This window comes from Pinus tabuliformis, chromosome 2_1 (genome assembly GCF_031772625.1).
Source record: "Pinus tabuliformis cultivar Carrire ecotype Pingquan chromosome 2_1, CPIR1, whole genome shotgun sequence".
Classification (NCBI taxonomy): domain Eukaryota; kingdom Viridiplantae; phylum Streptophyta; class Pinopsida; order Pinales; family Pinaceae; genus Pinus; species Pinus tabuliformis.
Genome location: NC_142299.1, coordinates 693849014 through 693921102, shown reverse-complemented (window position 1 = coordinate 693921102; position 72089 = coordinate 693849014). Strand labels below are relative to the sequence as shown.

At 38.0% G+C, this 72089-nt stretch overlaps 1 long non-coding RNA gene across 1 annotated transcript; it reads right to left on the bottom strand.

Moving 5' to 3' along the window:
- Window positions 1-34740: 34740 nt before the first annotated feature.
- LOC149202490 (uncharacterized) lies at window positions 34741-35534 on the bottom strand. Its single transcript, XR_016253529.1, has 3 exons — window positions 35233-35534; window positions 34944-35137; window positions 34741-34848 (listed from the first exon to the last, which is right to left on the bottom strand). It is a non-coding gene; the product is annotated as an uncharacterized LOC149202490 (long non-coding RNA).
- Between the last annotated feature and the right edge of the window lie 36555 nt (window positions 35535-72089).

Genomic DNA, 72089 nt, shown 5'->3' with positions numbered 1-72089 from the left:
TTGTCGGGGGGGTGGGGGGGAAGGTTGTCCTTTATCTCCATGGAAATCGTTTTTATAAACTTCAAAGCAGTTGGGGAAGGGGAACTAACAATTATGCAGAACTTCTCAACCTTAAACTACTTCTCCTTTTTGCAATTGAAAAATATTGTCATTCTCTATAGATCTTCGATGATTCTATAGTCATTATTAATTGGTTTAATGAGCACCATCATTGTCACATTCACATACTCGGTCCCATTACTGAGGAGGTTTTACAACTTAAACAATATTTTGATATGGTTTCTTGTCGTCACATTTACAGGGAGTGAAACCAAATTGTAGATGCACTCTTTAAGGTTGGTGCTATATAGGCTTTATGGGTATGAAAAGTCATCGAGTAGCTAAATGGGGTACCCTCAAAATATTATCATAGACCCTTCATAGAAGGGATTAATATTGGCATTCCATAGTCTGGGTATCTAATTAATAGTCCTGAATATCTTATGTTTTTGTTTCAGATTCACTCCTCTATGTCACTATGTCTTTTTTGTGAAAGTCGAAAAGGCTTTAGCCTTATTATGCATTTATCTTAATAACAATTTGTTGATCCTTTAATCTTTGGTTTTTGGCTCAACTAGCTAACTGTGTATCTTTTTTCTTTTGGATATAAGCAAAGTTTATGCGAGTTTTGGAGTGTAGATACAAAATGTATTTTTTTTCTTAATAAAAATTATGGATTTTTCTTCACGGAGAGAATAAAAATAAAAATAGAAGAAAAAAAAAAGCATGGAAGCAATATCTAGAAACTTAAGCTCCCAATTTATATAACTATTAAAAAATCATCATGAAAATACTTTCTTATTATGGTTTAAAAATATATAATAATAAATTTAGTTTTAAATATATTATAATTTTGATTTAGCGCCAAGGGTTAGCTCAGTTGGTCGAGTCCTCATCGTTAGAGCATCTCTACTTTTGAGAGGTCACAGTTTCAATTCTCTTGACACTCTCGGGGTTAGGCTCCATGGTTGAGTCGGAAAAAAATTGATCCTTTTGGATATATATGTCTGGTATGAATATTTCGTGCATGTAATGGTTATTGATCTACGAGGACCGTGAACCACATAGAAGAAAACTATTATAATTTTTATTTTTCTTAATCATTTTTAAAATTATTTTTCCTAAAAATTGATTATGAATTGTTTGAACGACATTTTTCAATTATTGAAATCACAAGTATAATAAGGTTTTTAAAGTGATAAATCCATTTTTCAATAAAAATGCAAATCAAGTAAAAAAAATTGTAATTCCTGTAATCTTTTAAAATTTAATAATAAAATTACTAAAAAAAACTCCAAATATTTAGGCTCGTTCATTTTTTCAAGTAAGAAGCAACGTTGAATGGATTATAAAGTCTATAAATTCACTCTTATCTATATTTGATAGAAAATACTCCTCCACTGGAGGTGTTCTTGTATGATGGTATGCGAAGTAGTTAATGGAAGTGACAAACAAAGGAGGTGGGAGATTGGAAACCCACCCACCCGACAACCATATGGGATGATAGTTCATACACGTGAAAATGATTGTAATGACATTGGTTTTCATTTGGAGGAAGATTTTGGTGAGCTCTTCCACCAAGAATCATCACCATGCACATGAGGGATGTGACAACAGAGCTCTCATTGTGAGGAAGGGGATGAATGTTTAGATATTCGACATCATCCAGAGGGTTTTGGTAAGGAAAGTTGTATTTTTGCATAATTGTCAAATTTGTATTTAGGCCTAACTATCAAACTTGTATTGTGAGTCTGGGTTACTATGATTGGGCTTGAGGTAGTGTTGTCTTTCTCAGGAACATTTAGGTGCCTTGGATTCTCTCAAGAACTTTGACTTCCCTTGTTACATGATGAACAATGTGATTGCATGACAATGGGTTTATCAACACTATTAATGAGGATATGTATTCATGTGTATTTTAATGTGATGGTTTGTGAATGATTCTCATGGTTGAAAGGGACTGGTGGATCCTTATAATGTCGATATTCTCCTGAATGGCAAGTTACTCACATGCTTATGTTTAACTATTGATATGATCAATTGACTATGGTTGTGTTGGATTTCCATCATATGTTATGTGTAAATATCTTGAATAGATGTTTTGTAAAATTTATTAAGTCCCATGGACATTATAGTGTATACTCTATTTAGTAATACTGACATTATAGTGTATACTCTATTTAGTAATACTTGGTAAACTGCCATCGTGTATCTGAAATTCCATGATCGAGTGTTTTACTTGTCAAGAGTCTCTATATTTGAAAAGGAAGAAGTTTTACTATTGGATGAGTTGTATTAGGCTTGTCATGAATCAACATGTATCTTTGCCATGCTTGACTAATTGTGTTTTCCTTACTCATGGAGTGATTATAGGAATAAGGATATGTATATATATATATATATATATAACAAAGGCATTAGGTATTGTTTGGGTTAAAAATCACAAAGAGTAATGGCCATGAATTGGCTAAGTATTTGATCTGATAGTAGTTGGACTCGCACTTGTGTGAGTGCATTCTAATAAAGGCCATCACTTTACTTGTTCTGCTCAAATCAAGGATATAATTCTTGTGATTGTGTATGTTTTGGGCAGAACTAAGCCCCTGGGGGAAGGCTTAGTTTAAACCCCAAAACACTTGAAGAAAACCCAGAAGGTCAATATGGTCTATCAAGGCAGAAATTGCTTATATTTGGGCTCAAAATTCGGCTAACATGGATAGGTCCGAAAGTCTCAGAGTTCTAGGGGGATGGAAAGTGTTACATCATTGAGGGACCGGATATTGAATGGAGTAGATATAGTATGAAGTGGGGGTTGAATGGGCTGAAAAGGGCATATCTAGCATGGGGCCTTTTAGGGTTAATGAAAAGTAGTGTTTGAGGCCACAACCCAACATAATTTGAATTTCAAGAGAAGTCTTGGATGGGGACTGTTAGTGTCAGTCTCTCCAGCCTTCCTCCAGTGATCAAACGTGCTCTTACAAAGTGATTTTGAAGTGTCAAGGTCAAATTTTGTCATTTCAGTGAGTCTTCAAGCAAAATTTGGTCACTAGGCATTAGGTCTAGGGTTTGCTCTCACTCTTTTCAAAGTTGCCCAAATGCCAATCTATGTCACTATTCAACTGAGTCTATCATCATTCATAGGGTTGTCATTATCATCTCAGTGTCTAATGAGTCATTTTACACCTTGTCCATGCTTCAGTTGCGCCTAGGCAAGGTCATTTCCCTCTCCTAGGGTTTTGAAAGCTAATTTCTCTTGGATGGTCAAATCATTTGCAAAACTTGTATCCTGATGTTCATACACCTTCCCCTATCCTTAAAGTACCTTACCAAATGTTTCCCATCACTGAGATTCCCCAAATTCCTCATTTTCGCACAAACCCTAGTTTCTAGCTACAACCTAGCAATTTTCTAGGTTGGGCCTGTGTTTTGCCCTTTTGGACCCCTTCCCCTCACTCAATCTCTGAGATGCCACTTTCCCCTGCTTCCTCACATCTCTCCCTACTTCCAAAAATTTCCCCAAGAATTTAGAAGCCCCTTATCCCCTTCATTTCGCTTCATTTCGACAAAATTCCTTGTTTCACACATCGGGATAAGTTTCACTCAAATGATGTTTCAGAGCAATCAAAGATGAATTTTGGAAAACTGAAAGAGGTTTTTGTCCACAACATGCCAAAGAAGAAAAACCTCCTTCACGTTTTGCACAGGTGTCATGGTTTTAGAGAAATGTCAAAAATACAATCGCCAGATCCAAGGAGGTTGGCCAAGGCACTAAAACGACGGAAAATGCCCGATCCGCTCCAAATTTTGGCCAAAGCCTCTTTGACTGAGCATGGTACTTGATTGGGGACTCCCAGCCCAAATTTCAAGAAATTTGGAGAAAATTTTTTCATTTGTGAATTTTTTGTGCCAAACACAGGTTTTCCTCCCCAACAGGTCGCGCGCCATGCGCGACCTATTCGATGAGCAACTCCATTTCGGGAAAACTCAGCATTTTTGGATTTGTCGTGCAAAGATACACCTGCTCAGCAATTACCAAGAGATTTCATCAAGTTTTGAGTCTCCAGAAGGTCAAAAAACAAGCAAAAAATGACTTTCTGCCACCTTTTTGACACACATGAAGCAGTCTTGGGAGATTGCAATTTTGGAGGGGCAAATGACCACCAAATTCAGAAATTCCACTTGGGTTGGAAAGTAGACATCCAAACCTTTCCAACAAGCCCACTTTTTCCTCATTTGGACACCTGGAAGTGCCTCAAAAGTAGCTCCAAAGTAGCGCGACCTGTTCAGGATTAGGGTGCGACCTGTTGGGCAGTTTTTCACAGAAATCCACCTACAGCTCAGCGAAACGCAGTTTTGACTGGATTTGACTTTTTTGAGTGAATTTTGATCCTCCTTGTTGTAAATGATGTAACTTTATGATATTTTGACACTTATTTATCTCTTCTAGAAGATTCATTCATGTGATAGGCAAAAATTTAATGAATGAATTGGTTTCCTAGTTTATAGGCAAGTTGTTTTGACTGCCTAGTTTTTAGTGCTCAGTTTAGAATTGGTTGAAACAGCTCCTAGGATAGTGAGCTTGACCCCTAGAGGCAAGGAAAGATGTTAGATTGCCTATATTATGTACTTTCTTGGTCATTTTCATGGTTGGACTTTTTAGGGAGAAAGCTTCTATTGTATTACTCATTGTATCTCTGCAATTTTGGCAAAGGAAGAAAGACCAGGGTTTTGCAGTCCTTTTTGGGATTCCTGTGGTTACATGTGTTAATGGTGTGTATCTCTTTGTACTTGTAAGTTTGTTATGTGAATCATCTCCTTACTTTTCCTTCTGCAAATTAGGCAAATGAAGTGTTAAAGTAGAATTCATGATTGCCATGCTCTGCTTTTAAGTTTGCTTAATATTTATGTTTTCATCTGTCTAAAGAGAACTCTTGAAGGTTTCTTGCTCTCTTTAGCTCCTCACCGGTCATTCCTATCCATTCACTTAATTCAAAAGCATCAATACAGTCTCCTACCTTGCCCCAAAGAACCCCCTGCGAAAACTGTGTCCAATCCCCGCACCCAAAATTGCCATTCCCCAATTTTCCACCAAAACCCTAAAAATCCCAAATCAAATACCTTTTTATCAGTTTACTAGCCTAAAATCAATGTTTCCGTATTGGTTATCTCGCCCGTTGAAGATCTTTACTGAGATAGACCGGAGAGAGCCCTCTCCTGCCCCGTAGGGCTAGCTACGAGGCTAAGTGGTTTGATGTTGCCTTGGAGTTTACCTTCTTCAGCCTGAGGTGAAATTTCAAGCGCTAACATATTGGCGACCATACTGGGGAGAACAAATTGTTTGCTGACTGATGTGTTTATTTCATAAGTCTTAGACGGAGTCTGAAGATACGTCAGGTAGCCTTCGAAAACGCTCTTGCTTTGCATCAGCGCAAGTAGATAAACGCTGCTTCAGTCGACCTCCGTGAGCTAGTGAATGTAACACTTCATCTGCAATTTACCCCAGTACATGTATCAAGTTCAGATCTGATTGTTGATGGTGGACAACGATCAGACACTTGAAAGGCTGAAATCATTCACCTGGCGACTCTAAATCATTTTTGAGATCAGATCCAAAGACTCCACTGGAGGATGATCCCGACCAGCAAAAACATGAAAGGACAACATGGACAGATCAGGTATTCAAGTTGGAATTTCATCCAAGACATTTTGTTCTTTGTCATAAATTATTTCTTCTCTTTTCCCAAGAATGTCAAAACTTCTTTGCAAAGTATACTATGCTTGAGAAAAGATCCCAGGCCTACAGTTGATTCTTTCCCTTTGAAGATTGTGAATACCAAAGATTTGCATGCCTTTGAGCTTGATCAGGTTCCTTTTTCCGAATTTTGTGATGACCATCTTCAGATTGATGAATTTCAAGAGACCAAGACAAATTCTATACCTGTTGTACATACCCCTATACCTTGTAAACTTCCAGATCGGTATAAACCTCTTGTTTTACCTTCTGTTCTCCATGCTTTCCCCAAAAACTATGATCTATACTTGCCGAGGTTTGATGGTGAAAGTAAGAATGTCAACGCTGAGCAACATGTGCAGAATTTTGAGTCTTTTCTAGACCTTTTTGAAGTTGATGAAGAAGATGTTAGTATAAGGCTTTTTGCTCTTTCTTTGCAAGCCAAAGTGAAGAGTTGGTTCAAAACCCTGCCTGATGCGAGCATCTCAGATTTCCAGCAGTTCGTCAAAGTTTTTCTCGATAGGTGGATGATTCCGTAGAACCTTTTCTTGATTGTAGAAGAGTATAACCAGCTGAAAAGATTGCCAGGGGAGACAGTACAACAGTTTTCAGCCAGATTTAATCAAGTTTATTATTCGATCCCAGTTGATATAAGGCCTACTCCTAGATCTGCTCTCTTGCACTACCCGGGTGCCTTTGATCCGGAGATGGAGTTTCAGCCGAGAGAAAGGAATATTGCAACGCTTCACGAGATGCAAAACAGTGCAGTAAATGTGGAGGCGCATCTGCTGATCCGACGGGCAAGGTTGAAAGAAGAAGAGATGAAAAACATAGATCCGGCCGAATCAAAATCTCTAGAGGGAAAGCTTGACGTTTTGGTAAGTGCAGTGGAAGAGATGATGCAAAGGATCAACACAAGGAATGATTATGATGTTCAAGCTCATGGCTCGCTGATTGAAGAAGAACAAGTTGCTGATCCAAAACATTTTGTTTCTTATCCTAGTTGTCATAGATCTGATAATGATTGTTTTGTAGATCACCTTGGAGAAGAGAGATCTGTTGATATGACCTGCATGCTTGATGATATGTTTTATACCGATGATTTGCCTCATTTTGATCAGTATGACGATGATTATGTTCTCCAAACAAAAGTTAATCTTGCAGACAAATCAGCAGCTCGTTTGTGGGAGGAAGAAGTTCATTTTCAGCAGCTCAAATATAATGATCAGCCATCACATATCAGCTATGACAGTGATGAGGAAAGTGCATCAAAGTTTGAAGTAAGTGAAGGATCTTTACCTTTTTGTTTTGATTCATGTCAGTTCATTAAAGACAACTTCCATGAAATTAGAAATCAGCTGTCAACAAGTCTTGATCCAGACCATCTTGGAGGCAATAAAAACCTTGTTCCAGACTTCTCATATTCAGATTTGCAGCCCCCAAATGCCATTGGTTGTCAAGTTGCAGATGAAGGCATGGAAGCTGACATATTTGATCAAATGATACAAGAAGGGTCCCTACCTTTCTGTTTTGAATCATTTCAGTTTTTGAAGGGAAATTTGCATAGTCCATCTTCAGTGAAGAATGAGCAGCATGTAAGCAATCATGTAATCACATTGGAACCAATAGAAAATGGGTTGCAGCAGTCTTTTCAAGTTTTTCATGATCCAATAGCTGATGTTTTGGATGAGGTTTGCAGTGAAAATCTATCTCCATTGTCTATATGTGAACTTGAAACGTGTATTGATACAAGCTTGATCCGGCAATCAGTTTCTTTGTCATTTGCAGCAGAGGTCTCGTCACAAGGCTCAGATCAAAGTTTGCATTCATGGTATGAGGAAACGAGAAGTAATCCATTAGATGAGCTAAGCTCCAGTGTGCTTGAATTTCAAGATCCTTATGCAGTGTTTTTGGAGGCAGATAGAGAATTCATATCATTCAACGGATCAGTTTCCAAGTTGTCATGGGAGTTGCCTTTCAGTAGTTCTCTCTTGTTGTTCATAACCGAGCACTTGTGGAGAATTCAAACAGCAGATGGAATACTTACTTGGTTGCACTGGTTGTTTCATTTCACTTGATCAAGCGATGAATGAAACTGTTAGAGTAGGTTTGGATGAATAAGCTCCACTTTGAGCATCATTTTCAGTTTGTCGGTTGTGTTTAAGTATCGAGTCAGTTTTTAGCTGAGTGAGAGTTAATTTGTGTTGTCAAGTCATCAGTTTTCAGTCATGCATTTCAGCTTGAGTTTTTGACTCCATTCCCCAATGGATGAAGGCACTGTTTAGCTCTTCCAGAGATCTGTCATTCTTGGCACCTCCAAGGAGCTACCATCCCCATTGGAGCCAATGTTAGTGTCAGTCTCTCCAACCTTCCTCCAGTGATCAAACGTGCTCTTACAAAGTGATTTTGAAGTGTCAAGGTCAAATTTTGTCATTTCAGTGAGTCTTCAAGCAAAATTTGGTCACTAGGTATTAGGTCTAGGGTTTGCTCTCACTCTTTTCAAAGTTGCCCAAATGCCGATCTATGTCACTATTCAGCTGAGTCTATCATCATTCATAGGGTTGTCATTATCATCTCAGTGTCTAATGAGTCATTTTACACCTTGTCCATGCTTCAGTTGCGCCTAGGCAAGGTCATTTCCCTCTCCTAGGGTTTTGAAAGCTAATTTCTCTTGGATGGTCAAATCATTAGCAAAACTTGTATCCTGATGTTCATACACCTTCCCCTATCCTTAAAGTACCTTACCAAATGCTTCCCATCACTGAGATTCCCCAAATTCCTCATTTTCGCACAAACCCTAGTTTCTAGCTACAACCTAGCAATTTTCTAGGTTGGGCCTGTGTTTTGCCCTTTTGGACCCCTTCCCCTCACTCAATCTCTGAGATTCCACTTTCCCCTGCTTCCTAACATCCCTCCCTACTTCCAAAAATTTCCCCAAGAATTTAGAAGCCCCTTATCCCCTTCATTTCGCTTCATTTCGACAAAATTCCTTGTTTCACACATCGGGATAAGTTTCACTCAAATGATGTTTCAGAGCAATCAAAGATGAATTTTGGAAAACTGAAAGAGATTTTTGTCCACAACATGCCAAAGAAGAAAAACCTCCTTCACTTTTTGCACAGGTGTCATGGTTTTAGAGAAATGTCAAAAATACAATCGCCAGATCCAAGGAGGTTGGCCAAGGCACTAAAACGACGGAAAAGGCCCGATCCACTCCAAATTTTGGCCAAAGCCTCTTTGACTGAGAATGGTACTTGATTGGGGACTCCCAGCCCAAATTTCAAGAAATTTGGAGAAAATTTTGTCATTTGTGAATTTTTTGTGCCAAACACAGGTTTTCCTCCCCAACAAGTCGCGCGCTGCGCGCGACCTATTCGATGGGCAACTCCATTTCAGGAAAACTCAGCATTTTTGGATTTGTCGTGCAAAGATACACCTGCTCAGCAATTACCAAGATATTTCATCAAGTTTTGAGTCTCCAAAAGGTCAAAAAACAAGCAAAAAATGACTTTCTGCCACCTTTTTGACACACAGGAAGCAGTCTTGGGAGATTGCAATTTTGGAGGGGCAAATGACCACCAAATTCAGAAATTCCACTTGGGTTGGAAAGTAGACATCCAGACCTTTCCAACAAGCCCACTTTTTCCTCATTTGGACACCTGGAAGTGCCTCAAAAGCAGCTCCAAAGTAGCGCGACCTGTTCAGGATTAGGGCGCGACCTGTTGGGCAGTTTTTCACAGAAATCCACCTACAGCTCAGCAAAACGCAGTTTTGACTGGATTTGACTTTTTTGAGTGAATTTTGATCCTCCTTGTTGTAAATGATGTAACTTTATGATATTTTGACACTTATTTATCTCTTCTAGAAGATTCATTCATGTGATAGGCAAAAATTTAATGAATGAATTGGTTTCCTAGTTTATAGAGGCAAGTTGTTTTGACTGCCTAGTTTTTAGTGCTCAGTTTAGAATTGGTTGAAACAGCTCCTAGGATAATGAGCTCGACCCCTAGAGGCAAGGAAAGATGTTAGATTGCCTATATTATGTACTTTCTTGGTCATTTTCATGGTTGGACTTTTGAGGGAGAAAGCTTCTATTGTATTACTCATTGTATCTCTGCAATTTTGGCAAAGGAAGAAAGACCAGGGTTTTGCAGTCCTTTTTGGGATTCCTGTGGTTACATGTGTTGATGGTGTGTATCTCTTTGTACTTGTAAGTTTGTTATGTGAATCATCTCCTTACTTTTCCTTCTGCAAATTAGGCAAATGAAGTGTTAAAGTAGAATTCATGATTGCCATGCTCTGCTTTTAAGTTTGCTTAATATTTATGTTTTCATCTGTCTAAAGAGAACTCTTGAAGGTTTCTTGCTCTCTTTAGCTCCTCACCGGTCATTCCTATCCATTCACTTAATTCAAAGGCATAAATACAATTTCCTACCTTGCCCCAAAGAACCCCCTGCGAAAACTATGTCCAATCCCCGCACCCAAAATTGCCATTCCCCAATTTTCCACCAAAACCCTAAAAATCCCAAATCAAATACCTTTTTATCAGTTTACTAGCCTAAAATCAGTGTTTCCGTATTGGTTATCTCGCCCGTTGAAGATCTTTACCGAGATAGACCGGAGAGAGCCCTCTCCTGCCCCGTAGGGCTAGCTACGAGGCTAAGTGGTTTGATGTTGCCTTGGAGTTTACCTTTTTCAGCCTGAGGTGAAATTTCAAGCGCTAACAGGGACCACACATTGAAAGGTGGTGTGAGGTAAAAATTAAATCAAATTTGGGGCAATCACAAGAAGGTGAGATGAAGGGATTAAATGTGGGATATTCCTAGATGTGTTTGCAGTAAGGAGGTAGTCCTGAGGTCCAAAGGTTTGAGACATCTGGTCGTGCACACAAATCTGCAAGTTGGAAGGACAAATATGGGCCAAGCTTAAATGTTAGTGAGGAGGAGAGTTATTCTATAGGTTCAGGGGTATGGGGAATTTTCCATGTGATAAATCATGGGAAGATAGAGCTTCCTTAAATCTAGATATAATGTGAATTTTGACATAACGTGCCAAGGGTTGGACTTGTGGGGCTGCGGGCTAGGTGATGTGGCATGTTCCACATGGACCTATGCTAAGGACTCATAGTTCCTAGGGGTAAAAAGTGATGTGGCACCACCCAAGAGAGGTGGGGTCACCATGTGGGTCCCACGTGGTTGGTCCTTCCCTATGTAGCAGGGTTTAAATGGCCATAACTTTTGATATGGGTATCAAAGTTTGATAAAATTTATATTGTCGAAACGCTCTCGACAAGCTAAACATGATGGTGTTGTCCAAATTTTATTTTACTAACTTTAAGAAACGAGAAATATTGTAACCTCATTTCCATGATGATACCATGGGAGTCAGGTTAAACTAAAGTTAACACCTCCCACTAATCTTGGGAAGTCTAAGGGGATGGGAGAGAACAATACATCCCTGCTCACAAAATGCTCATTAAAGTGAAAATTTTCCTAGAGGTGCCCCTTCTCAAATGAGGGGTAGCAATTAGCTCCTAATGTGGGATAATTTCTCAACCTTGGAGGATGTGAGAACACTATAATATCATCATTGTACATCAATAAAGACCCAAAAACAAAATAAATCACTATGCTAGTGTAAAAGTGGACCCATTTATCCCCTAATCTACACTAGCATTCTTGAAGTGGTACTACTAAGTGACATCATAAATCTAGTGGAGCTACTTCAGCAATGCTTCATTCCACACACTTCTCCCTATGTGCTTGATTATCATATATAATAGAGACACACTAAAAAATTGTCGCTTTTATGTTGAAATTTCTATTGCTACATGGTTGAAAATGCCTTTGGGCATCTACATGACAACAACGTTTTCTAGTGAATATATAAATAAGAAGAGATTTCTACAAGATGTGTCAATATATTCTTGCAGTAGGCTAATATAATTTTTATCCAAATATGAAAATTTCAACAATTCTACAACTTTTTCTTTACTACCATTTGTTTTCAAATTTGCATTATTTTCCACTATTTGGACTAGATCACCATCATCAAAATCAAACACTATAAAGTATTTTCTATCTAGTTACAAATCATCATGGATCTGATCTTTTAGGATGCAATCGTAATGGTCATGTTCTACCATCTAGTTTATTTCCTCCTCTTTTGCATAATAATTGTTCTTATTCTCTTCCATAGGAGGTCCGGGAGTTTCCTCAATGAGAGTTTACCACAATTTTTTTTTTTTTATTTTTACATTTTGAACAACTAGAAACCAAACCTTAATGTGCAAAAAAGGCCTTCAAAAATTTTGTTATGAACATCCCCTTACTAAGAATGTTGAACCAACACCTTGCATATCCCTTCAAGCCAAGGGAAAGAAAATTCATCATATTGTCTTCATAAAATAGGGAACTTCTATGGATTAGTTATAAATATACATGTATATGTTGCAAAAATGATTCACCATATTTGCTGAAACATTGAATTGTCTCTAAACCTATGCATAGATTCTCATGGGGAAAACCCCAACATTTTGATAAATCAACTAAATAATACCATTCTAAATTCAGGAAGCTTCGTCTTTTCTACACATGAAAAAATTGTCAGTAAAGCTGAAAGAATACACAATAAATACTAATCATATTGTTTGGAGTGGGATCCCCCAAGGGAAGTTTTGGGGCTAAAAGCCCATGTTAAGTCAATTTTTGCAATATAATTGTAAAGACTTCGCATTTTGTGGTCACGGAACGCAAAGGTGTTAGGTGTCAAAAACGGTAGTCCGCCCTTAGTTTTGTAAAGTAAAGTTAGTTGTAAGAGACCTACCCATGCTTCGTGGACCATGGGATTGTATAAAAAGAGCTAAGCTCTAAGTAGTTTATAAATCAATGGATAGAATGGCAGATCATGTAATAGAGTAATAGCTCTGAGAAAGAAGCTTAAGTTTTGGGTCGTAGTGTAGATAGAGACTCTGCAACTGAGTGCGTAGAGGCCTAGGGTAGAAGTCCACAGCTGACTGTGCGGACCCCTGTAGCTGTGTGCGCAGGGTGGACAAAGTCCGTAACACTTGGAGATATTAATAAAAGGAGTTATTTTGCCATTTCTGTGTCTTTGTTCTATTCATGGGTTTGGATATATTATGTATGAATTTCGTTTATTATGCTTATATGATGTGCAAATGAATGCAAGTACATTGAATAATTGAATGCAATCACGAATATTTACTTACGTGGTGATAAATTTAAGTATTTGACAAGATAAGCAAATCACTTAGGATAATTAAGGAATATGCATGGTACGCTGCCATAGTAGTGCGAAAATACCTGAGCCATAGGGTAGGGCTGTGCGAAGGTCGATCATATACTTTCGCAAAGGTATTGAGGACCGGAATAGAGGATTTTTCTTGCAAGCTCTAGAGTGAAACCACCAGCGCGAAGGCAGGCATAGAAGAAATAAAACGACATCATAACCATCTCAGGGTACGGAAACTTGGTTCCAGCATCCCCCCATACTACTTCGGGTGAGACTTCGGTTCACACTCCATGGGCTGATGCCGAAAGGGCCAGTAGTGTAGGAATTTGTTTGACTAATTAACGCTGAACCTGGGTCAAGCCCCCTTAAGCCAACAAATGGTTTCGTTGCCGGGATCGGAATCTGCATAAGAGATGTGTGATGCGTATCATTGGAATCCAACTAAGAAGGAGATTGGACTCTGGTTGGATAGAAATATCTAGGAATTTGCGGCACAAGAGAACCAAAACCCGCGACTGACAAAGGAACAATGGTTGGACAGATACGCATCCCCCCATACTGCTTCGGGTGAGACTTCGGTTCACACTCCATGGGCTGATGCCGAAAGGGCCAGTAGTGTAGGAATTTGTTTGACTAATTAACGCTGAACCTGGGTCAAGCCCCCTTAAGCCAACAAATGGTTTCGTTGCCGGGATCGGAATCTGCATAAGAGATGTGTGATGCGTATCATTGGAATCCAACTAAGAAGGAGATTGGACTCTGGTTGGATAGAAATATCTAGGAATTTGCGGCACAAGAGAACCAAAACCCGCGACTGACAAAGGAACAATGGTTGGACAGATACATGTATATAGAGATCCACGAGATATTTTTATGTTCCTTCCCTATTGAGTTATACGAGTGGATCGCGAAGTTAGCAGATAGCCAAAGAAAGTGGAAACTTGATGGTCCTATTGTGAGAACCCCAGAGCTAGTGTGACGGTTGGAGGCCTTGGAGGATAAGATCACCCGTGCTATCTGATGGGCCTCTAAATTGGACATAAATTAAGGCCCATGCCTCTAATTTAAAACATAAATTAAGGCATATGACCATCCTTTAGCACATTAAACCTCTCTTTTTGCATTAGATAATTTATTTTTAACTTTAATATATTCATTAGGAAGGTTTATGAATAATTGAATATTTGTTCCTAATATTATCTATTTTTGTGGAATATTATGAGAATATTGGACAGATTATGAAGAGTTGGAGGATGAGATAATTTAGAGACTTGTTTCCTACTACTAGAGGATCAATAATAAATAATACGTCAACAAGATATTATGGGATTATGGCACCAATTGTGGAACTCCAATGATTGAGAAAATCTAGGAATGTGTTCCACTAATCAAGGGAGCAAATCCACCAATCAAGGGAGCAGATCCACTAATCAAGGAATTTTGGTGGGGAAAGCTTCCTCCATCCATGGGGAATGATTCTTAATCATTTTTTATAAGTACCAAGTCAAATTTTCCTCTAGGGAATGATTGAGAAAATCTAGGAATGTGTTCCCTGCCATTTAAAGCAAATTCCTAGTATTGTGGACTAGATCCACTAATCAAGGGATTTTGGTGGGGAAAGCTTCCTCCATTCATGGGGAATGATTCCTAATCATTTTGTATAAGTACCAAGTGTTACAGGGAAAAGTGTCTATGCAGAACTGCTAATCCCACTAAGGCTAGTGGCTACCTTAGAAACAAACAAAGTAAAGACTACTTTCGTTTTCCTTTATGAGAGATAGATGAGAGAAGAATAAAGGAGACCAACCTTTGTCTTGCGCTTGTCTCCTTGCTCGATTCCTCTCTCTTCTGATAGTCCTTTGCTACTTGCTTCCTTGTATACCCAGCTTCACAGAGTACCTGTAGAATCAAAGCAGCACAATACTATACGAGAACATGGATCTATTATCATAAACAATCTAGGATCAGATGTAAATTGACCATACAAATGCATAAAACATAAATCACACAAGAGTATGGAGGAAAACTTGAATAGCTTTATTGATAATCAAGAAAGAGCCAAGAGAGTTACAACCAAATGTTCTGACCCAGCATCATCCTCTCAGCAAGAAGAAGCCCTTCTTCACCTCATGACAAGCTTAGATCACCCAACACTATGATCTCACACCAATAAACTAGCAGCACTTCCTCACAAGATACAAAATTCCAGCCTCTGGATCTCTGGGATGAGAGATCCATATATAGATGTCTGTAAGGGAGATGAGTCAGCTTGTGATTTGATTAGTGTCTTCCCTCTGATAGTTCTTGCTTCCACTTGGAGATTGATGATCTCTTACTCATCCCTGGTCGAATTCAGAGAGGCAAGTGTCACAGGAAAAGTTTCTGGAAGATTCCATGCTTCTCCACCTCGCGGATTGACACTGCCATTTGTCTCTTCTCGCCCATCGCACCCCATAGAAGGGCTTTTTGAAATGCAACGCACCTACTGTGTGTATTTAGGTGAGATGCAACGCACTTTGCCTATGGAGCAGGTGAAATGATCTAGTTTTGACCAGTTCTGAATAATTTTTCATGGAGAACTTCTGGGAGAAGTTGTAATCAGTTGACCTTGTTCATTTAGGGGTTGGAACAACACTTTTAGGGACTTAGGAACCCTTGGTTTATGGACATTTATGCTTGGGGTTGCAGTGCCCAAAAATGTCTATAACACCAAGTCAAAATTTCCTCTAGGGAGAGTTTTTCATTAGTGTTATGATGTAGAGAGCTTGTATTTTTGCAGCTCCATTGTATTTTCTTGTAGGGATGTAATTCCATTGATGAAAATAATGAAGATTGGTATCATGTTTAGCTTCTAAATCTTGTTCTCCTCCATAGGTCTCTGATTTTCCTTGGGCTTGGCCATCCCAGGAGCCTCAGATCCCTTTTGTATCATTTTCTTTCCTTCTTTTCATTGCTTATTCACATGCATCTCTAGTTTTTATTTCTTTCTATCTCTGCGTTTAGTATTAATGATTTATTGTTGTAGGATTGAGTTAAATGGTTAATGTAAGTTCTTTTGAAGGATCACAAACATTATGTCATCATTGGAAAATATTTGGAAACTCATAATAATCATTGAGTTTCTTGGATTAGTCTTCTCATTCCCAAATCTAGATTGTTGGACCTCCTTTTTAGCAAAGAACAGTAAATTTCTACTATTTTTTAGAGCATACTAACGAGCTTCAATCGAATTGATTCCACTTGCATTAGATCACAAAAACATTCTAGTTCATAATAAAAAGTACCCCATTGCATTTGCACTTGATTTGGTTATGCATTTTTTAGATTTACTAGCTCACTAGTTCTCGAATTTAAAGATTTTCAACTAGTAATGTTTTTTTATTTATTTTTCGTGGGTTAATAGAGGCCTTTTGAGTGATTCCACTTGGAATGGAGACCTAAGACATCCTAGTTAATACCAAAATTTGTCCCATCCAATTTGGATTTGATTTGCTTGGTCATTCGATGAATTATAGTAAATTTGTACATCCTGTAGGAAAATCAGGGGATCCTGTAGGAAATCACTGTAGCATCCTGTAGGAAAGCTTGTTTTGAGGCCGAATTGAGGAAAGAGCATCTAGGAAGCTAGCAAAGGGTCCCTACTTGTCTTCCAAACCTTCTGACCATTCACCATCATCTCCAAGCCACCTTCCACATCACTAAAAGAGATTAGCTTTCACACTCTCACATGGAAAAAAGACAAAAAGAAAAACAAATTTATTTTATTCATTTACATGCACAACAGTAGAAGGTTTGATGGTTTGAAATTGCATGCCTAGGACAATAGGATTGCATACATGTTAACTTATAATTCTTTTGAAGCAAAGCCTCTTAGCAGTTAGTTAGAAAATGGTGTGATTTAGCATTGAATTTCCGTCTCTTTCCTTTTACTTTCTTTCTTGCAATAAGTTAAGGTTCCATTTCGAACATTTCATTTTCTGCAATTAGTTTAGGATATGACTTCACTACGTGCACTCCATTACATCATGACAGCAAAGGAATGACACATTGTATGCTGCACATATAGCGCCGACACCTCTTAAGTTTGTACGAACTCCGGGCTCATAATTAAAGTTGGTAGCCTTGAGAGTTGCAACATTCTTGTTGCAATACCAAGGATCATCACTTTTTGGCGCCGTTGTCAGGGAGGTGTCAGAGTATGCATTGTTTTTTTCCCTACTTGATTCATTTATTTTTATTTTTTGCAAAAACAAAAAATAATTGCATTAGGCATATTTGATTTCAAAAATAGAAAAAGTGCATTGCATTAGTGTTTTCATTCAATCATAAAAAACAAAAAAATTCTCCAACACCAACCCACCCCCCAATTGATCACCTGGTGCAGTAAGAGCCACATCACCATTCACTTTTGCAGGTAGAAGAAGAAGATGTCAAAGAATGTGGAAGAAATGGATGGAGATGATGACAATGAGGAAAATCCTCTTAGATTTCCCATTCAAGGTACTGATGGTAGTGTGGACATGAATAACATCCCTCCATCTTTTCTTCCAAAATTTCATGGTCTAAGGTCAGAGAATTTGGAAACCTTTCTCTTTGAATTTGAAATTGTTTGTAGATCTTATGGTTACTTATAAAAGACTCAAAAACTGAGATTGTTTCCAGTAACATTGAAGGATAGAGATCTTAAATGGTTCATGAATTTAGGGACTAATTCAATAAGATCATAGAATGATATGCAAAAGATATTTCTAGAAAAATATAAAGATCATGATATTAAGGAAGAAATCTTTAGAATGAATCAAAGAGAAGATGAGATTCTAGAGGATCTAACAAAGAGGTTCATGTATAATGTTAAGAAGGGAAAACTACATCATTTAGGATCTGACACACTAAAAACCCTCTTACTTAGAACAATTAGGGATGAGTGGATTCATATCCTTAATCTCATGAGTAGAGGTGATGTATATCAATTATAATATGAGGAAATTTGTGAAACATGAAAACACATATCAAGAGGAAAAGCAAGAGTAGGTAAATCAACATCAAGATCGGTAAGTCAAGCTAAACTTGGAAAGTTGTTTGATGAATTTAAAATAGAAATTCTTAGCAATCTAACAAAACAAGTAGAAATGTTAAGAATGCAAGATGAAGGAAAATAAAATGAGGATATTTGTGTTGTGGAATCACATGATGTTAAATGTTTCTCCTCATTACCAAGGTTGAAGGAAGTTCACCAAGAGGACAATGGAGCAAGTCAATTGCCAATGCAACAATGTTATGTAGCCCCAAGAGGACCATGGCAGCCTATTCAGCCTGATATGATACAAGAGCCTAATTCACAATTTCAAGCTTATGCACATCCACCTCAAAGTAATTGGAACACACACTTTCCTTGGCAACATTGGTCATCTCAACCCCAAAACCAATCTTGGCAACAAGGTTGACAAGGAACTCATGGGATCCATCCACAATATCCTCAATATTTTCCTCAATATCCTCCATACCAAGATTCTGTTATCCTTACCATTCACCTCCACCATAACCACAACCCTATCCACATCCATCTCAAAATATACACTCCCACTCAACTACCTGTACCACCATTTCCAAACCCACACATTGAAGTAGCTCAGCCCACTTACAATGCTGAGGTACAACACTTCCAAACATCTCCTCTTGATCTCAATGGTATTCACCATAGCTCAGGAAGAGTATTGCAAAAAAGAGATTCTCTTGATATCATTGAAGGACTACATCCAGAAGAAGAAGATTTGAAAGAGAATATCAAAGAATCATGGGTTGCACTTGATGAAGAGAAGACATCAAAATCAGAGATTGAAAAAGCTCCCTCATGGTTACCATCAAATCCTCCATGTATTCAAGAGAACAATCAACAAAAAGAGGAAGATTTGAAGGTCATGGTAGAAGAAGACATGAAAAATGATTCAAATCAGCAAGTGGACCAGGGGCATCACAACTATATTGAAATATGGTTCCAGACAATCACTAAGTTGCAGCATCACTCTCTTCCTCAAATATGCTTGATCCTTTCAAAGTCAAATCATTTGGTCTCTGAAATCCAAGTACATGTCAAAGCATACATTTCAAGCGTCCACATCATTTTTTCTATCATCTTGATGTGCACATGGATCCATTGGAAGTATTCTTATACTTGAAAGTGATTTTGTTTTTCAAGTAGGGTAGGGTAAATAAACAAAACAGAAAAATAATAAATAATAAATAATAAATAGAATAAAAAAAATAAAAAAAAATCTAAGGTGAAAACCTCCTTGGAGGCGCCTCAGATTGGCTCATTGATTGAGAACCTCCATGAGGCAATCAATGGGTTGAAAAAAGAGAAAAAATAAGATCTTAGGTGAAAACCACCTTTGAGGCACCTAGGCAGACCTACTAGTTGAAAACCTCATTGAGGCAGCTAGCAGACCTAGAAGAAAAAAGAAAATAAAAAATAAAAGAAATCCTTGCTCCATGCATCTCCTTGGTAAATGCATGTACTCTCCAACATCTGCAAGCAACAAGAACAAGTGGGTACCAAAAGGAAAATTGGTCAAGCCTAGTGAAAAGAAGTCAAATTTTGACTTTCTCCTCCTTTGCTCAAATGCCCTAACAAGGCCAAGGCCATGCCAATCCATCACCCTCATCTATTTTCACCATCCACCCATCATTATCAAGCTTCTACCATTCAGTTTGCTTGATGTCGTAAAAAACTACAGGATGCTTTGTTTTCCTACAGGATGCAAAAATACATAGAGCAAAAAATTGTTTTTGCCATAACGTGAAAACCATGCATCCATTTGCGAAGCTGTTTCAAGGGGAGATGAATATGGATGATGGTAACATGCTCAAGCAGTTCCAACAAATTCCAATGCATGGTTTCCAAGAAATTGGCCTCCATAACCTTCAACCATTTTTTCATTTTATCAATATTCGTGCATCCATTTAAAATGTTGTTTGATGGGGAGATGCATATGTATGATGGTAACATTCCCAAGAAATTTCAACAAATTCTAATGCACGGTTTCCAAGAAATCGACCTCCATCACCTTCAGCCATTTTTAGTTTTTCTCAAGATCCGTGCATCCATTGACAAATTTTTTTCTATGGGGAGGTGCATAATGATGATGGCAACATGCTCAATACGTTTCAGCTCAATCCAATCTACCATCTGGGAGATATGGACAAAACAAGTCATTGTCTTGTAAACCTACAAGATACAGAACATCACCTACAGGATTGACAGTGAGCAATTTAAAGGAGATCCAGAGGTCAAATAAGCTCTGCCAGAGCTTAGCAACAACATCAGGATCATCAAACACTTGCACATACACATCAACTCAGCAACAACATGCATGTCTCTCCAACAACCATTAGGTAGGTACAGGTATGCAATATTATTGACCTCTTCTCTTGAGCATATCATAGCTAGAAAATTTGTTGTCGATGCATGAGAGATGAGGTTTTATAAGCTAAGGATGGGTCAGAAGTCTCAGCCGCCTTCAACTAGTTGATTGTAGCTCACTCCTTCACTCATGCAATGTTGAAAAGTCAAATTATGAAAGGTGATGATTTCAAGGAATGAGGACAACAATTAAAAGAAGAAATTTTTGCAAAGGCCAAGGTCACCAGAGCACTCTAAGCCCTCCAACCACTTCATATTCACTATATATTCATCATTCATCCATCCCAATTCATTCTTAGAAAAAGAAAAAGAAAAAAAAAAAAGAGCATCCTCTCCATTTTCATGAAATTTCCATTTGCAGGTCAGCAAGAAGGACGGTCAAAGAGCAAAGGAGGATCATAAAGAGACCCCTGTCACTCACATTTTTATTTTACCACTCACTACCATTCATTCATCCACCATTTATGTCACTTTTTTCCACTCCTTTACTTCAGTTTACAAAGGCACTGTATTTTCTACAGGATGATCCTGTAGGAATTACAGTGACCCAGATATCCTACAGGAGGCATTCCTAAGGAAAATAAATAGTGGAACAAGGTAGCAGAATATTTATAAGGGTATGGAAGGCTTTTCCAAACTGAAAAAATAATCAAGAACCGTCTTGAATAAGGGGAAGAAGGCAAACTAATGGTCTCAAGAAACAAGGATTTTTCTTTGCACAAATATGTTTTTTGGTTTGTCCTTGCAGAACTTATAGCCAAGATTAATAATGCACAAGAGAGAGGCCACCAGGTCCATGAATGAGGCACAATGAGGTCACTAAGCTGCTCAGAGGATGAGCAACACTTTCAGTAGGGGGTATGATGGGCCTTTAAATTGGACATAAATTAAGACCCATGCCTCTAATTTAAAACATAAATTAAGGCCTATGACCATCCTTCAACACATTAAACCTCTCTTTTTGCATTAGATAATTTATTTTTAACTTTAATATATTCATTAGGAAGGTTTATGAATAATTGAATATTTGTGCCTAATATTATTTATTTTGTGGAATATTATGAGAATATTGGGAAGATTATGAAGAGTTGGAGGGGGGGATAATTTAGTGACTTCTTTCCTACTACTGGAAGATCAATAATAAATAATAAGTCAACAAGATATTATGGAATTATGGCACAAATTGTGGAACTCCAGTGATTGAGAACATCTAGGAATGTGTTCCGCTAATCAAAGGAGCAAATCCACCAATCAAGGGAGCAGATCCACTAATCAAGGGATTTTAGTGGGGAATGCTTCCTCCATCCATGGGGAATGATTCTTAATCATTTTCTATAAGTACCAAGTCGAATTTTCCTCTAGGGAATGATTGAGAAAATCTAGGAATGTATTCCCTGCCATTTAAAGCAAATTCCTAGTATTGGGGACTAGATCCACTAATCAAGGGATTTTGTTGGGGAAAGCTTCCTCATTAATGGGGAATGATTCCTAATCATTTTGTACAAGTAATAAGTCAAATTTTCCTCTAGGGAGAGTTTTTCATTAGTGTTATGATGTAGAAAGCTTGTATTTTTGTAGCTCCATTATATTTTCTTGTAGAGATGTAATTCCATTGATGAAAATAATGAAGATTGGTGTCATGTTCAGCTTCTAATCTTGTTCTCCTCCATAGGTCCTGAGTTTCCTTAAGCTTGGCCATCCCAGGAGCCTCAGAGCCCTTTTGTATCATTTTCTTTCCTTCTTTTCATTGCTTATTCACATTCATCTCTAGTTTTTATTTCCTTCTATTTCTGCATTTAGTATTAATGATTTCTTGTTGTAGGATTGAATTAAATGGTTGATGTAAGTTCTTTTGTAGGATCACAAGCATTATTTCATCCTTGGAAAAGCTTTGGAAGTTCATAATAATCATTGAGTTTCTTGGATTAGTCTTCTCATTCCCAAATCTAAATTGTTGGACCTCCTTTTTAGCAAAGAACAATAAATTTCTACTATTTTTTAGAGCATGCTAATGAGCTTCAATCGAATTGATTCCACTTGCATTAGATCACAAAAACATTATAGTTCATAACAAAAATTACCCCATTGAATTTACACTTGATTTGGTTATGCATTTTTTAGATTTACTAGCTCACTAGTTCTCGCTTTTCTAGATTTTCAACTAGTAATGTTTTTTATTTTTTTTGCATGGGTTAACAGAGATCTTTTTGAGTGATTCCACTTGGAATGGAGACCTAAGACATCCTAGTTAATACCAAAATTTGTCTGATCCAATTTAGATTTGATTTTTTCCGTCATTCGATGAATTATAGTAAATTTGTACATCTTGTAGGAAAATAAGGGGATCCTATAGGAAATCACTATAGCATCCTATAGGAAAGCCGGTTTTGAAGCCAAATTGAGGAAAAAGCCTCTAGGAAGCTAGCAAAGGGTCCCTACTTATCTCCCAAACCTTTTGACCATTCACCATCATCTCCAACCCACCTTCCACATCACCAAAAGAGATTAGCTTTCACACTCTCACATGGAAAAAAGAAAAACAAATTTAATTTATTCATTTGCATGCACAACAGTAGAAGGTTTGATGGTTTGAAACTGCATGCTTAGGATAGTAGGATTGCATACATGTTAACTTAGAATTATTTTGAAACAAAGCCTCTTAGCATTTAGTTAGAAAATGGTGTGATTTAACATTGAATTTCCGTCTCTTTCCTTATACTTTCTTTCTTGCAATAGGTTAAGGTTCTATTTCGAACATTTCATTTTCTGCAATTAGTCTAGAATTTGACTTCAGTACATGCACTCCATTACATCATGACAAAAAAGGAAGGATACATTGTATGTCGCACATATAGTGCCGACACTTCTTAAGTTTGTACGAACTCCGGGTTGATAATTAAAGTCGGTAGCCTTGAGAGTTGCAGCATTCTTGTTGCAATACCGACGCTCATCACTATCGATCATTGGCTCGATCGTGTCATAGGAGGGTTTGTGACTAAATTTTCAGTCTACACCTCAGTCAGTTGCAGCAAGGTGGAGCGACGCTTTTTCAAAGGACTGCAAGGTAAGTATGTAAAATCTTTGAATACCTGCATTAAAATGCTATTGTGCAAAAAAAGGGTTATGCAGCTACCTTGATGTTCGAGACTACGCAAAGCAGAAAAAATTACAGGAACGAAGGAGAAAATGGTCTGGAGTATAGTCCCTTGATTTCACCCCCGCGAGGTGACAAAGAAGGGATAGCGAAGGTTTCTCCCCGAAGTGTTATTCAGTTAATAAGACAAGGATTCCTGCGAATACCGCCTCTGACCACACCACCTCCGACTTCACCACCCTCACCTCCAACTTCACCCATACCACCTCCACCTCCATCGTAGTTCAGTATGGAAAATATAGTGAAATTTCCTTTGTTCAAAGGCTTGGGAAATGAGGACCTGGACCAATTCTGGTTCTTTGTGAGGGTTGTATGGGAAGCTTAAGGTGTTACGGATGATCATATAAAGAAGGCGACACTGGTTAATTCTCTGCAAGATCGCGCGCTAACCTAGTATATTAAGTACTCTAACGATAACTCGAATGCTGGAGTAGCAGATATCCAGGCAGCACTGAGTAGGGAATTTAGTAAACCTAAATCTAAGGCGCAGTCGATTGTGGGATTCAAAGAGATTGTGATGCAACCAGGCGAGACGCCTTGGGAACTAGATCAAAAGCTGAAATGTACAATCCGCGAAGCCAACATGAATTTGATAGATGGACAGCATCGCGAGTGGTTTGTGGCTTCGTTACTACCACACTTAAGGAGTGTGTCGTCATACCAGAAGATAAAAACTCAAGTAGAGGCCTTGGAGAATGCCACGAGACTACATGAAACTCAAATACAAGATCCTAATCTAGGAGTTTAGCAGATCCATGCACAACTAAACAATCTGTGCCTTGAGATGCAAAGTCTGAAGCAGGATAGGATGGTTCGACTAGAGGTACGTGAGGAGGTATGGTTCTTAAAATGGAAGAGGCAGGGTCATGACAAAGACCATTTCCTAGTCTTTGCAAACTATATTGCATGAGGAGGACCGATGCCTTTAAGGCCAGAAGCTCAAGCAGGACCTAGCATGGGGCCTGCATTATGGTGCGCTATCTGTCAGGTAGCCAGAAAACATGCCACAGATAATTGTCACTTGCTACAGAAGTTTGTACAAACACCGCAACAGCTGTTCTACAACTTTTGTAGGTTGGTAGGGCATGATGAGCGTACTTGCAGGAGCTATGAACTGATGATGGATAGAACTCCCACCTATAGGGTTCAGGCCGAAATGCGGCCCCTTGACCAAAGCGCAGGAATGGTGTGGACAAGATTTCAGGGGCGCAGAAGAGGCCGAGGTGGAGGAGGACCTGGTAGAGGTCGAGGACAGTTGATTTGCTACAATTGTGGAGGACCAGGACACTATGCCCGCGATTGCACTAATCCAACACGTCCATCGTGCAAGTATTGCACACTGTTTGATCATGAAATGGAATACTATCCTACGTTGATAGCTAGGATACGCAATAAAGGGGCGCTACCACCTCCGCTGACTCAGAACCTACAGATGATGAGGTCTAAGCTACGTGAAGAAGATCCAAACGTAAATATAGTGCTCAGAAGTGGAATCGCGACAAGAGATGACAATGGGAAACAACCAGAAGATAGTACATAGGTTCGCAAATCCCCTACAAAGGAGGTTGAGGTCAATTTGGAACACGCAAGTGAAACCTTCATGGAAGCTAAGAAGAGCTTCGTTGAGGCCTCCACTGTTGAAATATGGAAACAAGAATATTGCAATTGAATTTGTCCTTGAATTAAATTGTGAATTAAAATTGAATTTAGTCTTAACAGCTACTTGGAAATAATTAGTTAATTTATTTTAAATTAATTAGTTGGATAAATTCAAGTTAGAAGTCTTTCTGAAGACATGCAAGAGTTATCCCTTAAATTAAGGAAATAAGATTGAGTTATATTTGAGTTGTAATTATTTAACTCAGTTTACTGAGTTAAGTCTAGTTAAATTAGTTCCAAACTGTTTAAGGAACTAATAGTGAGTTAACATTCAATTGATGCATTAATGCACTCAACTAGTGCTACTCTAGTTAACTGAAGATTCCCTCATGCACGTCTATTCTGAGAAAGACCCAGTTAAGATTAATGTTCAAGGACAATACTATCAATTGCATGTGTTTTCTCATGGATAAAACTCATGCATGCAGTCAAGGTTTTATTCTTGAGTATTGTGTAGTTTTGGAAGAGAGTTTTCCACTTGGTAAGAGAAAATCATCCACAAGGAACAATGCAAGGAAATAGGAGCTTGGAGGGCAAAGAGGAAGGCTGGAGAGAAGCCGAGATTTCCAGTGAGCATGTGTGAGGATTGTACTGAGAGCTGGCCAGCTGTGAGAGCTAAGGCTTTGTATAATTCTTATGTATTTCCACCATGTATGATAATACAATAGTGTGGGGTTTTTCGCTGAGGCTTTCCCCAAAGTATTTTCATGTGTATTGTGCCATTGATTCTTCTTCTTCTGGTTATATTGTTTAGCTCGATCTTTAAGCTTCCGCAAATTGATATTAGAAGTAGGTTATATTATTATGCTTTGATTTATATTGCATTATCGGGTTAACCTATCACAGGTTTTCTACATGGTATCAGAGCTATGAACAATATATTGAGAAGAGAATTTGAAGTTTGAAGTTCGAGGTTGCAGGTGCAAATCGAATTCATATCATACTTCAAGGTTGGCCAATGGAGTTCTATGGCTCGAGACTCGAGTATGCCTTGGGAGGTAGCTCGAATTACATAGCATGGAAAGATAGAATGGAGGATGTATTAGAAGACAATGGCTTGAAGGATTTCATTGATCAAGAAATCTCAAAGCCAGCTTCAACTAATGCACAAGAGTTAGCTGAGTGGAAGAAGTGTGTGGATAAGGCGAGACGGATCATCCTTGAGGGAGTTCGAGACCATATTTTCTCGAGTCTCCATGGGAAGGATACTCCATTTTCAATGTGGAAGACATTGAAGGACCTCTACCAGAATAGTAGTGACCAGAGGAAATTAGCGCTCAAGGATAAGCTTCAAAGAATCAAGATGGAGAAGGGCGATACTATTTCCACATATCTGAACAAGCTCACCACCTGCAGAGATGAGCTTGGCAGTGTGGAAATAACTACTGCTAATGATGATATGGTGAGCCTCACTCTCCTTGGCCTTCCAAGGAGTTGGAATAGCTACCAAGACTCTGTGAATGGAAGGGAGAAACTGTCGGATTGGGAACAACTATGGTCGGATCTTATGCAGGAGGAGATTAGGAGGAGCACACGAGATGGTTCTTCATCCAAGAATGATAATGAAGAAAATCTGGCCTTAGTAAGTAAGGCAAGGAAAGGGAAGGGGAAGGCTTCCCATTTCAAATCAAATTCTTCTCATGGAGGGAAGAAGAGTAACATGTCTAAAGTAAGATGCTTTAATTGTCACAAGATGGGACATTATGCCACTAACTTCCCATCAAAGAAGTCCAAGAAGGGATCCTTGGAAGGATAGGAAAGTGAGGCATTATCCTCTTAGTTCGAAATGGACTTTACCCTCATCGCATGCATGGTGTCATCGATGATGGGTTGTGTCTGGTATCTTGATAGTGGAGCCTCATTCCACATGACCAGTGATAAAAATTTATTCAATGCCTTGGAGGAGAAAGACCTCAAGATGCGCATATGGGTGACGATGGAAGGTATAGTGTTTCAGGAGTGGGCACGGTTGCTTTTCAGAGGGAGCATGAAGCTCCTCTCACCTTGACAGATGTGATGTATGTGCCTCGACTAAAGAAGAACTTGGTATCGGTCATGATGTTGGAGGACCAAGGCTACGATATTGTCTTTAGTAAAGGAAAAGTGTTCCTAAGACACATAGCTACGGGTCAGACCAAGAGGATAGGGATTCAGGTGAAGAATCTCTATAAACTAGAGGTAGATGATTGTGCAGAATTGAGTACGAAAGCAGAATTGGTGCAAAGCCAAGACATTGGCAAGCTGTGGCATAGGTGGGTTGGGCCATTTGCATCATGGGGCTTTGAAGATAATGCAACAGATATCTACAAAACTTCCCAAAGGTAAACTTGCACAAGTTGACACATGCAAAGGTTGTACCTTGGGAAAGCACACCAAGTCTTCTTTCCATGATCGAGATAGTCAAGCAAAGGCTATCTTAGAGCAAGTTCATACTGATTTGTGTGGACCATTCTCAACGACATCCACAATGAAGAAAAGGTATTATGTGATTTTCATTGATAACTATTCTCGTAAATGTTGGATTTATTTCATGTAGAAGAAGGACCAAACTTTCACAAATTTTTGTGAGTTCAAAGCTTTGGTCAAGAAAGAGTTAGGGAAGAAGATTAAGGCCTTGAAAAGCGACAACAGTGGAGAATATGTCTCTCAAGAGTTTAAGAACTTCTGTGCAGCAGAAGGAATTAAACGAAAGTTGACGACACCTCATAATCCACAGAAGAATGGGGTGGCTGAGAGGAAGAACAAAACTATTGTAGGGGCAACACGGGAAATGTTGCATGACCAAGGCCTACCACTTCACTTGTGGGTTGAGGCATGTAACACAACGGTCTAGTTGCAGAATAGAAGCCCACATCACATACTTGGGATGAAGACACCAGAGGAAGCTTTCACCGGTAAGAGACCAGATGTAGGTCACTTTAGGATCTTTGGCTCATCGGTATATTGCCATGTGACAAAGGATGAACGGAAGAAGCTTGAGCCGACAACAAAGTTGGGGATATTTGTGGGGTACACTGATACACCTCACAACTACCGGGTGTACTTGCCCACCATTCGAAGGACAGTGGTTCGTAGAGATCTCAAGTTTGATGAGCAGAAGGCCATGCGAGTTTCCCTTGAGAGGGATCTCCAACTACAGGCTGTGAGGGAACTATTGGTTCCTATGGAGGAGGAGCCTCAGACTGATGCGGAGCAGCTGCATGCAGAGGTTGCAGGAGTGGAGACATCTACTCAAGCAGAGTCTTCCAAAGATGGACGGAAGCGCATAAGAGAAGTTGACAGATTGTTGGAGGATGCGAAAGATAATGTGGGAGCACCATCTTCTCAACGCAGATAGAGGAGGTCACCTAAGAGGTACATTGGATACATGGCCCTTGCTAAGAAATGCGTTGAGACCGAGCCATCTTCCTTCGAGGAAGCAGTGCAACAACCGATTTGGGTTGATGCTATGGTGGAGGAGTATAACTCCATAGTTCGTAACAGTGTTTGGGATGTGCTTCCGAGACCGGGGAAAAAGTCAGTTGTGAGTTCCTGTTGGCTTTACAAGGTAAAGCAAGCTACTAATGGTAGTGTGGAGAAGCATAAGACAAGATTTGTTCCCCATGGCTTTTCACAGGTCGAGGGGATTGACTATGATAAGACTTTTGCTCCTGTCGCAAGGTACTGATCTATCATATCTATGTTGGCACTATTAGCATAGATGGGTTGGAAGATCCATCATATGGATGTGAAGACTGCATTCCTCAATGGCCAGATTGAGGAAGAGGTGTACATAGAGCAGTTGGAAGGTTTTGAGACCTTCGATTGTGAGACGCATGTGTGCCGACTCAAGAGAGCGTTGTATGGGCTGAAGCAAGCACCTTGTTCTTGGTACACCAGGATAGACAACTACTTCACCGGGTTCACAAAGAGTGAAGCGGATGCGAACCTGTACCACATCGAGGTGAAAGGTAAACTGTTTCATATTGATTGGTAATGATCAGTTGATCGTGTCTTGTAAGGAGGACCTTGCAAGAGAATTCGAGATGAAAGACATGGGTCTCATGAATTACTTCCTTGGCATGGAAGTGTAGCAGAAAGATGGGGAGTTGTTTGTGTCTCAGAGTAAGAATGCCAACGAGATACTCAGAAGATTCCACATGGAGAAGTGCAAGCCCATGCAGACTCCTATAGCAGGTAATTGGAGGAAGGAGGTTGCTACTTCCAGAGAAGTGGTAGAGGATACTATGTACAGGCAACTTGTGGGTTCACTGATGTACTTAGTGAGCACGCAGCTAGATTTGTGCTATGCGGTAAACCCACTAAGTCAAGAGATGGTTCAACCTACCAAGATGTTTTGGAATGTGGCAAAGCATGTATTGAGATACCTCAGAGGTACATCTCAGTATGGATTATGGTACAGACGGACAGAGAGAGTGAAGCCACGGGCTTCACTAATGCAGATTGGGCAGGGAGTCCATCATATCGAAAGAGCACATCATGAGGGATTTTCAACCTTAGGTCAGCGACAGTTTCTTGGTACAACAGGAAATAGAGGTCGGTTGCACTCAACTCGGAAGAGGCAGAATACATGGCTGCAAGTCAGGTAGCATGTGAGGCCATCTGGATGTAGAAAATCCTAGTTGGTTTGTTTGATCAGAGGATGGATCCAACTATGATATATTGTGATAATCAGAGTTGTATCAAACTCTTTGAGAATCCAGTATTTCATGATAGGTTCAAGCACTTCGACATCAGGTATCATCATCTCAGAGATTGCGTAGAGACTGTGAAACTAGATTGTAGATGCACTCTTTAAGGTTGGTTCTGCATAGGCTTTATGGGTATGAAAAGTCATCGAGCAGCAAAATGGGGTACCCTCAAAATATTATCATAGACCCTTCATAGAAGGGATTCATATTGGCATTCCATAGTCTCGGTATCTATTTAATAGTCTTGAATATCTTATGTTTTTGTTTCAGATTCACTCCTCTATGTCACTATGTCTTTTTTGTGAAAGTTGAAAAGGCTTTAGTCCTATTATGCATTTATCTTAACAACAATTTGTTGATCCTTTAATCTTTGGTTTTTGGCTCAACTAGCTAACTGTGTATCTTTTTTCTTTTGGATATAAGCAAAGTTTATGCGAGTTTTGGAGTGTTGATACAAACTGTTTTTTTTTTCTTAATAAAAATTATGGATTTTTCTTCGTGGAGAGAATAAAAATTAAAATAGAAGGAAAAAAAGAAGCATAAAAGCAATATCTAGAAACTTAAGCTCCCAGTTTTTATAACTATTAAAAAGTCATCATGAAAATATTTTCTTATTATGGTTTAAAAATATATAATAATAAATTTAGTTTTAAATATATTATAATTTTGATTTAGCCCCAAGGGTTAGCTCAGTTGGTCGAGTCCTCATCGTTAGAGCACCTCTACTTTTGAGAGGTCACAGTTTCAATTCTCTTGACACTCTTGGGGTTAGGCTCCATAGTTGAGTCGGAAAAAAAGTGATCCTTTTGGATATATCTGTCTAGTATGAATATTTCGTGAATGTAATGGTCAATAATCTACGAGGACCGTGAACCACATAGAAGAAAACTATTATAATTTTTATTTTTCTTAATCATTTTTAAAATTATTTTTCTAAAAATGGATTATAAATTGTTTGAACCACATTTTTCAATTATTAAAATCACAAGTATAATAAGAATTTTAAAGTGATAAATCCATTTTTCAATAAAAATGCAAATCAAGTAAAAATAATTGTAATCCCTATAATCTTTTAAAATTTAATAATAAAATTACTAAAAAAGACTCCACATACTTAAGCTCATTTATTTTTTCAAGTAAGAAACAATGTTGAATGGATTATAAAGTCTATAAATTCACTCTTATCTATATTTGAGAGAAAATACTCCTCCGATGTGTTCTTGTATGATGGTATGCGAAGTAGTTAATGGAAGTGACAAACAAAGGAGGTGGGAGATTGGAAATCACCCACCCGACAACCATATGGGATGATAGTTCATACACGTGAAAATGATTGTAATGGCATTGGTTATCATTTGGAGGAAGATTTTGGTGACCTCTTCCACCAAGAATCATCACCATGCACATGAGGGATGTGACAACGGAGTTCTCATTGTGAGGAAGGGGATGAATGTTTAGATATTAAACTTGTATTTTTGTATAATTGTCAAATTTGTATTTAGGCCTAATTATCAAACTTGTATTATGACTCTGGGTTACTATGATTGGGCTTGAGGTAGTGTTGTCTTTCTTGGGAACATTCAGGTGGCTTGGATTCTCTCATGAACTTTGGCTTCAATGTCATTTTTGTGTGGGAAGAAGCAAGATTCATTAGTATGTTCTCGAGATTTGGGTCTTTTTGGGGAAATGGTTGTGTGTTGGTTCAACACTGTAATCCATATGGATACCACAAATGGACAATTTAACATAAGATGTGTCATGCCCTCAAGTGCAACCCTACATAATACACACATGCCCAGTCCAATAAAACCCTGTGACATAAATTGTCCCAAGTTAATATTTATTTCCCCTGACTGACCAACCAAAACATTTTAGTTTTAGAGGAAGTTTCCAATCCGAAATTTTTCAAAACCACTCCCAATCTATAAGACACTATTGAACATGTGTGATATACCTATAAGCCTCCTTTACGGAGATCAACCCCTATTCAATCTTGCTATCACACGTGAAAATGTCTTCCTTATCCATTAATATGATACCCTCCATAGATAATATGGTCTCAACAGCCAGAGTTATTTATTAATCAGTGGAATGTTATTAAATTGGCACTATTTCCACACATAAATGATAAATAAACCTTAATGCCACAAGCAACCGTAGAAGTAGAACCAAAACATCCAAAAACTGGGAAAGAGATTTTTAAGATTTAAAACCAATTAAACCGCAGAATCTTAAAAGAAGAAAAGAACATAATAAAGTGGAAATTTTGAAAAAGCATACATACCACCATAGCAAGATAGATTTGCCAACAATGTAATTAAATTTCAGTGCTTGCTACATTATTTCTATGGTACCAACCAGCATAATGTAAAATAACCCTACAAGAACATCAACATGCATCCACAAATCAATTTATGAAATGAATTTTCAACAACCAGCTAAATTTCATAACCCTACTACATAAGCAATAAAGGAGACTAACAACAGACTAGATTACTACCTAAGCAATAAAGGAGACTAACAACAGACTGGATTACCTGTGTCTAGTATGTAAAGGTCGTTGTAATATATCTATTCAGATTCATCTTGAGTTTTTCCACAACCTCCAAATATAAATAGACGGTGATCAATGAGTGCAGCACTATGCCCCTCTGGTCCTTAAGCACTTGCGGTAGGTTGCACCCATGTATTTGTAGCTGCAAATTCAACATATTTCTCAAAATCTTAACTAAAATGGTACAAAGTAACTGAGGAAATAAGACCAAAACAAACAAGAAGATTTGTGACTGATAGGAAGAAATTAGAAAAAGAGGAACTTTCTTAAACAAAAAAAGGTACCCTTGATCTACACCAAAATGATGTTTCTAACATAGTGAATATATCTATTAATTCAATGAAGATTCAAACGAAAACTGGCAACTGAAAAAACGCAAGGTTAACTGAATATGAAACTGATGCGATGTATCAGAATGAGGTGCTGTTTAACAAAGAATTGTATTATTAAACTTTCACATCAATTTGACCTGTTCCAGAGTAAAACAATAATCATCAATTGATATAATGAGGGAACATGAAGTTCTTCATCCCAATCCCTACCAAGATGGAGAAGTGAATCGCTGGAGCAAACTGAAAGTTCCAGTTTTAACTGTTACATGTTAACATTTGTATCATATAATGATACTATTGTGGTGGACCTTGATGCAATTGTTAGTGTCATCATTATATGTCTGATAATATAACAATTAATGTTAAGGACAGTGTTAGATGGTTGAACCACCATAATGACTCTGCAGCACTGTAAAAGATGTTATATGCCTACGATGCAATTGAGAAATGATACATCAGCTGGTATATAGGCAGCATATCTCAAGCTTGCCATGTTGCAGATTTGCTGCAGCATTAATATACCAGTCTATTCTCTCCACTCTTGTGTTTATCACGGACGGACTTGCCCCTTCAACTTTGGTGTATGAAATGTCCTAAAATGAACAGTGATTGTGTCCTGAATTCTAATACTTTATATGTCTTTGAAAGAAATTAAATTGGATATTCGTAAAGTTGGAACTCTAAAAAACCAAAAGCTTGTTTCAAAGAACATCCTCATTGAGGTTGACACTGGACAACATATAGCAAAACACAGCCAGAAGAGGGCATATCCCTGTGAAGGCGATAGACAAACAGGGCACAACATCAGCAAAGGAGATGTCGAGCAATTCAACAAAAGTGTCATTCTGGAACACCGCAATGGATTTGATCAACCACTGTGGCGAGCAACAACCAACACATGTTCATGTTTCAGAGAAGCAACTTGCTACAATGCACGGCACAATCTGACACAGCTAACAAGAGTGACAGCAGTTAGGGAAATATGTTTAAGAAAGTACGGTGAAGCACATATGAGATACCAGAAGAATATAAGTTCAGGAACCCATGTTCATGAGAAAAGCAGGTAACAACATTGTTGAGGACATATCTTCTGTGACAAAATAACAGCATTGAGGGCAGCAGTTAAAAATTCAGTTACATTCTCATGAATGTGGCTCCCTGAAAATAGAGAATGTAATGAACAGACTCAGAAGAAGAAACCCATTAGAAATGTATGTAGATCCCGCAGCATATGGCTTCTAATAATGATGACAACCCATAGAAGGGAGAGAGAAAACAATTTCAAGGTTGATCAGAAAGAATAAGGGGCGTGTCATCACAGGGAGAAAGATCAACAAAACTTTTAACTTTTTACAATATTTAGCCAAAATATTTCATTATTTGTAATCAAATTCGAACAGAGACCAACCCAGAATCAACAGAGAACAATGTCCCAGTGTGAACCTCAAAGAGAAAGATGTCGAAAAGCCATGCACTAATGTTCCAAAAACGGTACAACAATGTAATGTTCAAGTCAACAACGTCAAAAAAATGTATACCCATACTTAACCCATTTATTTCAATTTAAGACTATCCTGAGCAAAAGATGGAGCCAAATGATGTGATCCCCCTTTCCTGCAGCAGCTATAAAAGAACTTTGGCCATGTGATGATCAAGACCAAGACCTACCATTGTCACCAAGATCTAAAAGCTGATTGATTGTACTTAACATATGCACAGAATTTGTCTGAGTGGGTTTCGAAGTTACTAGTGTCCAGCATATGCAAATTCCATAGAGGGTTCTTCCCATCTGTGCCACCAAATAGAAACAAGTTTGTTCCCACAGTAGTACAGCTGTGGCTGTCCCTGGGAGAGGGTAGGGGTTCCTTTCACCATAGGCTTACTCCAGGTCTACTTGCCTAAATACACAAATAAAACCCAAAAGCCCAAAAACTTCAGCATCGGTTTCAACCCACCTCCGAAGTGATCACAAAAACATCAGCATCGGTTTCAGCCCAGCTCCGAAGTGATCAAAACTCTGCACATTGACCAGCCTTCATCATATGGGTATAAGTTCAAACATTAAAAAGCATAACATGTCACTGGAAAACAAGAATGGCTACATGGCCTTACCCGAATCCAAGACATAAACATCATTTGTCTGGCAATTGTCCTGGCCATATCCGCCAAAACTCCAAGTCTACTTGCCTAAATACACAAATAAAACCCAAAAGCCCAAAAACTTCAGCATCGGTTTCAACCCACCTCCGAAGTGATCACAAAAACATCAGCATCGGTTTCAGCCCAGCTCCGAAGTGATCAAAACTCTGCACATTGACCAGCCTTCATCATATGGGTATAAGTTCAAACATTAAAAAACATAACATGTCACTGGAAAACAAGAATGGCTACATGGCCTTACCCGAATCCAAGACATGAACATCATTTGTCTGGCAATTGTCCTAGCCATATCCGCCAAAAACATGGAGAAAGCGGTCATTCTTGACCGAGTTGCAAGTGTGGCCACATCTCTTGCCCGTACCCATTATACCACCTTTTTTTTCTATGGGATTTTTTACCCTCTAGAGCCTTTATCTTCAACTTCACTCTTTCCATTAATCTTCGAGTCAAGCAAAATCACAACAACCTGCTGTATGTACTGTATGTAAATCACAACAACCTGCTGTATGTACTGTATGTAAGGACAAAAAAAAAACCCAAAGCCTTCTCCAGCTGCAGCTCCTCTGCACTCCTGAAAACACACTATTACAACCGAACAAACCACACTCAAATCAGTAAATAGATGAGGGTTCGCTCTGTATCTTTTGACAAAAATGTATAGCATTAATTAGAAATAAAAAAATATCTTCATTGTTAACTAAAAACAAGAAATATCTCCATCTTTACTTATAAAAAAAAGCAAATACTTTATTTACAAATTTTTGTTTTCTAATTTTTCTGCTCTGCTGTGTTTTTGGAAAAAATGTACAGATAAAATAATATCTTCATTGTTAACTAAAAACAAGAAATATCTCCATAGTTACTTATAAATAAATAAATTATTTACAAGTTTTTATTTTCTAATTTTTCTGCTCAACCCTCTCTTTCAACAAAAATGTATAGCATTACAAAAAAATATCTCCATAGATAAAGCATAAATGTATAGCATTACAAAAGATATCTCCATAGATAAAGGCAAATATCTTATTTGCAGCTATTTGCTTTCTAATTTTTCTCCTTCTCTTTGGACAAAAACGTATAGCATTCACTAAAAACAAAAAATATCTCCATTGTTAATTATAGAAAGGCAAATACATTATTTACAGGCTTTTGTTTTCTATTTTTTCTTAGTTTTCAAGCTTAGGTTTTGTTTAATTTTATTAGGGGTTCACAATTAACTTTGTCCAGGGGGCTTAGGGCTTCTCTGCAATGGCTACCTTTGTTTTAACCAAATTTTATTTTATTTTTTATTTTTTAATTGTATTTTTCACTTTTAATTATTTAATGTATCAAAGTATATTGCATAATTTCTTTTTATTAATGTGTTATTGTTTCTATTTTTTAAATTATTTTAGTTTATTTGATTGTTAGTTATATGAATGTAGGTTTTTTTAGAAGAATTATTTTGAGAAATGTCTTCCTGATTTATCACAGGAGAGTTATTTGTGTTTTGAATCAACTAAAGTGATTTATCATCACGATGATAAGATGGAGAAAAAATGACAATTAGAAAAATTGTTAAAATAAATCAAAATAACTATTAAGAAATAATAATTATTAAAATATATTAAAACCACTTTAGGAAGTAATAATAATTCAATATAAAGACAATTATCATAATTATTTATGATATTAGTAAAAAAGAATTAGGGGGTAATTTTTATTAAATGAGGGTAAGATGGTATTAGGAGAATAATAATATAGTATTAAGGATAATTAGGATAAAAATAAGAAAAATTAATATACATTGGAATACATATTTAAGAGAAGATAATAATAAAGCTAAAAATAATGAAAAGATAAAATATAATAATAATAAGAATAAATAAAAATATGAAAATATAGTATAAATAATATTATTATTAATCGGCAAATATTATGGATAAATAATATAGGGTTAAGAATATTAAGGATATCATACTAATATTCTAGGATGAATATTAATATTGTTTTTAGAAGATTAAGATAATAAATATTAAGGACAAAATATAAAATTAGAAGTTAGGAAAAAAAATATAAATTAAGAATAGAACATTAAATTAATCAAATATTTAATCATCATCATCATCATCATCATTATAAATAAATAAATATATATATATATATATATATATATAGAGAGAGAGAGAGAGAGAGAGAGAGAGAGAGAAATTCGAAAAAATGGGATCTAATTTTTACTGATTTTCCATCCATCGTCCTTGTTCAGATTGGTGGTGGTTCGCTTTTCAATCTCGATTGCCTCTTTAAACTTTCTATGATGAAAATGAAAGATCCCAGCAAGGACAAAAGCATCGTCAATGCAAATGTGATGCTTTGTTTTGACCGAATGTTCAGCAAGAGCTGAAGTGTGAGAGCAATTATGTCTAATGTCTGCAACGTGCTCCTAGATTCTACGCTTGATAGACTGACCAATTTCACCTATATAAGGTTTCCTGCAAGAACAAGGGATCATGTAGACCCCCTTAGTGTTAGAGGGATCAATTCAGTATTTGACAGACTTGAGGGAAGATTTTATAGTGTTAAGTCGCTTAAAGGTTGTAGAGATATTAATTTTCTTAAGAATGTGAGCTAACTTGTCTGTTGTTCCTTGAATAAAGGGAAGGTGAACATTGTCAATAGAATCATTAGGATTAACTTTAGTTGTAGGTCCTTTCGGCGCTTTTTGGAAGGTTTTCATGCCTTGATACTTACTATAACTGTTGTTCATAAAAACCTCTAGAAGATGAGCCTTCTCATCACTGATGTGAGAATCATCAGAGATCCTGAGGGCTTTGGTAGCAAGGGTGTTTAAAACACCAAATTTTTTAGTCGAGTGGTGATGGGAATTGGTATGGAGATATTGTTCAGTGTGAGTTTTCTTGCAAAATACCTGATGGGACATAGAGCCATCATTTTTCCTAGTGATGAGGACATCAAGAAAGGGAATGTTGCCATCAACTTCAATCTCCATAGTAAATTTGATAAATTCAGAGAGGTTGTTAAGATTTTGCTTAAATATTTCAAGCTTTTCCTGACCGTGGGGCCAAATGATGAAGGTATCATCCACATACCTTTTCCAAAGTTTAGGTTGAAAGGGAGTAGAAGCTAAGGCATTAGCCTCAAAATCTTCCATGAACAGATCTACTACAATTGGTGAGAGAGGGGATCCCATAGAAACTCCACAAGTCTACTCATAATTTTCATCTTAAACGCTGAAGAAAGTAGATTTTAAACAAATGTTGACTAATTTGGTTGTATTAGGATGAGTAATGTTGTTGATGATGTCAATAGATTCATTAATGGGGATCTTAGTAAAAAGAAAAACAACATCAAAACTGACCAAAATATCATTTGGCTCTAGCTTAAGATCTTTAATTTCATTAATGAAAGAATAAGAATCCTTGACGAAAGAGTGAGTATTACCAACAAGAAGCTTAAGCCTCAAGTTTAAATGCTAATCAAGAAGATAAGTAGGACCACCAATTGTATTAACAATAGGTCTCGAAGGGGCACCTTCTTTATGGATTTTTGGAAGGCCATAGATATGAGGAGTGAGGGGTTGCTCTCAATGAGCCTTTTGCTAATAGTGCAACAAACACTATTCAACATAACAGCATTGGAGACCTCGTTATAAATTTTAGAAAGAGGAATTTTGCTAAGCTTTTTATAACTACCATTGTTGGAGAGGTGGTCCAACATTTTATCAATGTAATCGTTTTTATCAAGGATGACAATTGCACCTTGTTTGTCGGCTTTAAGAACAACAATATCCTAGCTATTGTTAGAAAGAGGATTTTTGCTAAGCTTTTTATAACTACCATTGTTGGAGAGGTGGTCCAACATTTTATCAATGTAATCCTTTTTATCAAGGATGACAATTGCACCTTGTTTGTCGACTTTAAGAACAACAATATCCTGGTTATTGTTAAGGGATTTCGGGGAAATGAACTCTTGCCTAGAGATATTGCATCTAGGTGCTTTCGATTTCTGAAGAATAATAGAAAAATCCTGTCTCATAACCTCCTTGAGTTGATCAGGAATGTCCTTTAGACCATACTAAATATTACAGAAACTATCCTCAATAGGAATTTTGCGAGGAGAAATGGAAAAAATCGAACCTTTCTCTAGAAAACATTGAGTATGGTGATCAATAGTAAAGCTAAAAACATTGACCACTCTTCTTCCGGGAGATTGAGGTTTAGGTCTAGGAGGAGGAGGGATAGAAGATAAATTACAAGAACTAGAAATAGGGGATAAACTATTGTTAGGAGGATTAGGGATAGAATTAGACTTGAAAGATAGATTATATATAGGAGAATTAAGATCTTTGTTAGAATTGGAAGAGGAAACGATAGAATTAGAGGAATATTTGATATTAGGGATAAAAATAGAAGAAGAAACAATATTCGAATTCAAAGAGGAATTAAGCAATATAGATGAAGAATTAAAAGCATAAATATTAGATGAAATTAAATTAGAATTCAAAGAAGCATTAGTTGAAATATAATTAGAATTAGAAGAAGTATTAGATAATGCAGAATTAATAACATAATTAGAGGAAAAATGAGATTGTTAGTGTTTTGTTTTTCTGAGTAGGGAAATGAAATTGGTGATCAATTCATTTTATCGTTGAATGATATAATGTATTTCACATGTATTAAGTTTTAGTTTTAGGAGATCTTTTGAAAAAAAAAATGTATACCATTATGAATGTTTAGTAAGAGCTATGAAATATTGATTGTGACAACTCTAGTAATAAAGAAGCAATATTTTGGTTATGTGTTTATTTGCAACGATAGATAGTGGGAGGCTATTTTGTGGTGGTGGAAAAAGCTATGGAAGCTAAAGAGGCCCACAAAATCTCACATTTTCCTCTGGTTCCTACTTGAAAATAAAGCACCAAATTGGGATAATATTTAAAAATGTTGCATTGAAGGTCTTCGTTGGTGTGCCTTGTGTAAAATGGTTGATGAATTTATTGATCGCCTTTTCATCTCGTTTTCTTTCTCATAAGTAGTTTGGATTGTCATTTAGAATCGCCTAAGAGGGGTTTCGATTTAAAAAGGGATATCCCTTCGTAAAGAATGGAAGGAATGGTGGGAGCAAGCCTCCCTAAACAACTTAAAAACTTACCACCATTAATCTATTGGGGTATTTGGAATGCGAGGAGCAAAGCTATTTTCAAAGAAAAAACATCTATTCCAAATTGGGTGGCAGAAAAAGTGGTCGTAAATTATGACATGATCCCAGTCGATGAAGTCTCTATGCTCCTTGGTTTATTGTTGTTGAGGAGGTGGAAAAATCTCAACCTTGGGCTTATTTTGATGGAGCATCTTAAAATGGAGATTATCGGGGGGGAGGGTTGTCCTTTATCTCCATGGAAATCATTTTTATAAACTTCATAGTAGTTGGGGGAGGGGAACTAACAATTATGTAGGACTTCTCAACCTTAAACTACTTCTCCTTTTTGCAATTGAAAAATATTGTCATTCTCTATAGATCTTCAGTGATTATATGGTCATTATTAATTTGTTTAATGAGCACCAACGTTGTCACATTCACACACTCAGTCCCATTATTGAGGAGGTTTTACAACTTAAACAATATTTTGATATGGTTTCTTATCGCCACATTTACAGGGAGTGAAACCAGGTTGTAGATGTACTCTTTAAGGTTGGTTATGCACAGGCTTTAGGGGTATGAAAAGTCATCGAGCAGCTAAATGGGGTACTCTCAAAATATTATCATAGACCCTTCATAGAAGGGATTTAGATTGGCATTCCATAGTCTCGGTATCTAATTAATAGTCTTGAATATCTTATGTTTTTGTTTCAGGTTCACTCCTCTACATCACTATGCCTTTTTTGTGAAAGTTGAAAAGGCTTTAGTCCTATTATGCATTTATCTTAACAACAATTTGTTGATCCTTTAATCTTTGGTTTTTGGCTCAACTAGCTAACTATGTATCTTTTTTCTTTTGGATATAAGCAAAGTTTATGCGAGTTTTGGAGTGTTGATACAAAATGTATTTTTTTTTCTTAATAAAAATTATGGATTTTTCTTCGTGGAGAGAATTAAAAAAGAAAAAATAGAAGAAAAAAAAGCATAGAAGCAATATCTAGAAGCTTAAGTTTCCAATTTTTATAACTATTAAAAAATCATCATGAAAATATTTTCTTATTATGGTTTTAAAATATATAATAATAAATTTAGTTTTAAATATATTATAATTTTGATTTAGTCCTGAGGGTTAGCTCAGTTGGTTGAGTCCTCATCGTTAAAGCACCTCTACTTTTGAGAGGTCATAGTTTCAATTATCTCGACACTCTCGGGGTTAGGCTCCATGGTTGAGTCGGAAAAAAGTGACCCTTTTAGATAGATCTGTGTGGTACGAATATTTTGTGGATGTAATGGTCATTGATCTATGAGGATGTGAACCACATAGAAGAAAACTATTATAATTTTGATTTTTCTTAATCATTTTTAAAATTATTTTTCCTAAAAACTGATTATGAATTGTTTGAACCACATTTTTCAATTATTGAATTCACAAGTATAATAAGAATTTTAAAGTGATAAATCCATTTTTCAATAAAAATGCAAATAAAGTAAAAAAAATTTGTAATTCCTATAATATTTTAAAATTTAATAATAAAATTACTAAAAAGACTCCAAATATTTAGGCTCATTCATTTTTTCAAGTAAGAAGCAATGTTGAATGGATTATAAAGTCTATAAATTCACTCTTATCTATATTTGAGAGAAAATACTCCTCCACTGGAGGTGTTCTTGTATGATGGTATGCGAAGTAGTTAATGGAAGTGACAAACAAAGGAGGTGGGAGATTGGAAACCCACCCCCCCGACAACCATATGGGATGATAGTTCATGCACACGTGAAAATGATTGTAATGGCATTGGTTTTCATTTGGGGGAAGATTTCGGTGACCTCTTCCACCAAGAATCATCATCATGCACATGAGGGATGTGACAATAGAGCTCTCATTGTGAGGAAGGGGATGAATGTTTAGATATTTGACATCATCCAGAGGGTTTTGGTAAGGAAAGTTGTATTTTTGCATAATTGTCAAATTTGTATTTAGGTCTAACTATAAAACTTGTATTGTGAGTCTCGGCTACTATGATTGGGCTTGAGGTAGTGTTTTCTTTCTTGGGAACATTCAGGTGGCTTGGATTCTCTCATGAGCTTTGGCTTCAATGTCATTTTTGTGTGGGAAGAAGCAAGATTCATTTTGGAGTTTGGACAAATCTTTCTCCGCCTTTCCTTTTTGGTCTAGCCCACAGGGAAGCTCGTGGATCTCATATATATCCCATGTCTCTCATGCAACATTGATTACCCTTTGGCATGTAATTATGATTCAAAGGTCTTTAGTATGAACACTAATATTGTTAGGTCCCTATAATATTAGTGATTCCCCCATTACTATTGTCGTTGTATCCATTATTGTTATTGTTGTGCCCCTATTGTCCCCATACTATTATTATTGTGCCCCATAGAATCCCTCTATTGTTATTTTTGTGCCTTTATATTATTATTTTTAGGTCGGCTTGGTTATATTGTGACCCCTTAGACTCCTATATATAGAAATGAGGTTTTTTCATTTGAAGAATCAAATAATTGTTCATTTGTGTAATGTAAAGGAGGTTGCCCCCTCAAAGAGGCTAAATTATATGGCATTGATCTATCTTTTCTATCTTTTTGTGAGTTGGTTTCATAACATTTGGTATCAGAGCTTTGGATTCTAGGGTTTCACTACTCCAAATAGGTCATTGTGGAATTTTCGCTATAATGTTTGTTCTACAATGTTTCGGAAGATAAAAAAAAAACCCATTTGATACCAAATATTTCTGAACCTCGATTCCAAATTTTAGATCTTGCTTTGCTATATTTTCGGAGATATGATTTGAGGAATTTTGGGTTCTTCCAAGCTCCAGAATTTCATCTAAAACAGGTCATCGTGGAAGTTTTGCTACAACGCTTTCACTACGAAGTTTCAGAAGCTCAAAAAAGAATCCATTTGAGAAGAAATCAGTCTGAGCCTTAGTTCTGAATTTCAGATCCTATCTCACTATATTTTCGTAGATATAAGGTGAGGAAGTTAGGGTTTTTGTAGAACCCCAAATTACATTACAAACAATTCACCTTGGGAAAACCGTCATAACTTTCGCTCTGAGCATCAGATTGAATTTTCGTAAGAACTTACAGAAAGAGGACGGACTGTAGTTGTTTTGGGTATCATTTTAAGAACCTAAGGTTGAAACAGTGACCCGCGGCACGTTTTACAAGTTTGCTCTACTGAACCAGTATATACTCAAGTCATCGTGGGAGATTTGGCATAACTATTCATTGGAGAATCAAATCTTGATTAGACTTGCGGGGTTAGAAAGATTACTCAGAGGGTTACCACAGGAAGAAATTTCAAACCTGGGAGATCCAAAATTATAGAGATACATCAGATTCAATATCGAGCTCCTACAAAGTGAAAAAAGGTGTGTAGTTTTTTTTTTAATTTTTGAATAAGCTTGCTTTGAAAAATTAGTTTGAAGGAATTCAAAGGGCATAATGAAGCATTATTATCGGTAATTGATGCCCTGAAGAAAGAAAATGGAAACACCTAGTAAGCAACCTAAAAGCTCTAGCATGACTCATGAAGAAGAGGAAGAAATGCAACATGATATATCAAAATTACGATACCAAGTGCAACAAATTCACTCGCACAAAAAGTAACAGAAGCTAAGATGGATGGTTTAAAGAAAGGCGTGGAAGCTAAGATGGATGGTTTAAAGAAAGGCATAGAAGCTAAGATGAATGACGTGGAAGCTAAGGTGGACGACGTGGAAGCTAAGATGGACGGCGTGGAAGCTAAGATGGATGGCATGGAAGCTAAGATGGATGGTTTAAGGAAAGGCGTGGAAGATTTGAAGACAAATTTGACAAATTTTCTACAAGAAACGCTTACTAATGGTGAAAGGGTAGTAAAGGAAAATCATGATGAGAACAAAATAAATGTTAATCATGATTTCATACACTCTAATGTTGGATCGAAGAACCACCATGTTCCAAAGATCGATATGAGGAAGTTTGATGGAAAGGATCCCAGAACATGGATACTACAAATGGAGCAATTTTTCAATCTCCATAATGTGCAAAACACACAAAAGGTATGCATTGCAACTTTATATTTGGAACCAAATCAGTTTGTATGGTATTGATGGCTTTGCTCTCGTAAACAAATTGTCACTTGGGCTATTTTTACAGATGAAATGATAACACATTATGAGGATACAAAAAGCAACACTTTTTTAAGCCAATTGATAAATCTCAAACAAAAGGGTTCAATGATGAAGCACATTGAGGACTTCCAAAAATTGAATATAAGGGTAAAGGATATTCCAGAGGATCATAGGATTGATGTGTTCATAGGGACTTTAAAAGATAACATCCAACATGAGGTTCACCTTTGGGAACCAGATTCATTGGAGAAGGCATTCAAGTTGGCAAGAAAAATGGAAAACAAAATTATGGCAACAAGGAAGCCTACCATTCACAATCATAAATATGGAAGTGTTGCTGCCCCTAGCCATCCACAACCTACAAGGTTGACACCACAACAATTGGTAGAGAAAAGAGCAAAAGGGCTTTGTTACAGTTGTGATAGCAAATACACTAGAGGTCATAAATGTGCCGAGAAGAAATTATTTTACATAGATTGTGAAGAGGTGGAAAAAAAGGAACAAGAAACATCAAAAGAAGAGGATATACATCGGGAACAAACCCTAGAAAAAGAATAAATGAATCCGACCATATCTTATAATGCATTGGCTAGAATTACCACTCCTCAAACTATCAAGATAGAAGGGCATATCAAGAAGAAAAAGGTAATAGTGTTGATTGATTTGGGAAGTACCCATAATTTTATTCATTGTAAGATAGCCAAGGAATTGAATTGCTTTCTATATTCAACGCTAGAGTGTTAAGTGATGGTTGCAAGTGGAGGAACCATAAATTGCTCAGGAAAGTGCCATAATATCAAGCTATCCATGGGAGAATATGTATTGAACAGCCCAATGCTTTCCATTCCAATGGGTGGTGCTGATGTTGTACTAGGAGTCCAATGGCTACAACCCTTGGGTACAATAGCTTTTAATTTTCAAGAAATTTTCATGAAATTCGCTTCAGAAGGAAAGGAAGTTGAATTAACGGGTATCGCAGGGAAATCGGGAAAGATAATCAGCTCTAATAGAATGAAAAAGTTTCTAAAGAAAGAACAACAAGGCATAATTGCACAATTATGTTCACTAGAGGTTCCCACTTCGAAATCATCCATTTATCCAGATCTCCAAAAAATCTTGGACAATCATTCCAAGGTATTTGAGACTCCCAAAGGCCTCCCACCTATTCATGATCATGATCATACTATTAATTTGATTCCAAGAAGTGTTCCTCCAAACATCAGGCCTTACAAATATCCCTATGTCCAAAAGAGTGAAATTGAACGTATGGTTGCAGAAATGCTAGAGGATGATATAATTCAACCTAGTCAAAGTTCTTTCTCTACTCCAGTAGTATTGGTTCACAAGAAGGATGGATCATGGCGCATGTGTCCAGATTACAGGGAGCTCAACAATCTCACTATTAAAGATAAATTTTCCATTCCTATCATTGATGAATTATTGGATGAATTGCATGAATCAATTTACTTCACCAAGTTGGATCTTTGTTCAGGATACCATCAAATCAGAATGAAGACTGAAGACATTCCAAAAACAACATTTAGAACTCATGAGGGTCATTATGAATTTTTTGTCATGCCTTTTGGCCTTACTAATGCACCTTCTACATTTCAAGGTTTGATGAATTCCATTTTCAAACCCTTCCTTAGAAAATTTGTGTTAGTATTTTTTTATGATATACTAATCTACAACAAGTCTTGGAAGGATCGTGTCCAACATGTTGACATGGTGCTAAAACTATTGGAGGAGAAACAGTTATATGCAAAAATCTCCAAATGTTTCTTTGGAGTACAAGAGGTGGAGTATCTGGGTCATATTGTATCTCATGAAGGTGTTAAGGTAGACCCTAGAAAAATTAAAACCATTAAGGAATGGAAAATCCCCACATCCATAAAGTATCTATGGGGATTTCTTGGGTTGACAGGGTATTATCTCAAGTTTGTTAAGAATTATGGGAGAATAGCAGCACCTCTAACAACATTATTGAAGAAATATGCATTTTAATGGACTCCGGAAGCAACGAAGGCCTTTGAACATCATAAAGAGGCAATGTGCCAAGCACTAGTCTTAGCTACGTTGGACTTCACAAAAATCTTTATTGTGGAATGTGATGCCTCAGGAAATGGAATTAGTGTTGTTTTAATGCAAGAAGAAAGACCCATTGCTTTTGAAAGTCATCCAATCAAAGGAAAGTATTTACACAAAGCTATTTATGAGAAGGAAATGTTGACAATACTACTTGCACTTAAGAAATGGCGACCCTACCTAATGGGAAGACACTTCAAGGTAAAAACATATCATGATAGTCTTACATACTTTTTACAACAAATAGTATCTTCAGAAGAGCAACAAAAATGGGTTACAAAGATGTTGGGTTATGACTTTGAAATCATCTACAAAAAAGGGAAGAAAAATGTTGTGGCAGATGCACTCTTAAGAAAGGATGAGGATGTGGAAGCATTTCTTTGCACCATTTCTATTATCCAACTAGATTAGATAAATGAAGCAAAGGATGAATGGAAGAATGATGAGGAAGTGTGGGCACTCATTCAAAAGATACAACAAGATCCCAGTACATCTGATACATTTAGTTGGAAAAATGATTCGTTATGGTACAAGGATCGGCTATACCTATGTAAGAATTCCCAACTCAAACAAAAGATTCTTAGGGAATTGCACACATCTCCCTTAGGAGGGCACTCAGGATTTCCAAAAACCTACCACAAGGTTAAGAAGGATTTTTTTTGGGATGACCTTAAATCAGATATTCAAAAGTTTGTGGTGGAATGTTTGGTTTTCCAGCAAAACAAAGTTGAAACAATTAAGACCCTAGGACTATTACAACCTTTATCCATTCCAAGCCAATGTTGGGATGAGGTTTCAATGGATTTTATCACAGGTTTACCCAAGTCTGAAGGAAAGAGTGTTATCATTGTGGTAGTTGACAAACTTACTAAGTATGCACACTTTTGGGCATTATCTCATCCATTTAAAGCGAGTACAGTTTCTACTGCATTTATGGAAACAATTCAAAAGCTACATGGAAACCCAAAGATTATTGTAAGTGACAGAGATCCCATTTTCACTGGAAATTTTTGGACTGAATTATTTTCTTGTCTCGGTACTCAGTTAGCTCATAGCTCATCTTATCATCCTCAATCTGATGGGCAAACTAAGATAGTAAACAAATGTTTGGAAGGATATCTGCGTTGCTTTGTATCTAATAAACATACACAATGGGTCAAATGGTTGCCTTTGGCTGAATGGTGGTATAACACTTCCTTCCATACTGCAACAAAAATGACCCCATTTATGGCATTTTATGGATATCATCCACCATCCATCACATCATATTTAAGATAAAATTATAAGGTTCAAGCAGTGGAAGATCACATCGAGCATCAGCAACAAGTTCTCCAACTCTTAAAGGATAACCTCACCTTGGTGCACAATAGAATGAAACAACAGGCAAATCAACATCACAACGAAAGAAGTTTTGATGTAGGTGATTCGGTATTCCTACACCTACAACCATATTAAAAAATGTCCCTCAAGCAAGCTAAGAAGGATAATAAATTATCACCAAAGTATTATGGTCCGTACAATGTGTTGCAAAAGATTGGTACTATGGCATACAAATTGGAGCTTCCTGCAGCTTCTTGAGTGCACCCAGTTTTCCATGTTTCATGCTTAAATAAGGTTATAGGTGACAAGCTTCTAGTTCAAACAATATTGCCAGAACTTAATGAGGAAGGAAAAATCATATTGGAACCTAAAACAGTCAAAGAAACAAGAAATTGATAGCGACGAAATCGATCAATTTCAGAGTATCTCATCAAGTGGAAGAACTTACCCGTTGAAGATTCCACATGGGAGGATGAGAATTTTATACAGAAGCATCCATAACTACTCAAGCGTTAAGGACAACACTTTTTTGAAGGAGAGGGGCATGTTAGGTCCCTATAATACTAGTGATTCCCCCATTACTGTTGTCGTTGTATCCCTTATTGTTATTGTTGTGCCCCTATTGTCCCCATATTGTTATTATCGTGCCCCATAGAATCCCTCTATTGTTATTTTTGTGCCTTTATATTATTATTGTTAGGTCGGCTTGGTTATAATGTGACCCCTTAGACTCCTATATATAGAAAGGAGGTTTTGTCATTTGAAGAATCAAAGAATTGTTCATTTGCGTAATGTAAAGGAGGTTTCCCCCTCGAAGAGGCTAAATTCTAAGGTGTTGATCTATCTTTTCTATATTTTTGTGAGCTGGTTTCATAACAAATATTTTTTGGTATAATGGTTCTCTAAGTACTTAGTTCTCCTAGCTTTTATGTTATTGGTGTTTTTAATATGTTTGAAAGGAAATTTTTATCCTTGTCAAGGTTAAACTTATTACCATTATAGCTCTATGTTTTGGTTCTCTAGTTTATAGTTGTGTTGTCCCTCCTAAGCATATTCTAAAGGCTTGAGACCTTTTCGAGACATTGGTTTATTCTCTAATACTTAGTGGGAAGGCACATGCTCTACTTTGGTTTCTGAGAAGAGTTATATCTACCTATACCCTCTAGTTTGATGCTCAAGGAAGTTTATGGGTCTCCTCACTCTCCTGAGTTTTTCTCTTTGTCTAAGCACCTCTTTGAGTCTTATTTGGATTTTCCTCCTTTGGTTTCACCACCCTTTTTTTCCTTTGTTTTTTCCACCCTCTATGTTTGTGTTTCAACCTCAATCTTTGTTTTATTTGGCTTTGGTCTATCAAGCTCTCCTACTCTCTATGTAGTGATGTCTCAAATTGTTGGGTTTGAGGGTCATTAAGGGTAAAGGGAAATTTAGCACCCTTCAAGTTCAAGGGCTAAAAAAATGGCAGAATGTTCATGATCCACCTATATGTAAAATACCACCCCCTGTCCTCAAAATCATAAGATAAATTCAAAATGTGGAAAGAGAAGTAAGGATAGAAAGAAGGTTCATCTTTGATGTCGAAGTAGAAGAAGTGGTGCGAAGTTGGTTTCCAGATATTAGGAATACCAAAACTAGATAGACCAAATATTATTAGACCAACGATCGATATTGGAAACTAAAAGAAATAATGGCAAAATTATTAGTTGAATGCTAAAAAATTCAACAAGTGATTCTACTTTGCATTGATGAAGTGCATACAGAGATGAAGAAACTCAATGTTCAAGTATTTGTGTTGGCCAAGAAGTTAGCCAATCTTGAGTTTTCCAATTATGAGGAGGACACAAAAGTCTGAGACGCCATCCTAGACTCACCATCCAAACAAATGTTGTCTTTGATCAATTATGATATGCATAGTAGTAGCAAAGTTGCAATCATAGGAGATGTAGGCTCATAGTTTCTCAATAAATCAAAACTCTCATATCTTTTTGGTTTTGTTACTATGGTTGCACAATTTAATATGCACTAAAACTATACATTTGTGCTACTAATGTAGTTTCCCTAACAACAAACCAATCATAAAAAAAAACATTTATATATGTTTATTGAAAATTAATATAATATTTGTCTAAATTTAAAATACGTAATAAATAAAATAAAATTATAAACAAATAAAATTTTCAAAGAAGATCAACATCCATACGGACAAACTTTTTATAAAATAATTATTTGTCACTAAAACACATCTCCAATGGTTCCTAATTTAAAATATAACCACCAAAACATCCAAATCACCATTAAAAAACAAATCAACCTAAAATTAAGACTTTATGATAAAAGTGAAATGTGATTTTTTTTAAAGGAGAATAAAAATTTATGATAGTGAAATATGTTTCAATTTTTATTTTCCCTACTGCTAATTAGGTATTATGCAATTGGTAAGAGACTAGCCACCTACTAATTTAGTCAAACTTGGGAGATATTTTTCAATTTTGCAAAGGATAATTTTAAGAAGAAAAAAATTCAAATAATTTTGTTCGCATTTATTTATCATCTTATTGTTGGTTAATTTGTAGATGTTATTTCCCAATCTCTCCATTGGGAAAACCTTTGCAGGAGTACGATGAGCAGACGTTCAAGACAAGGGGACTGTTGGGCCATAACATCAATAAATTTATGTTGTATTTCGTTGGCGCTGACTACGGGAGCAATAAGCACTTTATTTATTTTGTAAGTTTGGTGGTAGCTTTCTATTAATTTTTGGAAATAAAGTTGGTTACATCCATATGTCTGAGAGTTAAGTGGCCCCAACCTGCCCAAAGGGAAACCAGGTCTGTTAGCCACCTAAGTCCAAAATATGCCATCCATAAGCAAAAAATAATATTTTTTTCCAGCCATGCTATATAAACCTGAGAGTATTTATACTTCCTATTCTCTAAATAATTATAAACATAATTGATAATAAGTGTAAAACTATAGGACTGAAGCATTCAAAATGAAAAACATGGGTGCAATGTTGCTGCTTATCATCAATTGAATCCATCGGAGCAGGGTCCTTCACAGTAGAACCTGGGAGCTTTGTGTGGGGTATGCAAGGGATGTGTTTCTCAATTTGGCACAATCGACCACTTTATTATTGCATTTGAAAATATATTTTTTTGCAGTTATTTGGTGAAATCTGATTGCCCCTGGGGGGCTACATGCATGTCAGGAGGAAACTATTCTAGAGCTTTTGCCAAAATGCTCTTCATAATCCATAATAGTTGCATTTTCTGCTTGTATTAGGTTACTCTTCAACGAGTATGGCCTGGATCCGAGGCCATTGCTCGCCACTCATCCATGTCCAAATCAAAGTCTTCCACATTCTATTGGATTTCTTCTTCCCTGTAATCAACTGCCTAACCAGGTTGAAGCAGATGGCATGGTAAGCTTGGGCCACTTGTTCAATTATACGCGAGGTTGGCTTGCGCCCTCATCCCGTCCCAGCCGCCCCACTAGAAGAGCTGGGTTGGCTTCTCGGTGACAAGACTACCTTTCTCTACTTCCCCTATCCTCGGCTTCCACTGCCATTTTTCTTTGTTCCCTTTGCTCGAGCGATTCTATTTCTGTTGCCTGTTAATTGCTTTATTTTCCTACCACCAAATTTCCACCAACCTAGGGCCGCAGTTTGGGTGCTCGACACTACCAGAGGTCGCGCCCACACTGCTGACCTACTTCAAATTCAAATGACACCAGCCGATTAAGGAAACCACTCCACTTAATGCGAGTAATTGTATGCCAACACAGGATTATAGTGCCACTATTTTCAAATGCCTTCCTTTGCCCAGCATAGAGCCTGAACGAACTGGTTGTGCCAACTATTACCAGACCCTTAGTGTTATAGCAACACTCGCCAACAATAATTAACTTCATCAACCAAACATAGTAACAAGAATTGAAAGGGGATTCAAGCCGGTTGTGGAACTGAGCCCATAACCCATTAAACTCCTGGCTATATGACCCCATACAGAGTGTTCAGGCTGTGGGAATTGAGAACCCATACTCCATAACTGGCTTCAATTGCTCAGCATCAATCTGTACCAACCATTGATACCCAAGTTGAGTTCTGTCCAAACAGATGTTCCTCACCCAAGATATTCAAGTCCACAGGATCAGACTGACCCGTAAACTGGCCAACATGGCTTCTCCACCTTCGCCCCTCTGCCACAAGAGGGTGTATCTGGAGTTCCATGAACCCCTGTCTCTCTCTATGTCGAGGCAATTTGGACCCCCCCCCCACCAATTCTCTATGGGTCCAACCCCCTTTTAGCTCTTCTAGATCCACGTGAGGGGAATTCCCACATACCCTACTCTCTACCATCCCAACCTTTCATGCACCCATGCTAGATAGACATATCACATACCCGACCTGGAACCCAATGAGGCCATGCCTCTGGCCCTTCCAGAGCCCAAACACATTCAATTCCATGACCCGAGGTTGAATACACTACTCCATTCTAAATAAAATTGTAGGTTTAAAACCAATAACATACCAGGAGTCGCTACCAATAACAGAGGACATCAACTGTCTCCATCTACCTAGAATTCCCCTCACACACCAGTTCCACAGGAGCGTGAGCGCCCAAGATACCCTCCTCAACAAGTTGAACAAAATGTTTCCCACTCCAACTTTCCTTAAAACTCTGCCACCTTCATGCATTACACCTCACATGCTTACCACCACTACTCCAAGTGTTGGCTGCATGTAGAGGGTGGTTGTGATGATCTTAAAGATCCACATTAATCTATTGGCCTGAACAAGCCCACTAGGGTCAGTTCGCACCCCGATCAGGGAAGAACAACTTCATTTATTGATTTAACTTACCAAGGCATATTTGCAGGCCTTGTTCAGTCCTACAGATGCCATAGCAGGGTATTGGAGACCACACAAAAGGGGCTTCAAGAAGTAAAGTGCCCCATCAGCCAACAATTAAAAGATTTCGTTATATGAAAACTAAGCAATTAAAGTGGAACCATAATGTCCTAACCAACTCAAAATAACGATTTTTTCTTTAATCCTCTTTACCACCAACTCCATGATTCCTCCACATGGAAAAGGTGCTTAAACTCTTTTCAAATGAACCCTCACAATTGGTCATATAGTCATGCCTTCAATGAGAGAGCCTATATCAGGAGCGGTGCCCAAAGTCCAACTTAATTAGGATAGCAATAGATGGCTCATACCATCGGGAAAAGAATCAGATTCACTACTGACGTCTATGATATAGTCAATTGATGTTACACCCTTCGAGAGGACTCTACAATATAATCGAGAATGAAGATGAAAGAAAGGTCACTTTAAAAAAACCAAAAATAAGAAAAGAAAAATAATCATGTTTTCGATGATAGAATATCAACATGGTGGATGTTGCATGTAAATTCTCTCCCTAATTGTCATTTTTTACTTTTGGAATGGGTAATTTTGCCATGAAGTTCACTGTGCTACAAAAATGTCACAATTTCTCCTATTAATTGGGATCATTTTGACATAGTTTTTCATTTTCATCTGTCATCATGGAGAATTTTGCAGTAAACTTGAATCTATTACGAATTGCATGGGCTGTTTGTGTAAATTGGATTGTTTTGACATAAGCATTCATTTTCTACCGTCAGAATTGATCCTTATGCAACGAATTTGAATGTTACAAAATTTCACGGTTTCTCTATCTAATTTGGATTATTTGGACATGAATACATGTTTTCTCTTGTTAGATTGTATCATTTTTGCATTTAATTTGTCTCTATTATGAAATTTCATGGTTTTCGTGATGCCTCAATTATTGATATGCGACAGATATTGTCTCCTCATCATCTAATCCTATAGTAATCTATTAGATCTTTCTTCTACTATTTTTTTTCACTCTTGGAGATATTACTTATTTCCAGTATTTCTTGTCTTTTATGCTTTTGGAGTAGTGTAGTGTACACCTACATCTTAAGATCACTGTTTATGCTTCCTAGTCCCTTTGATTGGGCTCTATGTCATCACCTGTTGGACTTTAATAATTTCTATGGTTGGTAGCTCCTAGTATCTACTTTCTTGGGTCAACATTGATACAAAATTTTGTTAATATAGTTTCGTGGATTATTTTTATAGATATATATATATATATATATATATATATTTTTTTTTTTTTTCTACTATTAGTTTAGGCCATTTCACAACAAATTGGGTTTTTTTACAACCACACGAATTGACAAATAAAGTAAGCAAGTATGAGTATTTGTTTTAAGCAAGCCTCAACTCACATATGCCTTGCTTCTCCAACGCACATTTGCAAGCCTCACATATCTGAAATGATTCCAAATATGAGATATAAAAAAAAAAAAAAATCTCTACATCCCAAGCTCAGAATTATAAGATTATATACACAAAGGATCGAAGTTGGGTCATTGAAGTAGAATTCAATTTTAAACACATATTAGTTGAGTAAGCATAATGTATACAAGAATAGTAGTACTACCACTGAATTTCAATTCTCCTTTGCATGTTTGAGCGAACAAACCCTATTCATTGCAAAGGCCATGTAGATGTCAGAAACACATCAGAATCCCCAAATCCTTTGCAAATTTCAAGCTTCTATGGAGGTTTGTAGCTACAAAAAAAATTGTGATATTATATTTTAGACAATTTTATATGTCTCTTCTAGTCTTTTTGACCATTGTGACTAAGGTAGATCATGGAATGGGAAAAATATATGGAATAGTGCACATTAAAAATTAAATTAATTTATCGTATATATATATATATATATATATATATATATATATACTTCTCATGCATTTATTTTTTAATTATATATTTTATTAATTTATATTTGACTTTATTAAAAACTATTATATAAATAAAAATATAATGGTGGACAAGAATAAATGTGCATGAATTCATATTTCAACAAATGAAATTAACAACAGAGTTGTTCATAGCTATAAACAATGCATAATTATAATTAACAAACTACCTCAATTTACCAATTAGGAAAACCAAATTTGATAGGATTTTGAACCACAACACTAACTTGAATTCAATATATTTACTTTAATTTAGTTATATTTAAACTAAGTAGCCGGAAACTAGGTACTATGTAACACGTTCATATAAATTTAAATAAGTATTAATTTTAAAGCAATACAATCAATAAGAGTTAATTTATATATTATTTTGGATTTAGATTTAACCATTATTTAATAAGATGAAAACAACAATTTCCTATGTAATTTCTCTTTAAAATAAATCTAAATTAATTTATAAGAAATTATTAATTTATTATTATTTTTAATTGTAAAATATATTCAATGGTTTATACTTAGTTATGGAATACACTTAAGTATTTGTGATATTTTCTTTAATACTTAATTATAAATACACAAAATTATAAAATATATTCCATTATTTGTAACAATATTTTCTATACTTAGCTTTATATATAAACATACTTATTAAAATAAATCTACATTAATTTATTATTCGTAGAGAAAATCCCTTCACACATTTAAATATTCCAAATTGAATTGTAAAGTATATTCAATCATTTATAACAATCTTTTCTACATCCTAATCAAAAGTAATTGATAACTTGATTCAAAATTTGTTTTTGAATTTAAAAAGAATAATAAAATATTTGAAATCTTAATCACACATTAAATTTTGATTAATTTATGGTTTAAATTACGTCGATGGGGTGGATAACCTAAGGCTATCAGGAGTCGTTCTTGACCTCCCTGTAGACTCTCCATGCGTGTGATAAGAAGGTGGGTTGTGTGGCAGGACATGCAACAACAAGGCCGTGTGAAACCAACCATCGACACTTAGGAGAATTTAAGCGAAGGCAGGTGGGAGCAGGGTCTCATACGATGAACGATGGGTTTTGTAACACTATTATGGCGATGGAAGTTTGGGGTGAGTGATTTAGACAGATGCCTTAAGCCAACCTCCTGACTCACTGATGGTTATTGTGGATTAGAAGGCGCAACGTGCTACACCTTGGAATGTGATAAGGGTAGCACGAGCCTGCAGAAGCGAGCCCTATGCACATTGGCTTTCTATTTATTTTTGCACTCCCTGTGGCGTCCTCCATGTTAGCCTCCTGTTGCAACAGGGTTTCATTTTTCATGATTGACATTTTTACATGCAAAATATGTCATACATTGCAAGCTGCAGTGTTCCATATTTCCAGAAAAGACAAAAGAAGAAAACCATGAAGCGTGCCAGTCCAAATGCCACTGCTGTATTCCAATTTTGATGAGTTGTTCCAGTTTTGAAGAATTTTCATTTAAGGGAGGTCCAAACAGTCTAATCTTGGTCTCCCTAGGTTTCAATTTCCTATTGTAGAATATAGAGAATGGTATCTATCCAAACAGTTTAACCTTGGCAGATCTGTAGATAGGTAGAGAATCAAAGGGGCCCAACTGTTTAATCTGGGCCCTGGCAGAAATAAGTGTAGCTTTAGATAGGAAAAATTCAAAAGAAAAATTGTAAATCTGGGTTTGCAAGTCTAAGTGCACCCAATTCAAAAGAAGAAAAAATGTTAGGAGAGTAGGTTGGGTAGGTAGCTGTGTGGTTGCAGAATGGTGATTTATGATAAATTTTGTGTTTTGAAGTGTTATATCTTTACAGATCACAGTGCAGGCAGTTTGCATTTCAAGAGCTCAAAGCTAGGTATTACTAACTCCCCCTTCTTCTAATTCCCCAAGTCACTTACTAATTTCCCAAAGAGGTCAAGATCTGCTTGATTCCTCTCCATCTCATCATCATCTGTATCAGTTGCCTTGGTGAAGATCTGCTTCACTTAAGGATTTTATTTCTTTTCAAGGTCTTTTCCCCAAAATAGCCTAAGGTCCCTGACCTTAGCGCTTGCTGATCACCTTCATATTAACTACTAACAGTATTATATAACTCCCTATCAATTTTCCCCCTTCCCCTACTAAAACTTTGTATATAAAATTCCCCTATGTGAATATCCCCTCCCTGGCAATATAGCCATATTTTTTATAAGTCCGGGAAAAAACGGTCCATCCGGGGCTGTTTTTAGCCCATCCGAGTCATCACAGGGGTTAGATGACACCTGGTCATGCTAACAGCCTCTTCCCTAGCCCTAAAACCCTCAAAAATCCCTCTATTCCACCCCTAACCCAAAGTTTGTACATAAAATATTAATCACGCTCATTTTAAACCCATGTTTCACCCCTTACCCTAAGTCCCGAGCGCAAATACATTAACCCGCCCATATAACTTCAAACCCCGCCTTTCCCTAAGTCTAAACCCACCCGCGCGCTTTATTAAATTCAGAATATCCCGCGCATATTCCCTGCCCGTATACCCCCGCCGACTCACCATCGCCGCCAGCCGTTGGATCATCCGCCCCGCAGATCTACGGCTGACGGGCCCTCCCATCCCCGAACCGCCCGAAGCTTAGCGTCCGGGAGATGGGCGGTATTACCGCCGTACTCCCGCCACGCGTCAAGCTCTCGGGTGTGGCGGAGCCCCCCCCCCCCCCCCCCCCCCCCCCTCCCCAAAACCGCCCAGGCGCTAAGGCGGTGCGCCCAAAACCGCTTACTGCCCTCCCCTGTGACGTAAGCACCACGTCACCCCCCTGCCCAGTCACCGCGACATGTCATCCGCCTGCGTGGCCCCCTGCCACCGTACCGCCGAGTCACCAGCCACGTGGCCTCCTGCCACTGTACATGCCACGTCACCGTCCGTACATGATGACGTCACCCGCTGATGCCATCCCGCCACGTCATCATGCTAACGTCATCGCTGACGTCACCTGCCGTACAACGTCCTGTCATGTTGACGTCATCATCACTTTTTGGCACGAAGGAGCAAAAATCGCACTTCGGAGCCCCGAAATCAGTTTCTGAGGCAGTTTTTGATGAGCGATGAGCAGAAAACAGTTTTGAAGGAAATAGAGGCCGAACAACGGCCATTAATTTGTGATTATACCCACAACACGTCAGAACAACATCGGTTTATTGCCAAAGAGTATTAGAGGAAGGAGAAGAGCCAAAGAGTATCAGTCGAAGATTTTTTTTAGGGGCTCGAAGCACCTGTACATTAATGAGTCCCTCATAAAAGTCAAGTCAGGAGGCGTAAGCCCATCCTTGCCTTCAAGTCACAATTAAGGCATTCAAAGCCACAGGACAGTAAAGAAGCAGAAACCCATGCACAATTACTACACAAGCACCTGCACCAAGCCACCAAGGACAACATAAGTTATTTAGTTTTGATACGACCGCCCTCAACGCAGCCCGAGTTATTTCATGCATTTATTTCAGGTAGAGTTAGGTCAATTAATTATTCTTTATGACCTGATTAGGTCAAGATGTAATAAAGAAACTCTGTAGATAGTTTTGCCCTATATATACCGCCCTCTACATTGTTTCAAGGGTTGGTCAATTGAGAATTTTCACTAGAGACTCGCATTGTATACCTGAGTTTTTCTATAATCAAAGATTGCTGAAAGCTTGAAGAGCAAACTGTCTGTTGTAAATGAATGTTTTGAAGATCTGAAGATGGAATTCTTGTGTTGCAGCCTGAAGCAATAAGTGCATCTCACCTCTGTTTTATTGTTTCCCACTATCTAAATAGCAGGAAGAAAGGATAGCCTAGAATTAGTTTAAATACTCTCTATGCTCAATTTCTACTATTTCTTTATGTTTTCCTCTGAATGAATTAGTTATGAATATGAATTCCTTCTGGCTCATGTTTACCCCGATTCACCTGTGTTTGCCAATTATCTAGGGATTCTTTACTGCCCCTAGGTAGCGCTCTGTTACCCCCTCTGTTAAGCTGATTGAGAGATTCTTAACTGCCTCTCAATACTTAGCATTTCATTCCATCACTTAAACCTGGACATTGTTTCATGCGCAGAGATCTTGCTCCATTTTCCCTCACTATTATTAAGGAAATGCACCAGCAGTCTTTCTCCCCAACTCCACGCCCAATGGTTTGAAACCCTCAGACTATGCTCTGCCTCTCTGCCTGAAAAAAATCAATTTTCCCACCAAAATCAAAGCAAACACCCTCTGAACTCAATATCTAGCCTAAAATCCTTTTCAACAAAGCTAAATCTGAAAGAGAGAGCCCTCTCTGACTGCAGGTGGGCTAGAACCTGCAATCCAAAGTTGGTTTGTGGTTACCTCAGCCGTATCCCTTACTCCAACCTGGGGACAACCTGAGTGATAACACTCCAAACTGATTGAGAATTTTAAGCCCAAACTTTTGTTAGCTCTCTCCTGGTAATTCGTATGAGTTTTGGTTTATCATAACATTTGTTCTCAGGAGTGTCATTGGATTTGGGTGCAATGTGAACGGGGAATTGTGTAGGCCTCTCTCCCAATTGACTATCGTTTCCTTGGGTCTATGTTATCTTGTGACACTTCGACCCACTAGTGTAGTGGTGTGAAACTTTTGGAGGGTACCTGCTTACAGGTGTTTGAGTCTTCTCTTATGGTGGTGCACTCCTCAAGAGCCGAACTAGTATCAAGTGGTCAGAACTGGGGGTGTAAGGGGTTAGTATTTGGAAAATCTTGTGCTCAGTGGGGGGGAACTGTTATAGTCGCGGCTGAGTCTAGGGTAGTAGATGGACCCATTAGTGGCATACGCAAAGGGTGGGCATAACCGAGTGGGTGTCAAGGAGGGTCTGGCGATCAAGGGGTGGTCAAAGCTTGGAACATGAAGCATATGAGCGCCATTGTAATGCCCTCCTCCAACATTTACCTAAATAACCAACCAACAGGGGCAACCATGTGACAGAGACTTACTATGATATGATTCAACTCCATATGTATCAGTTAAGGAAGTGGAACCGATGGAACACAGACAACGTGACCTTCTACACCTGCAACAGAACCCCCAAGAGCTAATCCACCACTCCAGGTGCCCAACGTCGGAGTTAACCTAGCCTTTCAATGAATTAAAACCCCATTCTCTCTCGTGACATGGGCATGCATGCTGCTGGGACCCTCTAGTCTCTCCCACAGTGCCTGCAAGGGAGAGGCTGTAGTCTTTTTCAGCTAGTTCTATGCTAAAAACTGCGAAATTTAACATTCACATTGTATCCACTTGCAAAAACAATAACTGAAGTAAAAAGTGAAATCATATATATATATATATATACCATTCTATACTTTTTGTCATTCTCATTCCTCCATTGAAGAGGTATGTTAGTTGTAATTAAATTTAAACTCTCTTTTTACTAGCAGAATTACTTTAAGCACATTAAAAACTATTCACCTTAATTTTCTTTTCTTAAATAAACCAACCTGCTCAAACACCTATTAAACTATGACCTGTGAAGATCTGCAATTGTTTTTTTTTAATACAATGTAAAGCTTCGATTGTAAGAAAAAATTATAAAGCTACCAATGAAATAATAAATTGTAAAGTGGGCAATGAAAACTAAGGAGGAATCAGGAGCAGGTGGAATCTTATCTTTACGTTGCACTCATATTCGATTCCAGCTTGCAACAATTAATTTGCGTGCCCACTTGTTGAAAACTTTACCCCGCAGCAGTTGAGATGGGGATATTTAGCAGGAAAGAGGATGGACACCAAACCCTATTGTCTACATTTCTTTCATTAGCTTAAATGCATCGTAAACTACAAACTGTGGAGATCCACAAGGAAAGACAATTCTTTTAGCAGTATAAAGTAAAATAGCGTGTCCAACAAAAACTTCCTACGTTTAAAAAACATAGTTTAATCTTAGTAAAAGCTCAAGCCATCAATAAGTAGTCAAAAACTTTTAGTTTTTTCAAACTAAAGCATAAGAATTAAATGTGCTAAAATTAATAATTAGTCAAATTACTTTTCTTTCACTGATGGTTATTTTGGATTAGAAGGGGTAGTGTGCTACACCTTGCAATGTGATAAGGGTGGCCTGAGCTTGTAGAAGCGAGCCCTATGCACATTGGGTTTCTATTTATTTTTGTACTCCCTGTGGCGTCCTCCAGACTGGTTGAGCATTTTAAGCCCAAACTTTTGTTAGCTCTCACCTGGTAATTTGTATGAGTTTTGGTTTATCGTAGCGTCTATTCTCGAAAGTGTCATTAGATTTGGATGGAGTGCGAACGGGGAATTATGTAGGCCTTTCTCCCAATTGACTATTGTTTCCTTGGGTTTGTGTTATCTTGTGACACTTCAACCCACTGGTATAGTGGTGTGAAACTTTTGGAGGGTACCTGCTTACGGGTGTTTGAGTCTTCTCTTATGGTGGTGCATTCCTCAAGAGCCGAACTAGTATCAGGTGGTTAGAATTGGGGGTGCAAGGGGTTCGTATTTGGAGAATCTTGTGCTCAGTGGGGGGAAACTGTTACAGTTGTGGCTGAGTCTGGGGTGGTAGATGGACCCATTAGTGGAATAAGCAAAGGGTGGGCATAACTGAGTGGGTGTCAAGGAGGGTCTGGAGATCAAGGGGTGGTCAGAACATGGAGCATGAAGCATATGAACACCATTGTAACACCCTCCTTCGACATTTACCTAAGTGATCAACCAACAGGGGTAAACGCGTGACAAAGAGTTACTATGATATGATTCAACTGCCTATGTATCAGTTAAGGAACTGGAACTGATGGAACATAGACAACGTGACCTTCTACACCTGTAACAAAACCCCCAAGAGCTAATCCACCACTCCAGGTGCCCAACGTTGGAGTTAACCTAGCCTTTCAGTGAGTTAAAACCCCATTCTCTATCGTGACATGGGCATGCATGCTACTGGGACCCTCCAGTCGCTCCCACAGTGCTTGCAAGGGAGAGACTGCAGTCTTTCTCAACCAGTTCTGTGCTAGAGACTGCGAGATTTAATAGAAGGGTATATATATATATCATCATCTATCTAGATTTCACTTTCTACTTCAGTTATTGTTTTTGCAAGTGGATACAATGTGAATTTCTTAGAAGAGATTCCATCAGAAATATACATATCCATAGATCTACAACTTATGAATGCATCATCTGTAGCTAGCCAAGGTCTACCAAGGATCAATGGATGGCCTCCTAGATTATTCTTGGGAGTTAAAATCATAAAATCAACGAGATATTCCCAAGAATCTAAAGAAGTAGATACATTTTCTAATATATTATCTAGTTTGATAACATATCTATTTTCTAATTGTAATAATGTAGGGGTATATTGAAGATTGGGAAGCTTCAATTGATTCATATTTTGTTTTCTCATGATATTGATGGTTGCTCCTAAATCAATTAAGGTGTCTGGAATATCAATACCATTGATGTGAATTTTTAGAATAGGCTTACCTGGATCTAGATTTTTTTGAACTATTGGTTTCCCCATCATAATATCAACAATTTTTCCTACCAATTGGATTTTCTTGACATCTTTTCTTTTCCTTCTTGGTTTCCTAATGCACAACTCCTTAATAGTTTTTGCAAATATTGGCATTTCCGTTATAGCTTGGAGCAAATGAATTTTGATGCAAACATTTTTTAGTTCATCTAGCATATCATATTCCAGTAAAACAATTCACCTTTCTACTCCTTTATCAATTTTGAGCCTTTTAGGAAAATGTGGATCCTTTAAGGAAATAGAAGGTTGTTCTAATAGAGGAACAATAGGAGTTGGGTTTATTTGGTCATCCTTCAAATGTATAGGAACATATTCCTTTGGAGGAGTCATTTCTTGATCAAGAAGTGTTTCTTTTTCAAAAACCTCATCCTCTTTAGATTTTTGGATGACAATTGATGGTGACTTGTTTTGAAAATCTCTACCAAATATAATTTGAACATCATTTAGACCTAATGGGGCTATCATACAAGCTTGAAAATTTTGACCTTGTTGATTTTTATTATTTGGATTTGGGAGTGGTTAAGTAGGTAGTTGATTGGATTTTTGAGGAAATGAAGTGGATGGTGATGAAAGTGGTTGATTTGGTGGTTTATCTTGGAATCGACGAGATTGATTTCGTCGAGGAGGGTAACATTGAGGTGGGTAAGAGGGATAAGGTTGTTGGAATTGAGCATATTGATGATTCCAGCCATAAGAATTTTTCCAACCTTGTGCCTGAGATGAATTTTTGGGTTGAGGAGGCCAAGGTTTCCAAGGTATAAGTGCATTCCAATTATTCTATGGTTGCACATATGGTTGATATTGAGTGTTAAAACCTTGTGTCATGAATGATTGTTGGGTTTTTCATGGCCTTTTAGCAAAAAAAACAAAGAGATTCAACTTGGGTTATTCTTGCTTCATCCTGAAAAATAGCTTTAATACCAGGTATTGAGGGACATTCCCTTGTATCATGATTTTCAACACATATGACACAAATTTCTACACTATCAAGAGGACATTCTCTCAGAGCATGCTTCTTCCTACACATAGGACAAAAGATGGATAATGCAACATTTTCAGCGTTTTGTTTGATTTGTATTTTGAGAGTATCTATTTGTTCACTAAGATTCCCAAGGATGTCTATTTAAAGTTAGCAAGAAAATTGCCTAATTCTACTCTACTCACTATTCCAATTGCAAATTTACTAACTCTTAACATCGCTGGGTCTCCTAGATTCTTACCAGATCTATCCTTAACTCTTGAAATATGTTTACATAACTCACAAATTTATCCAAATGAAAGTTGGGAAACATCTCCTTTTCCCATTAAGTTTAGGAGTTCAATCGATTCATCTCTTATAGCTTTTAGCAAATGAGCTTTTAATGTTTCCTCATCTAATTCATTCATCCTAGCCCTTTTAACATTGTAGGAAAATATTTCTACTAAGTCTTCAAGGCTTTCATCCTACTTTGGTATCATCTTAAAGACTTCATCCTCATTTTGCATCATCTTAAAGACTTCATCCTTAAGGTTATGGGGCACGCAATAATCTTTATATAGTTTTAGTAATATTATTTTCATTTCTTCCCATGTTCTAATACTATGTGTTCCTAGACCCATAAACCATTTAAGGGCTTCATATTTTACAACAACTGGAAATAGTTTTAACTTTCGAGTATCAAGTAAGTAGTGATATGACCTACATAATACTTCAAACTTAAAAAGAAATGTTTTTGGATCCTCAGTTCTTAGGCCATGAAAATTAGGAAGAATAGGAGGTGAGATATTTTTCATTATGGTTGTGGTATCTTCATCAAATATAGGAAATCCATAAGGATTTGGTTCTCCCCTACCTTCTTTACCACCTCGTCCTCCACCTCATCCTCTATTTCCTCCTCTACCTCTTCCACCTCCAATCCTAAGTTCACCATTTACATTTTGTACTTCTCCTTCCCCCTCCCTTGTCATTATAGATTCTTCAAAGCTAATATAAGATTCAATGATGGGATTATCTACATCTTCCTCTAGTGCCTCTACTAATGGTATTTTAGAATAAAATTCCTCTTCTTCACTAGGTACCTCTAACTCTTGTCCTAAGAGTTGTTCTCCAGTTGAAGATAAACATATTACTCCTTTAGTTGGGGATGTAGGTTATTCAACTACAACTTCAGTAGAAGAAGTTGGTGAATCCCTGGGTTGGATTTCCAATCTATGCACCTTAGGAAGTCCGTGTGTACCTACTATGGACAGAATGCGAATGTCAGTGGATGGTGTGGCACCATGTGGTTTAGTGGAAGTGAGTGGTGATGTTGGTATTGAACTTTGTACTCTACCACTACTTACAATTATACCTCTATAACCCCTTTCTCTATTCATGCATTCTAAATGATTTTTATCATGCTTTAATTATGCATATATAGCATTGAATGCATCTAAGATGATATGCAAACAAAAAAAAAAAGAAATCCTATGTACACTTCCCCGACAATGGTGCCAAAATGTTGGGTAATTTAATTGATGGTTAAATTACTTCATTAATTGTCAACCAAGGTTCATGTCTTATGAAGTGCATGTGCACAATATATGCTAGGAGTTCTACTTTTGGTTTCAAGAGATGGAATTTATCTAGATATGAATGAAATTAAATTAACTCAAACTATTCCTTTGCACATGTTCTTTCCATTAAAATTAATCTTTTCAAAGAAAATGAAACTTCAAGGAAAGATGAAATCAAAATTCTAATTACTGGGTTGAACTAAAACTTTAATCTATTGCAACATGAATTCAAAATTGTTCTATTTGAACTACTTGAAAAAATCACAACTTATTCTAATTGGTACTGAATTGAGAAATTGTTGAATGGAAATTCTAGTTCTAATTGCAAGGAATCAAAACATGTTAACTAATTTTGCAAATTCAAAATTCTACTCTTCTTAACAAAAAGAAATAAATTGAAACCAAACTTCTTTAACAAAATATCAAATTGAATTGTAACTTCAAAGGATTACTAGTGTGAACAATTGTATTGAGTCTTTCTATCCATCATTCATGAAATTAATGTAAAAATTAACTGAATTACCAAATGAAAATGTTGAATGGAATGAACTATGGGAAGCAATTATTTTTGTATTTTTATGAGTGCTTGACCAGTTGAAAGCAATGAAAATTAAACTAGGAATTGATGAAAAAATTACTAGTTAAATGAATCGACAAACTACAATAAAGAAAGTGTTATGTATCAAATAAATTGTAATGAACATAATCGAAAACTATTCTACCCTTGCAACTGTTGGGCATGTAATCCCCCCAAGGCATGTTTTGGGGCTCAAAGCCCAAGTTTAGACCCAATATTGTTGTAAAGACTCCGCGAATTGCGGGCACGGAGTGCGAAATGTATGATAGAGTCACAGGTTTGTCCAACCTAGTTTCGTAATGTCATGTTGGCCTACCCATGGTCCGCAGGCCATGGGATTGTATAAATCGAGCGAGGCTCTAAGTGTAAAAGATAATGATAAGTAACTGAGAAGCGAAGAGCAAGAGTCTAAGTATCTAAGTGTGTCTTAGGTCGTAGAGTAGGAAAAGGCTCTGCAGCTAAGTGCGCAGAGACCTAGTAGTCTGCAACTAAGTGCGCGGACCCCTGTAGATGAGTGCGCAAGGCAGAGTCAAGTCTGTATCCAAAGAAGAGATTAATAAAGAAGGGTTTTGTTACCAATCTGTGTATTTGTTTTTGGATTAATGCATGGTTGATGTAAATTACCAATATACTGTTTGTTTACTTTTTGCACATGTATGAATAATTTATATTGCTAAGTGTTACTTGACACATACAAATAAGCTAAGTTAATCGACTAACAATAGAATACTAGTAAGGACTTGGGTAACAACAACGCTCAGCCCCCGAGTAGGATTGCACGAAGGCAACATCTCAGGCTGCGAGGTACGGGATAGTGCACGTAGCGACATGCGTGCAGGGTCTAACCGCGGACCGCTTGAACTCATCAGACATTTCCAGGGTGTGGAAACCTAGTTCTAGCACCCTTCCCTACTACTTAGGGTGAGACCTCAGTCTGTGCTCCGTGAACTATTGCTGAAAGGGCTAGTAGTACCGGGATTTGTTTGGCTAAATCTCCTTCGAACCTATGTCAAGCCCCAATAAGCCAACAAATGGTTTTGTTGCTGGGACCTGCATAAGAGATGTCTGATGTCGTGTCACTGGAATTCAACAAAGAAAGAAATTGAAGGGTGGTTGGACAAAAAGATTCATGAGTTCGTGGCACATGAAAATAGGAATCCACGAGTATCAAAGGAACAGTGGTTAGAGCACTACTTATATATAGAAATCCACGAGATTTTCTTTGCATCCTTCCCCTCTGAGTTGTACGAGTGGATCGCGAAGCTAGCAGATAGTCAAGGAAGGTGTAGGCTTGATAAACCTATTGTGTGGACTCCAAAGTTGGTGCGCAGATTAGAAGCATCAGCAGATAAGATCGCGCGTGCTGTGGACTATTGGCTTGATCGAATCATAGGAGGGTTTATCACCGAATTCGCGGTGGACACGTCAGTCAGCTACAACGAGGCGGAATGATGCTTCCTCAAAGGACCATGAGGTAAGTACATTAAATCTTTGAACACTTGGATTAAAATGCTACTGTGTGAAAAGTGGGTTATGCGAATAAATTTATGTTTGGGGCTACACGAAGTGGGAGGATCTACATAAAAAAATGTAGCAAAGAAATAGAACTAGACCCTTGATTTCACCTTGGCGAGAAAGAGAGGAAGAGCTCGTGAAGGTTTCACCAAGGAGTGCGATCAGTCTGATAAGGCAATGAATTCCATGCATACCACCTCCACCTACACCACCACCAGTTTCACCATCTTCACCTCCATCTTCGCCCACACCACCTCCGCCACCACCACATTTCAATATGGCGAGCCAATAAAGTTACCGGTATTCAGAGGAGTAGGGAACGAAGATCTGGACCAATTTTGGTTCGTAGTAAAGGCTGTATGGGAAGCGCAAGGAGTCACAGATGATAATATCAAGAAGGAAACATTGGTTAGTGCCTTGCAGGATCACGCCTTGACATGTTATATCAAGCATTCCAATGACAATCCAAATGTAGGGATTGCGGATATCCAAGTTGCGTTAAACAGGGAATTTAACAAACCAAAATCAGAGACACAGTCGATCATCAGATTTAAGGAAATTGTGATGCTTCCAGGTGAGACCCCCTGGGAGATGGATCAAAGACTGAAGGGTATGATTTGCAAAGCCAACATGACCTTGGCAGATGGGCAACATCGCGCATGGCCTGTAGCATCACTAAAGCCACAACTAAGGACCACGTTGTCAGAGCAGAACCTATCTACTCAGGTTGAAGCCTTGGAGATTGAAATGAGGCTGCATGAGACCCCAATACAAGATCCTAGTCTGGGAGTGCAACAGATCCACATGTAGTTGAAAAATTTGTGTCTTGAGATGCAGAGTCTGAAACAAGATAGGACAGCTCGCCCATAAGCGTGCGAGGAGGTATGGTACATAAAGTGAAAAGGCCGGGGACATGACAAGGACCATTGTCTAATCTTTGTGAACTACCTAGCGGGAGGAGGGCCAATGCCATTGAGACCAGAGGCACAAGCCGGGCCAAGTGCGGTGCCTGTGTTATGGTGCGCGATTTTTCAAATAGGAGGGAAGCATGCTACATATAATTGTCATCTATTACAGAAGTATACCCAGACATCATAATAATTATTTTATAATTTCTGCAGGTCAGTAGACCATGATGAACGTACCTGTAGAAGTTATTAACCGATGATGGATCAGACTCCTACCTACAAGGTTTAGACCGAAACGCGAGCCCTCGATCAAAATGCAGGGATGGCATGCACTAGGTTTCAGGGACGTGAATGAGGTCGAGGAGGAATGGAACTGGGAAGGGGTCGCAGACAGCTGATCTGTTACAATTGCGGAGGGCCAGGGCATTATGCCCATGGTTGTACAAATCTGAGGAGCACATCATGTTTATATTGTACCTAGTTTAATCATGAGATGGAGGACTGCCCCACACTGATAGCAAGGTTGTGCGATAAAGGAATACTCCAGCCTCCCCCGATTCAGAACCTGCAAATGATGAGGTCTAAGCTACACGAGGAGGACCCGAATGTAAACATTGTGCTCCGAAGTGGTATCACGACAGGAGATGACAAAGGTAAGCAACTAGAAGAGAGTGCTTGGGTTCGCAAGGCTCCAACAAAGGAACCAGAGTTTGATTTGGAGTAGACAAAGGAGACATTCATAGAAGCTAATAAGAGCTTCAAGGAGTTCTCCACTTCAGGGAGTAAAGACAAACTAGAATAGGAGATGGACCCATCAATGCTTACTACCTTTTTGGAGACATGCATGAAGTTGTTGTGCGACAACAAGACTGTGAAGGGACTGCAGGAACTCATCACTAGATGTGCTAGACCAGGGGAACCACGTGTGGTACGAAAGCTCAAGAAGCACACAACGTGAACAGGAAAGGAGATGAAGTTGACTGCGCAAATAGGGGAATATGAAATGGATCAAGTGATTTTGGATTTAGGATCGGACGCAAACGTACTGCCAAAGCAAACATGGGAGCATATGGGCAGGCCCGTGTTGAAATGGTCTCCTATTCAATTGTGAATGGTGAACCAACAAAAGATCCTACTGATGGGAAGATTGCAGGGAATAATGGTAGATATCGAAGGTGAAAGTGCACTTGCAGATTTCAAGGTAATAGAGATTGTTGATGACAACAATCTCTATCCCGCGCTACTGGGAATAGATTGGGCCACTGATATGAATGGAGTGACAAATCTAAAGAAGTGCAAAATGATTTTTGAGAAAAAGTCATTGCGCGTAGTGGTACCTTTAGACCCTGCGGAAGGATCATGCTACACAGAGCTAGTGCACGACGAGAGTGACGATGATCTAGACTGTATCTACAAGATAACCGCTCAGGAACAGGATTGGGTAAATCCTACAGTGGATGGCAGGATTTCGTGGGAGCGCAAAAGCTCCTACACATCAGATTCGGATGAGGAAATAGAACGATGGTAGAATCGGTTACACGAGGTAACCACACTCAATTGCAACATGATGATAAAGTCACTACGTTGTGTAGCAACAGAGGCAAGGGATCTGCCTATGTATGACGGGTTGACAACAGTAGGTGAATTCCTGAACAAATTTGAAAGAGAAGTACCGGAACAACAACATTTTGACGCTCTGAAATGGGCACTGTGCGCTACGCCCGCAAGGTCGTGTGGTACGCACGAGCAGAATTTTAAGGACTAGCAGGAATGCAGAAGGATGATGCACCTACAATTTGGGAAACCACAGATGTGGCTAACAAACAAGTATGATGGACGGGATGATCCACATGCAAACCTTGCGAAATGGACCAAGGCCTATGGGGAAGAGCCACAACCTGAATGGGTTCATTTGTTCTGTCATACCCTAGATGTCATACCCATGAATTGGTATACTAAGACAAAGCTCTGCCATGGCACAAGCGAATGGGATATCTTGCGCGAAGGATTCCTGTTAACCTTCACATTTGAAGATCATTGGTGGGATACTGTTGATGATGTGCTACAAGCAGTAAAAGCAACTATCTTCAAAATACCCCAGGAGCCAATGGAAGTGCTTCAGCCGGAATGGGCGACCCAGCTGAGCTGCGCATTGGAGTGTTACAATGTAAATATTGAGGAGGATGATGAGGATCCATGGAAAATTAACATTCCAAAAACTAAAGGATGTCGTGAGGTTCGAGGACCATTGATTGAAGACCCTGACATCACCGCGCTGCTAAAAACGAAGCAGGTAAACATTGGGACAGAGGCTGAACCAAAGTATGCAATGCTCGGTGACTATTGGGATGATGCCATGATGGATAAGGTCACTGAGTTACTCTGTGAGTACCAAGACTTATTCCTAACCAAGATTACAGACTTAAAAGGGATCATTGGCGACTTAGGGATGATGAAGATCACCCTAAAACCCAATGCAAAGCCAGTTAAGCAGAGGCCTTACCGCCTGAATCCAAAGTATAAGGACAAGTTTTGCGTAGAACTAGATAAAATGCTAGCAGGCAGAATTATTGAGCCGGTGGAAGAATCTAACTGGATGAGCCCTATGGTAGTACAGAAGAAAAAGCAGAAGGGTGAGATAAGAATATGCGTGGACCTCAGGAAGTTGAATGACGCTTGTGTACACGACCCATTCTCGACCCCGTTTACAGAGGAAGTATTAGAAAATGTTGGTGGACAGGTTATTAAGGTACCACCAGATCAAAATTGCACCATAAGACAGGAGCAAGATGACCTTCACGACAGAATGGGGATGCTTTCAATACACCGTTTTGCCATTTATCTTGAAGAATGCACCAGCCATATTTTTGCAAATCGTCGTTGCTACATTCAAAGAATACATCCACAAGTTCCTGGAGGTCTATCTGGATGATTGGACTGCCTTTGGATTGGTTAAGCACCACATAGCAAGCTTACGATTGATGCTGATACTTGTCGATGACACCAGATTGCACTGAACGTTAAGAAGGGCACATTCATCATTCCCTTTGGGAACTTGTTGGGACATGTAGTCTCCAAATAGGGATTGAATGTAGACCCTGTGAAGATTGCAGTAATTCTAAATTTGGAAGCACTGCGAAGTGTTAAACAGCTGCGCGCTACCTTGCAACACACCGGGTACTACAAGAAGTTCATCAAAATCTATGCCAAAATCACCGCGCTGATGGACAAACTATTGAAAAGGATGTCACATTTTGCTGGAATGATGATTGCATGAAGAGCCTGGAAGTCCTAAAGGGGAAATTGGCCTCTGCTCCAATCTTGGTCTTCCCAAAATGGGATGTGGAGTTTCATGTCCATGTTGATGCTTCGTGTATTGCACTGGGAGCAGTGCACACACAAGAGGGTGGAGAAGGCTTGGATAACCCTATCATGTTTGCAATTCAGTGATTGTCCAAAGCCAAGAAGAACTATTCCACAACCGAGTGCGAGGGGTTGGTGATGGTGTACGTGCTTCAAAATACCAGTACTATTTGCTAGCAGGACATTTCAAAATGTATACAGACCATTCCGCGCTAAAGTACTTGGTCAATAAGCCTGTGTTGGGGGGCCACATATGTAGGTGGCTCTTATTGTTCCAAGAATATGACTTTGAGGATGTGGTAAAACATGGACGCCTGAACGCAGAACCGGATCACTTGTTGCGTATTGAGACAGGTGAGGAACCTACTAGTTTGGAGGAAGGATTACCTGACGTAGAGCTCTTTTCTATATGTGTCGTGGATGGGCACTTAGAAGATATAATCCAATTTCTGACAACAGGGACCGCTCCGAAGGAATACTTCATCCAACAGAAGAAGGAATTGGTGGTGCGGGCGGTGGAATTTTCTATCATCGCTAGGAACCTATATAAAATGGGAAATGATGAGATATTACGAAGGTACATACCTGAATTTGAATGGAATCGAATCCTCACGGAAGCACATGGGGGAGCTGCAGGAGGACACTATGTAGGATGAGTGACCACACAAAAGATTCTTCGTGCAGGGCTGTGGTGGCCAATCCTTCACCAAGATTCGAAAGCACACTGTAAGGCCTGCGATATATGTCAAAGGACCGGAAAACCATCGCGGAGGGACAAGATGCCATTGAATCCACAAACGACACTACAACCATTTGAAAAATGGACAATCGACTTTGTGGGACCTATCAAACCTCAGGGAAAAATGGGCTTGTGCTACATCATCACCGCGATGAAGTACCTGACATGATGGGTGGAGCGCAGCTAGTCAAAGAATGCACGGCCATTACAACTGCGAAGTTTTTGTTTGAACATGTGTTGACCCGATTTGGATGTTCGAAGATATTAATGAGTGATCGCGGTACACATTTCTTGAATGAAACCATCAGCACGCTCATAGAAGAGTTCCGGATGTATCATCAGAAAATCACACCGTATCACCCACAAGCCAACGGGATTATAGAAGCATTCAACAAAATATTGGAGACTGTGCTAATCAAAGTGTGCAACGCATAGTGAA